At 49.3% G+C, this 72,089-nt stretch overlaps 2 pseudogenes; one reads left to right on the forward strand and one right to left on the reverse strand.

Moving 5' to 3' along the window:
• Positions 1-28,509: 28,509 nt before the first annotated feature.
• LOC142451262 (small ribosomal subunit protein eS8-like) lies at positions 28,510-29,100 on the forward strand (annotated as a pseudogene).
• A 25,653-nt stretch (positions 29,101-54,753) lies between these two features.
• LOC142451688 (large ribosomal subunit protein uL15 pseudogene) lies at positions 54,754-55,197 on the reverse strand (annotated as a pseudogene).
• Positions 55,198-72,089: the final 16,892 nt, after the last annotated feature.

Here is a 72,089-nt window from a genome sequence, read left to right on the forward strand (position 1 = left end):
ATCCCTGTTCCACATCTCGCTTCGCTTCCTCGCCTCGAAATCAAAAAGCTCTCTCCAGAGCCTCCCAATCCGACTACTCAGGAGAATCAAGGGAGGCGTCTGAGCAAGTAGAAAGCAGAAGAGGAGGCTAGAGGAGCCAGTGAGGACAAAGGGGAGAAGGTAACTCAGGAGCTGGCTCTTCTCTACCTGCCCTTGCCCCACGAGTCCCTTAGCACTTGTGAGCAAGCTATTGCTGTCCCTATTGGATCCGCCGCCGCCGAGGAAACCGAGCCCCGGCGGTCTATAACCAGCCTGCAGTCCCTTCTCCACCTACCAAGGGGTGAGACCAGGTAACAGCCCAGCGATCCCTGACATTCTCTGAGCGTTTGCCGGGCACTGGGCACATGACACAGAGTGTCTCCTGAACCACTCACAGCAGCAGTAGGAGGCGGGCACACACTATCCCATTTGACGGCCGAAGAACCGTAAGTTCAGAACCTAACTGGATCTGAGTAAGGGCAGAGCCAGAACCGCTGCCCTCGGCCCAGGTTTTGCTTGCTGTCTCCTAGGGGAGGAAGCAGGTGGTGGCAACTGCATGGTAGAGTCGAGGCCTGGGTTTGATTCTGGGCCAGTGCAGCTCAGCACGGCCACTGCCTGTCTGTCAGTGGAGGCTTGTGTGCTGCTAGACAGATTTCCAGACTCAGACTAAAAAGTGTTTACGTCTTCAAAAGAGACCTCAAATTTCAAAAAATAATTTAAGAAGAACATTTGTGACGTCTTAAACGGGACAAAGGCATGCTACCCTTCAGCGCGAGGCCACCCTGGCATCCTGTAGCGGACAGAGCATTGGTAGATGCGATAGGACGGGAGGAGGGCAAAGGCATCCGTCCCCGCTGCACTGGAACTACGGAGCAGGACCCGGACTGTGAGCGGGACATGTACCTTCTGCTAGACAGCAGAACTTACAAAATTGGTCAGGACCAAGGACAGTCAGGGTATGACTCATGTGACCCTAACACCCCAATTTCTATTAAGGGCACACCCAGGCAAGTCCCTAAGGGTTAGAGGACTGGCTTAGTTGGGTGGGGGGTGGGGGGGTGGTAGTCATCCACTCACTAATGAATTCTGCCTGCGGGCAAGGCCACGCCCACTAGGTAAGTGATCAGGAAGAACTCACCTGAGGCAGAAACCCAGTGGACACTCAAAATGGACTTGGGGCTTTTACCTTAGCAGGAGGGTTCCCTCAAACCTTGTGCTCCCCATTTAAGCTCGAATGCATAAGAAAGGCCCAGGAAGGGATCAGGTATCAGGGATCAAAAACCAAAAAAATCATAGCACTGTGAATGAGGGGGAGTGCAGAGTGGGGACCCAGGGCCCATCTGTGGGCAATTGTACATCCCCTTGCAGGGGGGGGTCTCAGAGAGGAGACCAATCAGTCAGGGTACAGTATAGTGATGATGAAACATCCAATTTTCCTCTAGTTCTTGAATGCTTCCTCTCCCCAACTATCCTGATCCCAATTCTACCTTACAAATACGGCTGGACCGGAGGATGTACACTGGTTCAGATAGGAACTGGAAACACAGGGAATCCAGGACAGATGAACCTCTCAGGACCAGTGGTGAGAGTGGCGATACCTGGAGGGTGGAGGGAAGGTGAGGGAGAAACGGGGAATAGATGACAAGGATCTACATATAACCTCCTTCCTGGGGGATGGACAGCAGAGAAGAGGGTGAAGGGAGACGTCGGACAGTGTAAGATATGACAAAATAATAATAATTTATAAATTATCAAGGGTTCATGGGGCAGCGGGGAGCAGGGAGGAAGGGGGAAATGGAGGAGCTAATACCAAGGCCTCAAGTAGAAAGCAAATGTTTTAAGAATGATGAGGGAAACAAATGTACAAAAGTGCTCAGCACAATGGATGGATGTATGGATTGTGATGAGAGTGGTACAAGCTCCCAATAAAATGATTTAATTAAAAAAAAAAAGCCCAGGACTCTACTTCTGAAAACCAGCTAATGAAACCCCAATTCATAAAGATCCTTAGTCAGAGGTCAGGGTAGAGAAGACGCTAGGAAGACTTAAAAATCAAAATTAAAAAATCAAAACAACCCCTCACTGACCTTGAGTCATTTCTGGCTCCTAGAGCGTTAGGGAGCCAAACAAGGATGGGGTGGTCCCGCCCAGGCTTGCACAGGCCCCCTGAGGAGGAGGCTGGGAAGGACTCAGGCGCGCATTAAACACCTGTGAGCACCCTTTGACTGGGCATGCTCCAGCTCAGGCCCCTTAGAGCCAGGGGGGCCTTACACCTGGACGGCCCTAACTAGGCCCAGGTGGGCTTAATTCAGCCAATGGAGGTTTAAAATACCTTAGCAGCGGGAAAGCAGTCTCTCTTTTTTTTAACCCCATCTCCATCTCAGGTGCTCACTGGTGCCCTGCCACTCCCTCTCTGGCCTCAGGTCAGCACGTGTGGTGCGCAGCCCCTCGAGGTGGCCCGGGTCCAGTGGTGAGCCCACACAGCTTGCACTGGTTTGGCATGCTTCCCTGAAATAGCGTGTACTCTTTTGTGAACCTGAAACTCCTCTGGTCCTTCATAAAAACTCACTTATGTCACGAGCCAGGCTTCAGCTCTCATGCGAAGCCAAGAGCCGAGGTACTACCCACTGGAGAAACCTAACAATATGACAGGGCAGAACCGCCTCTGTGAGTTTCCAAGACTGGAAGACATTATGGGAGTAGAAAGCCCTGTCGTTCTCCCAAAGAGTGGCTAGTGGTTTCGAACTGCTGACCTTGTGGTTAACAGCCCAACACATAACCACTGCACCACCACAGCTCCTTCCCAGAAAGTCATAGTTGCATCACTTCTGAATTAGCTCCTTAGAATGAATGTCTGATCAACAGCAGTAGCACTCTCCCCCATTTCTTCATCAACCTTTCTATTTGCTTCCCTTCCCCTGTGATTGCTCAGGGGTGTTTAAATTCTGAGCACCCCATTTGCAGAAGGCTCTGGATGTGAAAGCTCAAAGTTCATTTGTAGAATATCTATGTGATTAAGTCTCCATCGACCTGTCATTGCATCATGTCATTGCTGACTCATAGTGACCCCCTTTGGGTTTCTGAGACTGTCACTGTTTACAGGAATAGAAAGCCCAGTGTTTCCCCCAGACTTGCTGGTGGTCTTAAACTGCCAACAATTCGGATTATACCCCAACATATAACCAGTACACCAGCAGGGCTCAGGGAGGTGAAGTGTTGCCCTCAGGCAGAGTGCTTCGGAAAGCAGATTACCTCCGCCTCTCTCCAGCCGTGTGGAAGGACCCTGGGTGGGTCCTTGGTGGAGAGGCCCATTCTGGGGGACCGGACAGGGAGACGCATGGTCCTGCGTCCTGCCCTGCCCTGTCAGTCCTGCTTCGAATGCTTTCGTCAAGAGGCCATGAACCAATGTTGTGAATGCTTCTAACACAATGTGTGTGTCCCCATCATGGTCCTCTTCCCTCTTCCATAGTCCTACCTGTAACTGTGACGTATGGATCGGCCACCCAACACAACTTTTGGGCAGTCTCTTTTGTTCCCTGCTTTATTTAACTGGCTTCCTGACTCTGTACCCTTGAATGTCATTCTGACACGATGTGTCTGTGACTTTGTGTTGTCTCTGTCCCTCTGAATACTTCATAAATGTGTTGGTACCGAAGCCAGTTTAGGTCTTTCGGCCATGTGTTTCCAAAGAAACTTTTGGCCAACCCTTCAGTTCAGCTCTAACCAACAACCAACAATGACCTTGGTGTCCACTTCAGCTCATGGCATGGATTGTGCTCTAAAAGGTTTCCAAGGGTTGTTTGTTTGTTTGTTTTCTTCAGAAACAAACCACCAGGCTTTTCTGTTAAGGTTGCACTGGGTGGACTTGAACCTCCAAGGTTTTGATGAGCAGCTCAGCTTGTTAAGCATTTGCACCCCAGAGGGACTTCTCTTAGTCCACAAAGACTTTAGAGAGCTCTATTGAATACACAACTCTGGTGGATGCAAACTAAGACACAGCCCCGACCCTGAAGGCCCTCCGCCTTGATTGCCCATTAGCATCCTTGGAGAAGCTAGTAAAAGGTACAGGTATGTAAACCCTACCCCAGGCCAATTAAATCAGCTCCCATGGGCTTGGGCTTAGGCAGTGTTATTTGTCAAAAGCCTTCCTAATGATCTGTATGGGTAGCCAGGACTGAAAACATCAGGGAGAAATTATAAAACACTACAAGACAGTCTTTACACATATAAAAGATCCCAATTCTTTGGGAGAGAGTAGGGGGAGCTGGTGACTTTCATGAGAAGCAGGGACTTGACCCTGAGCATCATCCAGAGGAAGGTGGAGGAGACCTGGGAAGAGGGGATTGCCAGGAACATGAGCTTTCCTCAACCTGCCCCCTGGCCTCACAAGGACGCTTAGCTCCTCCCGACTCCAGTGATGGTTTTACTGGACAGAGGTCAGCAAGGCAAGCCAAGCAGAGCTCAGAGATGAAATGTTTGTTGCAGTCATATTTAAAAGCTGTCTGGTGGGCTGTGTGCTGGATAGAATGGGTAGGAGAGGAAGAGACCAGCTCCCCCTTCCCCTCCTTACCCCATGGCTCTACCTCCTCCCACAGACAAACTCCACCCATCTTCTTAGAATCCCCTGCTTTCACCACTGCCCCCACGGCCTCTCGGCCTCTCCAGACTCTGGTTCCAACGTGGAACTGCTCTTGGGAGCACAAGGCCTGCTCCTTCTGCTCCCTCTGAAGGAGTCTGAGGCCGCAGCAGCCGACAGGATGGGCACTGAGCCTTCCAGTCAGCCCGTGAGATGCAGGGTGGACACCTGTCCTCTGAGGCCTTTGCCCTCTCCAAGCGGGGATGAAAATAAGCTCTTAGCTCCTTCTGTGTTTTTTTTTTTTTTTTCCTTCTGTGTTTTACAGAAAGAGACCGGGGCCCACAGAACGACAACAATCTGCCATCTTAGGCCACAGGAAGTTCCCAGCTGAGACAAATTACACCGGAGACCTGCAGACATTTATTTACGTAATTGTCTCCGTGGAGAAACAGGGCCATCGTTGGATTCCAAGCAATCCCTTAACAGGACCTAGACTCCACCTCCACAATTGCGACCTGCTTTGCAAGCCGACCAAACCCACTGCCATCCAGTCGATGCCAACTCACAGTGACCCCACAGGACAGAGCAGAATTGCTCCTTAGGGTTTCGGAGGTTGTAAATCTTTATAGACGCAGAGAGCTTCATTTTCTTCCTGAGGAGCAGCTGGTGGGTTTGAACTGCAGACCTTCTGGCTAGCAGCCTAGTCAAAGCTCAAAAACCAAACTGACTGCAGTCAAGTTGACTCTGACTCACAGACACCCTACAGCAGCGGTTCTCAGCTCCTTTGGGGGCTGAACAACCCTTTCACCGGGGTAGCCTAAGACCATCAGAAAACACATAAATATTTCACAATATATAATTACATATTGTTTTGTGATGAATCACTATGCTTTAATTATGTTTAATTATGTTCAATTTGTAACAATGAAAATACATCCTGCATATCAGGTATTTACATTACGATTCACAACAGTAGCAAAATGACAGTGATGAAGTAGCAAAGAAATCATGTTATGGTTGGGGGTGACCACCACATGCGTTGCTGTCTGAAAGGATTGGGCATGAGGAAGGTGGAGAACCCCTGCCCTAGAGGATAGGGCAGAATGACCCCTGTGGGTTTCTGAGACTCCAGCTCCTTGACAGAGTCAGAAAGCCTGGTCTTTCTCTCCAGAGCACCTGTGGCTTTAAACTGCTGACCTTCAGTTAGTAGCCACTAGGTCACCAGGGCCCCTCTCCTCAACCAGGGCTCCTTAAAACTAGCCAGAACCCCCACCCTAATACTCCCCAGCTTTTTGGTCAGGAGGGTGATGAGGCCACGCTTTGTCCTCTGGGGATCAAGTTCAGGCCTTGGGAATTGTGAGTGCTGTGTATACTGCCCCTTGACACCAATTAACCAAGAACATCACTTGCAAGAGGACTTGTTCCATAGGTATGCCAGAGCAACCTACCAGGTGGCATTACTCCACCCCCACGTGAATGGGGCCACTGGGGGCAGTCCACCCCCAAACCCAGACCCTGAAGATACCTGTGTTAAAATGCAAATGTAGGAGTGTTAACGATGTTGAAAGGTGTAATACTAGAAACCAATCACCCAGGCACCCAAAGGCTGGCCTTTTACATGCAAATGGAAATCATGAATCTTTAACTGTAGTAATTGTCAGGGTGATGAGCTGAGGCTAGACACAGGCTGGAGGAATGGGAACTAGCTTGGGTGGGCTCTGTTGCATGATAAAGCAAAGACAATCTAGCTAAAGGAGAAACCGACTACCTGGGGACCCAGGAACCCCGGGGGAGCGGATTTAAAAGTTCTAAGGACACAACAGCATTGCAGAGAGAAAAGAGAAGCCCTGGGGTCAGTAGGGTGGGTGACGAATGGCTTGGGATAAAATAAAAAATAGGGCAGGAATGTGCTTTCTCTGAAATGGAATGAGGAAGCCAAAGCAAATGCCCGCTCACCCCAGGCTTCCTCTTCTACCGCACATCTCACCCTGGATCCACATACCGAACTCTCTCCTCTAAGAATGGAGTGGAGCCTATGCTTCCTGCTTGCAGGGACTAGATTGAATTTCACTTGGTATCGCCACGCCTACCGCGTTGGACTGCCATCCCCTGTATTAGAGCTTACATCCCAAGCGCCCTGTTTGCAGGAGGCTATGGAGGACAGTGGAAGCCCAAAATCCATTTGCTGAGCTCTCACAGAAGCTTCACCATCCATTGAATTCCTTCTGAGCATTACCAAGGAAGGAGATAAGCGTGCCCTCAGGCATGTCCAAGGCCCTGGAGAGTGGGTCACTTCCACTCCTTCTAGCCAGCCCCAGGAGGGCCAGGTCCCCTCAGGGGCTTGCCTGGGTGTGTCCTGGATGGACAGTACTGAGCATCTCATAGTCATGAGTCATGCCCTACTCATAGTGCCCTGGCTTGGGTGGAAGACCCTACACTGGTGGTTCTCAACCTTCCTATTGCCATGACCCTTTCCTACAGTTCCTCATGCGGTGGTGACCCCCCAATGATTTTCATTGCTACTTCATCGCTGTCATTTTGCTACTGTTATGAATCAAGCAACCCCTGTGAAAGGGTCTTTTGACCCCAAAAGGGGTCACAACCTACAGGTTGAGAACGGCTGCCCTACGCCAATCTTGCAAGCTCCTCTCTGTAACATAATGTAGGTGTCCAACCATGGCCCTGTTCTTGCTTCTGTAGCCCCACCCTAACTGTGATGCCCTTCTGCCACCAACAATGAATCTGGGACAGTTTCCTGCCTTCAGCAGCTTCCTGACTGTGAACCCTTGGAGGCCCTTTGGCCTGGTGCGAATGGTCTCCGTCATCCTCAGGAAGTATCCTCGGTTAAGATTTAACCAGTGTGTTGTTGTTGTTGAACGGTATTTGAGATCAGCGTCTCTTTTGTACCTGAAACACCACCGCGTTTGTGGTTCAAACCCATCAGGTGCTCCATGGGAGAAAGCGGAGGCTGCCGGCTCCCGTAAGGTTGACAGTCGCGGAGACTCTCCATGGGGTGGCTAAGCATCTGAAACAACCAAGGACAGTGGGCTACCATTTATGAAGGACCAGCTGATGAAGGAACTATCAAGTCTTCACTGCTGCTCATTTCCTTCTACGCATTCACTCAGTTCCCAAATATTTACTGAGTGCTTTCTCTCATGAAATGTACAGTCTACTGGGAGAGACAGAAAGTAAGTAGGTGCTAACGTTCCGATCCTCCTGGAAAGAATCACATGCAGGGTGTGGAAATACATAAAGTAATGAGTGTGGGAGACTAAGAACAGGTTGTAGTAAGAGAGCATGAGAGAGACCCCACCTTGAGCAGCCTGTCCAGTCCAGGGCAGTGTTTCCGAGGAAGTGACCTGCCCACTGTGATCTTCAGGATGGGTAAGAGGACACCAGAGGCAGCAATCTGGGCCAATTAAGCATGTGCAAAGGTCCTGAGGTGAAGAAAGCAAGATGGAGAAGCCGAAGGAGAGTGAATGAAGTATGTGATGTAGCGAGGTGGCTGCAGAGATTCCCTTCCGTGTAGAAGCCTGGCTGCACCAGAACCATTGAGAGCGCACAAGTTGCTGCTCGCTCACAGCCATCATCTCCCGCATCACCTTTCCTGATCTTCCAGGGTTGCCAGCCGTGCCTTCAATTCTCAGCTGGCTTTTCCCTGGCCCCGAGCCCCTCCAGCTCCCAGGAATGGCTGATGCTGGATGCGCAGGCCTTCCCACCGAAGTGGTGGACGGGGAGAGCAGCTGGGGCCTCAGCCCTGGCGAGTCACCGGGGAAAATCTGAGGATGCTGTGCTATCTGCGTGAGCAGGACCGTGAGGCGCTCACTCACTCACTCACTCGGGCTCCAGTCGTTCTGTCTCACAGAGAGGACAGGTGAGGCCTTTCAGAAGGAAGGCGAAGCTGCTTTGAAATAGAAAGGAATGTGTCTCAGGCCCCCCAGTCACTCTGGACATGATGCTTACAGGGGGAAGAATAGAGGAAATCCGTCTTAAGAGTCTACTCATTGTGATAAGAACTGTACAAGCCCCCAATAAAATGATTTTTAGAAAAAGATTCTACTCATGAATGTTTTACAGACAACTGAAGAAAACTCAAAGAAACAATGAAGTATGTCCTATCTTTCCGGAAACCAGAGGCTTTGTGGGTAAGAGCATAATAACCAACCAGAAGGCCAAAGGGATTAACGATTGACTGAGGACCTGAGTGAAAAGTTCTAGTCAGACTATCACGGGCGGGAGGGGCAGTGGGGCCCAGAGTGGCAGGAGGACAGGGTGGCCTTCTGCGCCACTTTCGAGTGGACCAGCCCCAGGTGGCACCATTCCGATGGACTTGAGGTGGACCGCTCCTCCACTCCTGCGGATGGGCAGTCCAGGAGTGCGGTCAGAGGATACGGAAAAGACAAGAAGCTGGTTTGTGTGGAGCTGACAGACTCCGCCTGAGCTGCTAACTGCCCGTGGACAAGCGGGGTGTCTGTAGGAGACTGTCACCATGCCAGCTTGTTGCTAGCCTTTGAGACATGAACATAAGATGATCCGTGCCCACCCGTAAAAAATGATGTTGGCGCAAAGTTACTTGTTGACAAATGTGTGTGTGATGAACTGCTGAAAATAGGCCCGAAGAAGCTCATTAAGGAGACACCCGTGAAGTAAATGGTGGTCCAGACATTCCAGGACTCCTATGTTCTGGAAAGATGGTGAGCAACTTCTTTAGGTATTACAGGAAAAACAACCCCCAAATAACACGAATCCTTCCCTGTGGGGCAGAAGAGAGAAGCATACATATTCATGATTATCCATGTTTGCGAGAAGTTCTGGAAGGCAGCACAGGAAAGCCGGTAGGATGGCGGGGGAATCAGATGGAATGGACAGAAGGGCCATATGAGGAGCTACACACAAAATACCAGAAAGTTTTTTCAAAGATATGTATTTAAATTTTTTTCCAAAACAACCTTATCACCTTCAAAGGACTCTCCATTACACTTAATACATTTGTCAAATGTCCCTCTTCATTCGAGGAACAAAGAGAAGTTGCGTGGATCGAGGTCAGGTGAGTCAGGTGCATGGCACAAGAGAAGCATGCTGGGGTGTTTTTGCCAAAAACTGGTGCACTGAGATGGCTGCGTGAGCAGGTGCCTTGCCATGGTGGCAAAACCAGCCTTCTGTCTGCCATAAATCAGGCCTTTTTATTTTTATCACACATAGTGGAATGAGCTCCAAATGCACTATCCCTTCACAACAACAACAACAAAAAACCCAAAAAAACAAATGAGCATCAGTATTGGGGGTACCTATTTCGCACTATAAAATTTTAAATAATATTTGGATTTTAATTGTGGCGTAGTATTTAATTGTGGCAGGTAGAATGAATGGCTCCCTCAAAGATGTCGACATCCTAATCCTGACCCTGTGAATGTGTCAACTTACATGGCTAAGGGCACTGCGAGGCTGTAATGAAGGTCGTGGACCTTAAAATAGAACGATTCTCTTGGAGTCCCTATCCGTGAGGGTCCAATTTTACCCCAGGGACCCTTGAAAGTGCACCCGTCAGAGAGAGTCAGTAGTTGGAGAAGGCGCAGAGATGTGAGGCAGGAGAAGCCCACAACCTGCTGCAGCTGGAGGGGCTGCATGGGGAGCAGGAGAAGGACCACCCTCAGCTGACAGCCAGCAAGGAAACACGGGCCCCGAGCTTACAACAATCCAAAACCCCAAAACCAAACTCACTCCCTGAGGAGAATCCATTGCAACTCATCGTGATCCTACAGGACCAAGTAGAACCTCTCCATGGTTATACATCTTTACTGAAGCAGGCCACCTCATCTTTCATCCACCTGTCTCCCAGAGGAACGGGTGGGTTTGAACCTCCGACCTTGGGGTTAGCAGCCCAAATGTTAACCCATTGTGATAGCTATGGTTTATTGTGCCAACCTGGTCCATGAACACATGTGGGAATAGTTGAAGGGCGGAGAGATAAATGGCTCGGTGAGCCTCACTTTTCTGTTTCTCTGGTCTCTTATTCTCTTATGGTCGGACCAGTGTGCGGTTGTCTTGGCTAGTTCTCTGCCTCAGCTGTCAAGGCTCACTTCCTGTGCTGGAGAAGCTGTGTGGAGACCCCTGCCAGCGCTGAGATGTTTACACGCTCATGATTCGGCGTTCCTCCTGCAGTTGGCATCACTGCATGTGCTTTGTGAGTTTGAGGAGGACTTTGTGGATCAGTGTTGGACATCTGGGCTAATGTCAGACTTATGGGCTTGGACAGCACTGAGTTTCTTGATGGACACTTACCCCTTATATAAAACTCTTTTATACATATATGAGTTTCTGTGGATTTGTTTTCTCTAGTCTACCCAGCCTAACACATCCATCAGACCACCATAGTACCTCTTAAAATCATAAAGAACCTAAATCAACCAACAATGTGAATAAGCTGGGAGTGCAGAGTAGGGGCGTGGATTCTCCCTGGTAGCTCTAGTAAGGATTGTCACCCTGTAGACTTCTTTTTCCCATTGACTTTTGATTGTGACTTCGGCGAAGGTTTACAGAGCACATCTGTTTCCATTCAACAGTTCATGCACCTTTTGTTTCATGTCATTGGTTGCAGTCCCCTCTAGTGTCATATCAATCGTCCCATTTCCTTGCTGTACCCATTCCTCCCTCTTTTCTAACCTCCCTGAATGGTGCCCTTGGGGAAATACTGCCCTTTTGATCTCAAATATTGATTATTCTAAAATATGCACACTTCCCTAGTGTTATTGTTTGTCTTAGAGAATCTATCATTTGGCTGAAAACTGGACCATAGGGAAGAGTTAGTTTCTGGCTTGAAGGGTGATGACGGCCATGGTCTTGGGTGTTCCGCGGGTCTCTCTCTGACTGGTAAGCCTGGTCGCTTTCATGATGTTGAGTTTTGGTCTACATTTTCTTCCCACTCTATCCAAGACCTTCTGATGTGATTCATTTCAAAATTCTGCTGACATCTTGGTATTAGCTTCGTGAGACCTCAAACAGAGGCGTCAGCCAATTGCACTTGAACTTCTCGCCTTCGGGAACTGTGATGTAACAAAACAGCCTTGTTTTCAGTCACTACATTGGCCAGGTAATTTGTTGCAAAATCAATATGACATAAGCATACTTTTCTTTTTGAATTGATACTCAGAAAATCTTACCTTGGTTTGCAGTCTTTATTTTATAAGGAGAGGCATTGACTCCTTGAACGAATTTAGAGAATATATTAAAAATAGGTCTGTGAGAAATCAGTCTGTCCTGTCTACATTTTAGGACAAACTAGGGCCAAGAGGAGGCTTTCTGCTTCCATGAAGACTGTAGTCTCAGAACCACACAGGGGCATCTCTACTCCATCCTGTAGGCTTGCTGTGAGTCAGACTGGACGTGACAACGTGAGCTTGGGCTTGATTCTGAGGGCCAAAGATCGAGTTTGGTTATATATTATCAACTGGTGCCTGCTACCCCATCCCGGCTCTCCTCAGCACGCTCAAGAGAACATTCATGAACACATGGTGAAAGCAAATGGTTAGTTACACATACTCAGAGAAGTATTTCTGCCAATAACCCTGTAACTATGGGTTACCCTGCACCAGAATCATCAGCTTACCTTTAGACTTGTTCGACATGCGGAACATCAGCCCCTTCCAGAGCCTAATTCTGACTCCCAGGAACTCAAACCAAGATCTACCAGCTCTGCCCAGAGGGTTCTGGGCCATAACTAGACCCGAGAGGCCCTTTTAAGTCACAGCCCATTTTAATGGGCATTATTTATTTGCTTAGTCATTTTATTGGGAGCGCTTACAGCTACTGTAACATTCCCTAGTTCAGTCACGTCAAGCAGTCTGGTACACAGTCAGTTTCCAAACCGTCTCCTTCTTCTTGACCTCCCCCCTTTACTTGGGCTTGAAATGACTAAGGATGAATAATGTTGAAAGAAATCTTCCAGGAGCTTAGAGGCACCCACAGAAACTCGGCGCTGTTGGATACGCAAAACCAGCAAAAAATCTACCCGGAGAGCTCAGGCACACATGGTGGGTAGTGAAGGGAAGTGGCAGGCTGCCCTTCCACAGAGGGCCAGCTGTCAGAGCACCCAGGCCCTGCTCCGGGATGGCAGCGTGGCGGTGCAGACCACCCTCAGAAGCATGGTATTAAGTAAACCAAAGGTCCCCTACAAAACACTACTGGATTCTAATAAGATGAGCAAAAGGGAATGCAGAAAGATGCGGCCTTGATTGACCGCAAGGTGTTTTTAAGAAACTGCCAGGTGTGCTTGTGCTCCTGCAGATTCGCTGGGGCTGGGCGAAGGTGGCAAAGGATGGCTGGCAGTGGTCTTTAGGGAATAGAAGCTGCTTTCCTAGGCGCCTGTGATGGAAAGGGGGAACCGAGCCTGGCACAGACCAGAGAAGGAACTCCAGGGGTCAAATTGTGGTGGGGAGTGGGCCTGCTCACTTACTGCTCTGTGAGCCATCTTAGTGCACTGGCATTGGAACGCCACACCTACAGATAATTGTCCAAATGATGGGCCAGGTCTCCTGGGGACTGTTGTTCTTGTCTACTGACCCAGTGCCCTTGGGTGTCTCCCTTGGGTGCTCAGACTCATCTCTCCCTGCGCCCACTCCTGCACCAAGCTTCTGGGCTGGTGCCCCACAGCGTGGCCTGGGTCTGCCCTTGCCTCCCGATCGACCCCGAGATGGGAACAGCTTCAGCTAGGCAGCAGGTGGATGAAACTGACTCATGCTGCCCACCTGTGCCCTGGGAGCTTGTTCTTACGAGTCACCTGAGCGACCATCCAGCTGCGACCTTGCACATTTTGTGAGACATAGCTCACATGGGTGTGAAATATTTCGCACGGGCACTCATTTGCACCAACGTGGGGACCAAATGGTGACAGCCATGATTGGGGGAAACGTACCAAACTGAAAAGCCACGCTCACCACCAGGGAGTCAATTCTGACTCAGGACGAGCCTATAGGACAGCGTAGAGCTGCCCCTGTGAGTTTCCGAGACTGTAACTTTATGGGAGTAGAAAGCCCCGTCTTTCCTCCTGAGCTAAGAGGCCACAGTCCAGGGGAAGAGCTCTAGATGGAGATCGAGGCCTTGGGGTTTGTATTGGACAGGGTTCTCTAGAGAGACAAACCAGATTGCTAGTAATTATATATAAATATATTTATAAAGATAGATATATAATTCAAGAAATAAACCATTAAATAATATACAGATAGATAATACAAGAAATTAACAGTTAAATTATAAAGCAGTGAGACACTAGCAGTCCTTCAAGTTTTGAGAGCTGCCAGTTGCCAGTCCCCTTCTGTAGAGAGAGCTGGGCTATATATACCCAGGCAGCAAACAGCAAGGCAGGTCACCAACTGTCATCAACTGTCAGTCCCCAGCTCCAGAGACAAACATTCCAATCGTGTGGGCTTAAAGGGACCTCAACTTGCAGCGACACAGTCCACAGGCTAGGCATCCCACAGGTAGTGTACCCCTTTAAACTGAGGCACAGAACAACCAAGGTGAGGCTCACCGAGCCATTTATCCCTCTGCCCTTCAGTTAATCCTACTTGTGTTTATCGGCCAGGCTGGCACAATAAACTATAGCAGGGTTTGTGTCCCAGACTTTTGGAAGCATCAACAGGAGTGAGCCAAGACCTGGCTGTGGACATCTTTGGAAACTCCCCCATGTCTGGAAACCGAGCAAAGGAGATTTCCAGAATCGTGCACACTTGGATGAGACTTCCCTTCCGGGATTCCCAACCTCTCTGAGGACGGAGCTATAAGATGCCACTAGTTGGAGGAAGCAATTGTGGAAGAGAAGGGAGGAATCTGTGAGAATCCGCAGGTAAGCCCTCCCTGCAAACTTTCAGAACGGTCTGTCTTGTCCTTCGTCGACGGAGGGAAGAATTCCCTCCTCTGAGCCGCAGCTCTTTTCCTGAGCCCCTCTCTGCTCCACACACAGCCTGAGACAAGGCCGGGCTGCAATGCGGGTGCTGTCTGAAGTCATCAAGAAGAACGCGCTGAGTGGTGTTCAAGGTTAAGGACGTCTAACGCACACTTGGCCCCATTCCTCCAGGAGCTTGTCAACCTCGCTTGGGGAGGCGAGACGAACTCAACGGAAACAAGCACAGCACCAGGCAATCTATAACCGAGTTCTGTTCAGTGGTGTGGTTCAGACGTCAATTGCTGCTGGAATTCAGAATGAGGAAGATCAATGAATTCCCTCAGCTAAATCACCTGGCCTGAAGCATTCATTAGTCAGAGCCATTGTGCAAGCTACAGATTCCCCCCCTCTCCTGTTCCAACGGTACACATCGGTCAGGTCAGAAAGCCTCTGTCACATGCGTGACCCGAGAGCTTGAGAGTTTCATTTTCAAGTTTCTGAAATCACAAGCCCACTCAGGGTCTCTATCTGTTCACCCAACCCACCTCAGCCCAAAGGTGAACTGAAGGTTTCTCACCCTGATGAGAGACACCAGGGCCTCCCCGGCCCCTTCTCTATGGGAGATCTGGCCAGGTCATTTCAACAGGACTAGGCAAGTGAGCTTGCACCTGCACCCCATTCCCACCTCACCCCACCACCCCCCGCAGCCCTCGGGGAGCTCTCAATGACTGGTAATAATGCCCTGGATTGTTTGGGAGGCCTCTGGCTACTTATTGACTCTATGGGCATCAGTTAACAGGATGTGGGCAGAGAAGGAAGGGGGAGGAAGAGGAGGAGGGGCTTATAGAGTGAGAGAGACAAATACAATGAGAGAAACACAGAGGTCAGAAGGAACAAGAATAGCCTGTCTGTGGGACTTGCCTTTCCCTACGCTCTTGGGCCCCCTGTCCGACCAGGGTCTGAGTGTCCCGTGCGTGTACAGGCAGACCCACCCTCTCCTCATCCCCACCCCGCCACACCCCACTGAAAGGCCCTCTGTCTTTGCTTCAGTTCACAAACACCTGTGTCACCTGGAGCTTCCCAGGTGCATTGTGGGCACCTCGGGGGGAGGCCTGCTCTACACACACAACTCCACAGGGCAGTGGCCCCGCCCCCAGGGAGGTCAGCGTGCTTCCCTCTCAAGAGAGGGTGGGAGAGCCTTTATACTCTGTAAGAACCAGGTAAATTCGGTTCCCCTCTCGCGAGTACAGGAGCCCCGGTGGTGCAGTGATTATGCTTTTGGTGGCTGACCACAGCAAGGTTGGCAGTTCGAAACTGCCAGCTGTTCTTTAGGAGACAGGCAAGACTTGTTTGTTTTACCCCTTTATAAAGTTACAGTCTCAGACTCACGGGGGTACTTCTAGCCTGTAACATAGGGTCACTACAACTTGGCGTCAATTTGGTGACAGTGAGTTTGGTTTATCTGGCTTTTCATGCCCAGTGGTCACTTTGCTGGGCTGCTAACCTCAAGGTGGGCCGTTCGAAACCACCAGTTGCTCAGCAGAAGTCAGCGGCAGAAAGATGAGGCTTTCTTCTCCGGTAAGGAAACCCACTGGCGGGAGCAGTTCTGCCCGCGATTGGGTTGCTTTGAGTCAGAATCGACTCCACGGCCGTTATTTGGTTTTGTTTTTTTCGTGAGGAAGCAAATGCTCATGCCATGACCCTCTTGTTGCTTTGTGGCAAGAACTCCTAATAACCTGATGGCTATGTTACTGACAGGAGGACCTGCGTGGTGGTAGGTGCTCTGCATACATACGATTTCATTTCCTCTCCTAGCTATTCTCCTCATCTCTATGGAAACGATAAGAACACAGAGGCTCAGAGGGATAGGGAGCCCACATCCGTGCAGGCAGAGGTAGTCATCGGGGAGGGTGGGATTAGCCCACCCACTTGCTGGCAGGGTTCTGCTGGCAGGGTGGGTTCAGTGCTGGGCTGCTAACTGCAAGGTCGGTAGTTCAAACTCACCAGCCTCTCGGAGGGAGCGAGGAGGCTGTCTGCTTTTGTACAGATGTCCAGCCTAGAAACCCAACACAGGGTCGATATGAACTGAAATGAACTCAGTGGCTGTTAGTATTTCTGTTCAAAACACATCCCCAGTGCACTGCGCTGTCAATCCCCTTCTACTTTTACAAACTCGACCCAGGGCATTTCAAACTGCAGCCTTATATTACAATCCGACCTACGGCTCCCAGGCCAACATCACATAACTCACCCCATGTCAATAAACTTACCAAGTTGCCCAATCATTACCTTCAAGCAGTCTTAAAACACGTGCTGCAGCCTTGGAGGTGTTGTGGAGTAAGCGATAGACTGGAACCACAAGGCTGGGTCCAGCCTACCCGCCACTCCTCGGGAGAGAGAGCCGAGGGCCTCTGCTCCCACAGAGATGGGCGTGCTGCTTTGGAAGTCCATCGAGGGTCACTATGGGTCAACACCACTTGGTGTCAGTGGGTTTGGTTTTTCAATAAGATCCCTCAGGTGCAATTGTCTGTAGGCCCACACAACCCACAGATTAAAGTTATGTTTGGTCAACTGTGCTGAAATTTTAAAACATTTGAAAATGAGACAATTTCACACAAAAATGTAAGTTTTCCGTTTCTCTTGGAAGAGTGGAAGAGCGATGGAAGCAAACCCTCCTGTCTAAAGGACAAACTTAATAGCTTCCTGTGGTGGTGACATCACCTGGTGTCAATGTGAGGGTCACCAGTGAAGGGGTGGAATCAAGATATAGCCAATGAGGCCTCTGTGTGGGCATGGCCTTCTCCTGTGAATTCTGGGAACTCCGGTATTTCTTCTTTGGAGGCAGGAGACACCTCTTTCTCTCTGCTCACTTCTGTGAGACACTCCCAAGGAGAAGCCACATGGACCTACCCTGATGCAGCCCTGGGTGCTGGAGCAGCCGTGTGGAAACCCTTGCCAGCGCTGAGATGCTTATAACGCCACTGGATCCAAAGACTTTCCACTACTGGCCTGTGATCATCCTGCATTCGGCGTCATTGCATGTGTTTTGTGAGTTTGAAGAGGACTTTATAGATCAGTATCAGACATATGGGCTAATATCAGACTTATGGGCTTGGACTGGACTGGGTTGTACATGCTTTAATGTACAATTACCTTTTATATAAAACTCTCTCTTATTCACATATAAGTTTCTGTGGATTTGTTTCTCTAGTCCGCCCAGACTAACACACTTCCCCTTTCAGAGAAAACATGAACTCCGGTTGCTTGCATGACATCAGTGAGGGGCCCGAGAGGAGCCTGGGAACCACAGCCCCAAGTGTTTGTCCCCCAGCTCCAGACACCTGGTCGCCTGGCTCTTGGCAGATGGCAGAGGCGAACCGTTGTGGCAGCTTGGTTGCCGTGGAGTACATTCTTGGTCCTCCCCCAAAAGAAACTGCTCTTTGTTACTTCCACAGCCTTCTCTGAAAGCAAAGCCACAAGTCTGGGTCTGAAGCGCGGCCACAGTGTGGCAGAGGAGAGTGGGGGGCTTGCTTCTCTCCTCGCTGTCTCTCTGAAAAGGGGCCCCTCTTCTCCGCAGCAAGATGGCATTCCACATGTCTTCTGGTCACTTTGCCTTTGCTTGAGCCGCTGCACAAACACTGCACCTCCAGCAGCTCTCCAGAGGCTCAGGGAGAGGAGACCGCACCTGACTTGCTACAGAAGACAGGGCCCATTGGCCACCAATGCCTCTGATGTGCCTTAGTACTTTGCTCAGAGGGGCAGTCATTGTAGGGAAGGTCCACCCAGCCCTAGGAAATAGAGTGCGATGGGTCTAACGCAGGGATCAGCAAACCTCCGAGATGGAAAAGCCCACCTTGTGCCTCACAACCCTTTAAAAAGTATTCGAGAGACAGAAACCTCTTTTGGCAAACAGATAAACCATCATTATCGGAACAACAGCCTCTAACAATTTTCCATTTTACTTCAGAACCACATGTACGTAGCCAGAGCCGCAGCTTGCAGACCCGTGGTCTAACCCAAGGTGAGAGTTCAGGGTACATTGGCAGTGGCTGACCTAGCCAGGGGCCTCTGACTCACTCCTAGTCAAAGGGGCCAGGGGACAGTGACATTGGCTCCGGGGAAAGACTTGGATAATTTCTTTTGGCCTTTTTTGTGTGTTGTCACAGCGCCCTGCCCTTGGCGTTCGAGTGGCACCTGGTGACCCCCGAGAAAAACCAGGAACATCACAGAGTTATGTTCAGCCTTTAAAATTGATGCTTCCTTTTTACGAAGATGGCCTAGAAGACAAAGAAGGCAGCCCCATCCCTCCCAAAATTTACGCCAAAGCAGGGACATTCGAGGCCCGGAAGACCGTGCTGCAAGGCACAAAAAATGAAGACCTGCACATCACCCACCTCTGGCAGCCCAAGACCATGAGGCTAAGAAGGCAGCCTCAATATCCTGGGACGATCATCCCCAGGGAAAACGAGCTGGACCACTATGCCTTCCTCAAGTTCCCAGGCCACTGAGTCTGCCATGAAGAATACTGGCGATAACAGCACACTTGCATTCCTTGTGGCGCGCAAAGCCAGCAAGCCCCAGATCAAGCAGGCTGCGAAGCTGTCTGATACAGACGGAGCCACGGTCAGCACTTTGACCAGACCTGAAGATGAGGAGAAGGCACATGTACAACTACGATGCTTTAGATGTTGCCAATAACATCGCAATCATTGAAACTGAGTCCAGCTAGCTGGTTAATGCTCAATATACATTTTCCCGATACAGAATTAAATAAATCAAGTTGCTGTTGATTTGTTTTTAGCTCCCCAGGGGTGAGCTGTTTTCCATCTTCACTCTGGATTTTATGTGCAAATGATATGCCCGAAGAACTGTATTACTCCAGACTGTGGGGTTCACTAAGGAAACAAACAACCAGTGCGCAGGCTCAGCCCGAGCAGCTGTACCCCCGTCCATGCCTCTGGAGAAAATGAGCCACCAGGCAGCAAGGTCGCCATTAGACCTATGAACTGGCTTCGCTGGCTGCCAGCCTCTACCGACAGACTTGTTTTCCTTAGGGAGTCATCTTCCCACGGCAAAGGAAAACCCCAGCTGCTCCAAGCCCCGCCTACTGGAACATTTGGAGAAAGAGCTTTGGCCGACCTGGAGTTGGGTGATGAGGGCCCAGTCCAAGCATTGCTCGGTACTCTGCCCATGACTTCACTCAGTGACTTCTATTTACTGAGCATCTGGTGCTCCCCTCTAAAGCAACCTTGAAAAGCAGGTTAATGTAGCAGTCACATAAATAGATGCAAGGGTGGAGTCTAGCCTGTCAATCAAGCCACAGCTTAATGATGTTTCCTTGTGGGCGTGGCCTGCTCACGAGGGTTCTGGGAACTTCCTCTCTTTCTCCCTGGAGGTGGGTCACACTCTCTGCCCCACCTTCCTGTTGACAAGGCACATTGAGCCATGCAGAGACTTGCTGAGACCTACCCACTGGCCTGTGATCTTCCTGCATTTTGCAACATTGCATGTGCTTTGTGAGTCTGAAGAAGGATTTATGGACTAGTATTAGACTTATGAACTAATATCGGACTTACGGCCTTTCTCTGGACTGAGCGGGGATGTTTTCTTGATATACAGTTTCTCTTTGATCTAAAGCTCTTTCTTACACACATATGAGTGTCCCTGGATTGTTTTCTCTAGGCAGCCTGGTGTAACACAGCTAGTGACAGTGCCTATTTGCTTAGACAAGGAAATTAAGGATCTGGGAACCTGAGTGACTTGCCTTAGACTAGAGTGCTCAAAAGTTATAATGCTGAGTGTGACTGGCTTCAATATTTACCTTCCCGCTGTTTCACTGCCACTCAGCTCTGAGCCACGGGACCACGGGAGCCAGAGTTGAATACCAAGAGGTGTGTGTGTGTGTGTGTGTGTGTGTGTGTGTGTGTGTGTGTGTGAAGGGATGTGGCCTTGAACTGAACCTCAAAGCTTCCTAGACTAGTACATTATCACAACAGGACTCTCGCACAGCCTGATCCTCTGCCCAGAGAAGGAAGGCCCTTCTGTTCTAATGCCCGTGCCAAGATATGTCACAGGGCCCTGCACCGGAAGTCCCACGGCACTCCTAGCCCATTTCTTGCCAGTACTCCAAGCCTCCCCCGATGAACAGGTCTTCCTGGTGACAAACAGAACCGGAGGCAATGCCTTGGATAGGTTCTTGCCAAGAAGTTTTCATCAGAATCTAATAAACCTTTCAGATCTAAAGTTAAGTTTCCAGGAAATATAAGATAAAGAAACAAGTTAAGTAACAAACCAAAAACCCAAAGTTGTTCTATGAGTTTTCTGAGCCGATGGGGTTTCTGAGCCACCGGTGTTAGGGAAGCAGGCTGCCAGACCTCTCTCCCGAAGAAGAGCTGCTGGGTTCCAACTGCCTGCCTTTCAGTTACCAAGACTCCTTGGAAGAGCCCCAGAAAATAATTAGACAAATTCAGATTGGGGGACATTCTACAAATGGACTGTCCTGTCTCTTCAAAAGTCAACATCAGCACAAAAGAAGAGCAGATCATACTACAGCTCCAGATTGAAAGGGACTTCGGGGAGTGGGGGGAAATAACAACAATGTGCAATCACGATCATTGACTGGATCCTGGCTTCAACACACCGGCTACCCAAGGCCTCTGGAGACAAGAGGCGAAATTGGAGTGTGACCTCATTGTTAGATGAAAATAACGGACCAACTTCCTTTTGTTAGGAATAACAATTGCCTTGTGATTATGTAGGATCAAATCCTACATAATCCAACTATTTTTGGATGATGTAGTTGAGGCAGAAAAGTTATGATATGCATAATTTACTTGAACATGACTCAGCAATAGATAGATAAGGATAGATGACTGACAGATAAATCGATCCAAATATGGAAAAATATTAATCACCATTGAACCTGGGTGGAGGGAAAATGGATATTCTTGGTATTATTCTGTCTGATCAAAATACTGGGGCATAAAGATGCTTAAAAATGAAATGACAATAACTATAGGATGGAGACTTGAAATGAGAGTTTCTCTGCTGGTCAAATTTTGTCCATCTGGTCCCCTCTCTTCAAGTTCTTAGCCAGCCTTTGGCCCCCCTGCTATGACAGCCTGGACCCCTGAAGCCAGGACTGAGGAGCCCCTCCCTCATGGCGAGATTCCTGATTGGCCTCTTGGAGATGAAGAGAAATGTTTCTCCGTCAGGGCAGCCATCAGAAGCAACAAGCCTCTAGGCCGACAAGCGTAAGCTCCTCTTGAACATCTCTCCCAGCGAAAAGGGTTGACCCCGCTGTCTGTCAGCCCTGAACCACGGCCATCCCGTGCACAAGGGAATCAACTGCTGTCTACGCTTGCCGTGTCCCCATGATGGGCTGTGGAGTGGACCATGTGGTCCATCGGGCTTTCTTTGCCTGCTTTTCAGAAGTAGATCCTTAATCTTTCTGCCTAGACCACCTCCACAGAAACCTGCTCAGCATGATAGCAACACAGAATCTTCCAGTCACAGATGGGAAGTGGCTGTGCATGAGGAACATGGGCCTGGGATTGAACCTGGGTCTCCTGGATGGAAGGAGAAGCCTCTCACTGTTCCTTTAGTGAGAAGGGAGCAAGGGTGAGAACACAGTAAGATGATGAGCAGCTAGGCTGTGCCCTGGACTTAGAACCATCTGTAAAACCAGAAATCATCCGTAGCTATAAAGATATTTTTTTTAAAAAAGGAGGCCCTGGTGTGCCCCCAGTTAATTAGTGGATTTAGTACAACTCCCACAACACGTTGGTGAACAGCTTTATAGAACTTAAACAAACAAAATGCAGAGCGGATAGAAAAATAAGCCTACCAGAAATACGAATCGGAGGACGCCTTTGCAGAGCGTAAGCTCCTGGAGGACAGGCCCACGCTAGGCCTGGTTCTCTTTCTGCACATCACCACCACAGTGTCTTGCACACATAATAGGTAGACAACTTTTTTTTTAACTTGGAAAGTATTTATTTTTCAACAGAATATAAAGAAGTTGTGGTATCGACACAGCAATTTAAAACATTTCACTAAAATGAGGAAATAGTTCACCTCACTTGACTGACCGACCATACAGCCCTGCATTGACCTCATTGGGAGGGAGGAGGGTCAACAGGTGAGGACCATGACTAACCACACAGAGACTCAAGGTAGGCAAAGGCCTCCCAAACCAGCTCCTGGGGCATTCAGAAACCACGCTCCTTGGTGCCAGATTCCCTGCCAGCACAGCATGGAAGCAGACAGCGGACTACACCACACACGCTGAGACAAAACACCACTGACAAGAACTGAGGGATCAAGCTTAGTGTCACCAGTCAAGGCTGCCTCCAATGTCCTTAGACTGGAACTGCAAGCTGGCTTTGGATTTAGATAGAAAACCTATTGCTATCAAGATGATTCCAACTCAGTAACAGCCTGTGAGGTCAGAGTACAACTGGCCCATAGGATTTCCAAAGCGGTGAATCTTGGAAGCAGACGTCCACGCTCTACGTCTGCTGAGAGGTTGGTGGGTTTGAGCAGCTAACATTTCTCCGAACAGCCAAATGCTTACCAATTGTAGCACGAGTGCGCCTCGTAAGTTAAATAGACTCAGGTTCAAATATTGGCTCGGCCAAAAATGAGTTGATTTGAGCATACATTTCCTTGTCGTTAATGAAGATTTTAAGCGTGTCTTTCTGAGAATGGGTAGAAATTAAATAAGATGCACATGAAAAACAGCTGCCACAAGAACTTGGAAAACAGTAGCTGGTACTGTTACTGTTATGATTGTAAGTGGCTACATAGTCTACTCAAGTCAACCCCTCATGACCAACTTCCTTTCTTTTATAGTTTTAAGAGTTTCAAGGTAAAGGAAGCCCAAATCCTCACAACTGGACCAAGAGGTAACAACATCATGATAATGGAGAAAAGGTTGAAGTTGTTTGAAAGTTGCCGGGATCCACAATCAATGCTCACGGAAACATCAATCCAGAAATCAACCGACGGGTTGCATTGGGTACATCTGCTACACAGGACTTAAGGTGTTGAAAAGCAGCGATGTTAATTTGAAGCCTACAGGGTGTCTGACCCAAGCCAGGGTATCTTCAATGACTTCGTATGCACGTGAAAATTGGACACTAAATAAGGAACTGAAGACGTGATGCATATGAATTTTGGTGCTGGTGAGGGATATTGAAAGTACCATGGACTGTCAAAAGAACCAACAAATTCTGGCTTGGAAAAAGTACAGCCAGAGTATTCCTTTGAGGCAAGGATGGTGTGACTTCATCTCATGTCCTTTGGACATGTTGTCAGGAGAGACCAGTGCCCTGAGGAGGACATCCTGGTTGGTAAAGTCGAAGGGAGGGGACAAAAAAGCCTTGACTCATTGACGGCAATAATGGGCTCAAACAAGAACAATTTCGAGGATGGCACAGTTGCAGCGGGTGCCATTTCCTTCTGTTGTCGAAAGGGCCCAAGTCTCCTGGCAACAGCAACACTGGCATGTAATTCAGGTCCAGCAGGACCCCGGGCCGACCGCATCAGTACTCAACATCATAGGATTTCAACGCGAAATGTCGAGATAATTTTGCATCTGCGCTCGAAAAACCATAGGGATCCGACCCGACACACGTGATATTTGCAAACAAAAGGGGTTTCTTTTTCCATCACTCGGTGTTAGATGGCATCTTGTTTAAACTTTTGCCGCTGTGTTCCAAGCATTTTGCCATAATTTTCTTTGTTTTTATGGCTTGTACTATTTTTAGATTTAAAAAAATGGGTCCTAAGAGAGTTCTTTAAAAAGAATCATGATAAGGAACTGATTAACTATGTTATCGATATTGCTGATAATTTAGTAAACCCTTTCAGATAATTTAGTAAACCCTTTTAGTAAACTGTTTTTCAGAAAGCAGTTAAGGAAACACTAATAGCAGACCACATTAGACAGACTTTTTTTTTTTTTTTTTGAGAAAGTCATACAGGTCCTTGTGAAAAAAGGAAAAGGGGGGGAAAAAACTGAAAAGCAGCTACCAGCTGATGTTATGGAAGCAGATTCCCCTTCCAAACAATGGCTCTCTCTCCATCCCTCCTCCCCACGTGCGTGTCCGCAGATGCAGATCCTCATCAATCTCGAGGTATGGGCCATACTGTAGTTGTGAAAAACTCTTTAAACATTGTATTTCTTATTTAAATTATATTATTTAACTCTGAACTTATTTACTTTGAGATCTGTGTAATGTTTTATATAAAAAAAGCGAAAAAAAAAAAAAGCGAGGTTAGGGTAAAAACTTGATGGTGAGTCAAGAACAGATTAATCCATTTTCAGTTATTTCTTATGGGAAGAACTGATTCGGAACTCGACTGGATCGCATCTCAATGCTCCTTCTAGAACGGATTTGTGTCAAGATGGGGGGGGGGGTTCCTGCTGTACCATTCAGTTCAATGGCTTAACCATAGAAAAAAAAGTTGTACAATCATCACTACAATCAATTTTAACAATTTTCTTAAGCACGAGAAAGAAAGGATACCATTACCTTTGAAATATATTGGTCTACTTGATGTATTCCCACATGCCCTTTGAGGCGAGAGGAAGATACGGGAGATGCATGACAAAATTGTTTGCCAGTGGATTCATGTGTTTGGGCTCCCCCAGAAGGTCAGCCAAATCTGTTAAGGTCCAGGCTATGTCATTTGTGTTTTCTGTACAACTCAGGCAAACAAGGCTCAAACCCAAGAGTGCTGACAGTATGTATGTAAAGTAGAGTTCATGAAATTTCCCGCGGAGGGTCAAGGTGTAGGTGAAGCCCTCCATTCTATAGGAATGGGCCCAGGAAATAGTTTAAGAAGAGGACACCCTGACCCGACTGCCCTCTGTCAGCCCTGCCTTTGAGAGAGGAACGCGTCTTGAGTTCGCCCCTTGGAGAAGTTTTAAACTAGAGTGTGAGCTGGTAGCATCTGGGCTCAGGCTAAGACAGTAATTCGAGCTGGCTGTGTGTGACCAGCCACCATTAAGGGATGATTTTATTGGGCTACCTAGTCCCTGGAGAAGGAAATGGGCTATAGACAAAGACATTAGCATTCTAAAGGCAAGAGAATTTGTCAGGGTCCTTGGAAAGGAAGGCGCTTGACATCAGAGCCCCAAGCCTGCTTTTCACACAGGAAGATGCTCAGAAGGGAAGGCTTGGGCCCAAGGCCACCGAACTTGTCAGTGGCCAAGCAGATACTAGAAGCTAGGCTTCCTGACTCCCGGTTCCCTCCCCTTCCCACTTCCTACCCTCACAGCACCAGTGGTGCTTCCCTATTCCTCTGCCCTTGCGTCACCCGGTCCTTACACAGCCTGTCCTGTCCTGCAGAGGGCTCAGAGAGGCAGCAGGCTGGGACTTGTGGTTTGTCTGTTGTTTTTCTCTTTTCTCCCTTCCCCCCACCCCCCACCCCTGACTGCATGGAGGAGCGAGCGGCCACCACAACACTGCCCAAGGCATCTGCTTTGCTCATGCAGCCCGACCCGCCAGGCCCAGTGCCAGGGAAGCAGACCCTTTGTCCACCGAGTGGCCCTGGCTTTGTGCACACACAGAGATGCCTCGGTAACACAGACCGGCCTCCGGGGAGGGCGACGGGGAGAGAGGACTGACTGTGGGCGGTCCAGCAAATGTTCTCACTTAAACGAACAACAAGCCGAAAATTGGACGGAGGAAGGGCCGAGGTGGGGAAGCAGTAACTCCTCAACATTACCCCATCATTAAAGCCTCACAGCTTTTCCAGAGGCTTGTGTGCTGAGAGCATTACACAGACCAGGCGGGGACCCCCGGCTAGTGTCCCCACTATCAACCTGGTCAAAAGACAGTAGGACAAATGAAGCCACAGCCCACCTTGGCCGGACAATTTAGCATGCAAATGAGACCCAAGCCCTGGGACGGGAATAGGACCAATCAGGAACCCTGCTAGGCTCTTGGGGCTGTTATAGAGGGAAATCCAAATTGGGCTGCAGTGGAGAGAGGCGCTGGGGAGAGTCGGGAGACCTGTCATCCTGTTTCCACTGGGGACAATGTCACCGGCAGAGACCGGGCTAGAAGCTAGCGAGTTGGGCCCCCAAGGATGGTGCCAGCACATATGGGAGCACGCTAGACCGAGGCCCCAGAATATTTACAGGGGTTTGTGCCAGTATTAACCCAGCGGGGGAGGCCTGCCCAATCAGCACCCCTGCACAAGGCGAGGTGGGCATTGCCAGGGTGTTTGCCTGGCAGAAACTAGCATATGGGCCCCAAAGAAACCCTTCTGGGTAGGGGAAGGGAGGGCTATCCCCAGATGAATCGCTCTCTGGTGGTTTCGCTTTGGTTTCAGGACCTGTGGCTAAGGCAGAGGACCAATAGGGCCCCTGGCCGCGTTGCTTTTCTCCTCCCAGCTGCTTCTGTCTCTCTCTTAGGCTCCTGGACACAAAACAGCTGAGCAGATAAACAAGCCACCACCTGCTCCCTCCTCCCCCATGACACCACCCCGTCCCCAAGTCCCACCCCTTCTCCCTAGCATTCGCCACCCCCCCCACCCCCATTTCCCTCCCTGAAGCCAAACTTCTCAGCAGCAGCAGCTGCAGCCTACTCTCTCTCCTCCCAGGCCCGACTCCCCTGCACCCCCCACCCCAGGCAGCTCCCCACCAATGGCAAATGAGGGACGCGTGTGCAGAGCCCTGGGCTCTCCCGCCTCCCAGAGCCATTTCAAACAAAACCGCTGTGTTTTCTGAAAGTAAGACTGACGTGGAGCTCCAGGGAGCCCCCCAGGAAAGAGAGTTGATGGCATCGGCCAGTTCTGGGGCCAGGGAGTGTCTAGCCACATGGCCCAGGGCCCCTCTTACCAGACCCAGGAACGAACGCCGGGAGGAAGGGGTACATCGGAGCAGGAGAAGCCAGGAGGGGCCGGCTTCATAAACCCTGGAGCGAAGGCCTCCCCCGGAGCACACTCCCACCGCACACCTGTGCGCGCACACCCTGTGCCCTTGCGAACAGAACAAACGAAAGGTTGTCACAACAGATTCTGGTTGGCGTAGTCAGAAGCCCTGAGTCGGTGGCGCTTAATAAGTCCCCCGTGTCCCCGGTTGGCATTGCTGAGGGCTCTTTGGTGGGGGCAGACACCAGGGGAACCCGGAGTGGTGAGCGTGGTGTCCCAGGGAAGGGACTTGTGTGCAATGAACTGGCAGGTGAAGCTACCCTACAGGGTTTCTTCGCAACTTAGAGCTTCACGGTGGGCTCCTGTAGCCTCCTCTCAGGGCTGCGAAGCTCAGGCAAGACCCTCTGACCAAGAAGGCACACCAGACACCATCATTTTTAATATCTGGGCACTATCTAATCCTTCACTGCCCTTTCTATAGCAACTAACCTCCGGGGAGCATCTTGTGAGACCAAGTAGGGAGCAAGCAATGCCACTGTATAAGAATGACTTGCCTTTGCAATCCGCATGGTCCGCAGTTCAAAACCACCAGCAGCTCCGTGGGAGAAAGACTGGGCTTTCTCCTCCCATAAAGTTACAGGCTCAGGAACGCAGCATTGACTCAGTGGCAGTGAGTTTGGTTGGTTTGGATGGCTAGGGGGCTAGGAGCTTGGAATCTACCAGAGGGCAGGGAGCCTGAGGATGCATACGGTTCACCCAGCGGACAGCATATCAGTCTCCCGGGAAATTACACTCCAAGTTAGCTTCATGTGACATGAAGTGAATGTCAGTCATGTAGTCAACAGTTCAGATCTTAAATACTGAATGGAAAACCTCACGGGGGGGGGGGGGGGGGAGGGGAACAAAGCACAGAGAAAGGATGACCTATGCAAATGAGTGAACTACAAATGCTTTGGGAAACAATGAGGATCAGCCAGAGAGCAGCTCACTCACAAGCACTCCTGAAGGCAAACCCTTCCTCACAGAACCTCAAGGCAGGTCAGAGGAAACAATGAACATGAAGGCAGAGAACAAAGGTGTGGATTGTATGAAAAAAACGTCACCAGTCAAGAAACCCAACTTGGCTCTTTCCAGCCAGCGCCGAGCGATGGGCATCTCTCAGTAAAACTGGCACAAGCGTCGCAAGACCCGGGGCAAGAGAAAGCCCCACCACTGCCAACGCTAAGATCGGCCCCCGCTGCACCCACACAGTGAGTATGAGAGGAGGCAACAAGTCCAGGCCCCCGAGACTGGACGTGGGGAAATTCTCCTGGGGCTCCGAGTGTGGTGCCCGAAAACCAAGAATCATGGATGTCGTCTGCAACACCTCCAACCATGAGCTGGTTGGACCAAGACCCTGGTGAAGAACCGCATCATGCTCATGGATGGCACAGTGGCACACCGTACCACCAGTGTCCCAACTAGGCACGGCCCCTGGGCTGGAAGGAGGGGGGTAAACTGACTCCTGAAGAGGAAGAGCTAATAAATAAAAAGAGATCCGAGAAAACGCAGAAGAAATATGATGAACAGAGAAAGAACGCAAAAATCAGCAGTCTTAGGGGGGAGCCGTTTCAGCAGGGAAGCTTCTTGCCTGTGTCGCTTCAAGGCCAGGCCGGGCTGGCTGAGCAGGAGGCTCTGTGCTACAGGGAAGGAGCTGGGGTTTTATCTGAGGAAAATCAAAGCTTGAAAGGGCAAATAAACCTTCCCAGCACATGTAAAAAAAAAAAAAGAACTGAAATTGCTGGTGTAAGACGACCTCAGAAGCAAAAAATATTTGAACAAAGTAAAAAATAATAATCTAAGCTACATATAATGAGCCGCAATAACAAGTGAAGTGGGTGAGATTTTGCAACGTGATGTCAAAACATTATTATATTACTTTATTCTCATGCTAAAGATGCTTTCGGTACATCCAGAGGTGTGTCTTTATGCATAGAAATGTATGTTCTATACTTAGGTAAATATTTGAATAACCAATGTTAGATATGCGTCACACCTCCCTGTTAAGAACAATTCACTCAAAGCAGATTTAGGAAAGGAGTTTGCTTGTAATCCGGGGACTGCTGATCTATAACAAAGTGCTTGCAATGTCCAAATCACATGACGTCCTGCTTCCCAGACCATCTTGTGACCTTAAGTGACACATGCTGAAAATACCATCATACCAGGCCTTACATGTTCCCCTTTGGGCACCAAGAAAGGAAACAGCAAACGCACAGTTGATGTTGGACATGTTGTCGGAGAGACCAGTCCCTGGAGAAGGACATCAGGCTTGGGAAAGTAGAGGGGCAGGGAAAGAGACGAAGGCTCTCAAGAAGATGGTAGATGCCATGGCAGCAACAATGGGCCCAGACGTGAGAACAACTGCGGGGACAGTGCAGACGGGCAGAGTTTCCCTCTACTGTGCACAGGGCGCTGTGGGCTGGGACAGACTCCACGGCGCCTAACAATAACAGTGAAGTTGGCACAAGCAGAGGGTACGCTTGTGGCTGAGGTGAGGAAGGACATGTGGACCCACTAAATGGTGGGGAGGTGGGCTGAGGGGGGGGGCAGCTGAGAGCTTCTCCCCCAGCAGGAACATGGTGGACAGGGATTCTTCCCTTCTGTCTGTGTTGTGAAAGGTGCCTTGGTGACACCATCAGGTAAGCACTGCACTGCTAGCCACAAGGTTGGAGGTTCCAAACCACCCGCTGCTCCATCGGAGAAAAACGAGACTGTCTGCTCCTATAAAAATTTACAGCCTCAGAAACGTTATAGAAGGTCACTCTGAGTTGGAATGGCTTCATGAGCAGTGGGTTTGTTTGGTTTTGGGTGAGTGTATCCGTTGAGCGTGGCATCTTCTCCTTGGTACTATTGACATGTCAGGCCCGATAATGCTCTGGTGTGCTGGGCTGTCCTGTGCACTGTGGGTGTTGAGCAGCATCACATTGACTCTCCAGGTGGGGCAATCATGCCTCCAGACACAGCCCAATGGCCCCTGGGGGCCAGTCAGCCCTGGTTGAGAGCCACAAGTGAGCTAGGAGCACACACACACACACAGACACACAGACACACACACACACACACTTTGAGAGGTCTGAATCAATAGAACATTGTCTTGTTCTACAAGACACAGCATATTACTCATTGCCCTGAGTCCACCCTGACTCACCACCACCCCATGGGACAGAGCAGAACTGCCCACGGAGTTTCCCAGACAGGATGTCTCTGCAGGAACCGATGGCCTCATCTTCCTCCCGTGGGTTGTGAGGTTCAAACCGCTGACCTCTGGGTTGGCAACCTTATGCTTCACCCGCTGTGACACCAGGGTTCCTTTCCCAGAACGTTACAGGCTGACGGATTCGTGCAAGAAAGCCGCGGCAGCCCCTGAGAAGGGAGATGTGAGAGCCGAGAAGGGGAGGAGCGGCTTCTCCAACAAATATGGTGGATGTGGAGGGGGGGGGGCACAGTGTGCCTTCTAGAACAGGCTGTCAGGAAGCCCTGGGCCTGTGGCTCCGTGACTCCTTCCCTAGAAGCACTGCCCGGTGGGAGGGAGTGCCTCACTTCTGCTCTAGGTCTCACCGTCTGCGCCTCCCGCTTGCCGCCTGGATAGATTTTGATATAAACGTGGAAAATTACTGAGGGCAGTGGGAGTCCCTAAGGAGCTGCATGGCCGATTCAGTGCTGGGACTAGTTCTCTGCCTGCACACTATGGCGTTGGGTGAGAACAGTGCTAAGGCGCCTTTAAGTTCTAACACCTGTTCCCGCCATCCTCCTGAAGGAGGCATTGTGAAGCCTTCACCGCAGGTGGGCCGCTGGCATAATTCTCTACCTCTGTTGCTAAGCAGGTGGTCCTCATGGGTGGGATGGCCTCCTCCTGCTGCCATAGCCAGGATTGCAGGCGCTGTGAGGGTCCGCTTAAAGCGAGGTGCGGTGCCCTTCCTCTCTGAGGGAGCGTCTGCCTCGGTCCCCGGGGAGAGGACCACGGCACCCTCGTTTGCAGGGGGCCCTCCCAGCCCTGGAGCTCCCAGCAATCGCAGCAGAAGAACCTGTGCGATGTGCCATTCAACCTGCGTTGTTCAGGGGTTCACTGTAAGCTACACCCGGGTTTTCCACTGTGCAGGATTCCAGCCCCCTGCCCTTTACAGCTTCAGGGTCAACCGACCGTACACATGTGCAAGCCCTCCCCCTTCTCAGCCAGGGCTCACGATTTCACCAAAGAGATACAAGTAAGTCCAGGAAGAGGTACATACATCAAAAAGGTCTCCTTCTTGCCACTGGCTTTGAAGTTGGGCTGACACGGGTTGGAAGGCTGGCTCCAGCAATGACTACCAACCCTTGGGAAAGTCACTTAATCTCAGCTTCTCCATCTGCCAAATGGGCATGATAATGTACCTATGACATAAGATTGTTGTGAAGGTTAAATGAGATCATACAATTAGCACGGTTCTTGGCACCTCATTAGGAGCAACGTAATTGTTAGCAGCCAGTCTTTACTGGTTCCTAGCACCAGACCCTGAGCCGGAGCCTGGGAACCGAGAGGAGAGACAGACTCCTGTTCATACAGCCCAGAAAGAAGGGCCACCGAGCTACAGTTGAGGCCCTTTGTGATGGGCTTCTAAGCAAGGGTAGAACGGCTTGGTAACACAGGCCAGCGGTTCTCAACCAGTGGATTGCGACCCCTTTAGGGGGGTCAATGACCCTTTCACAGGGGTCACCCGATTCATAACCGTAGCAAAATAGCAGTGACGAAGTAGCAACAAAAATAATGTTATGGTTGGGGGGTCACCACCACGTGAGGAGCTGTCTGAAAGGGTCGCGGCGTGAGGAAGGTGGAGGGTTACGGAGAAGCCCGTGGCGCAGGCAGGCTGAGCAGAGGCTGTCCTGATGCGACACCTGTACCCCGAGTAATTGCTGATCCTGAACTGTAAGCCGTTACTTCCCTAAGAACCCCCATGCTTGTGAATAAAAAGGAAAAGAGACCAGTATAGCGGCAGTGTCTTGAGAGCATGTGACAGAGGCAGATTCAAGTGACAACGTCACACGCAAAGTATCTGTCCCTGACCGCAGCGTCAGACCAGGAACCGGGGCCCAGAAGATTGGCTGGCTCCTGAAGATGGCCAATGGGGTGTGCAGGCTCAGGAGGCAGGGCATTGGGCTGGGGGCAGGACATGCGTGAAAGAGCCCGCAGAAGGAAAACCTCACTCAACGTTGAGCGATAGGACAGAGTGGAACTGCCTTTGTGGGTTCCCGAGACAGCAACTCTTGAAGGAGTAGGACACCCTGTCTTCCTCCCTAGAGACAGCTAGGTGGCTTTGACCTGCTGGCCTTGTGGTCCACAGTCCAAACGTGTCACCACCACACCACCAGGGCCCCCAGGCTGAAGCGCAGGGCCTGCAAGAAGGGACCCACATGGGAAATGCTGCCTCTTTATCACATCTGACACCAGTCACCTTCCTAGCGGGCGACCCCCTGCGTGTGAGATTCTCCACAGGCTTTTTCAGTCGCTATTTCTCACAAGCAGATCGCCAGGCCTTGCTTCTGAGGTCCCTCCAGGGAGCTTCAGCCTCCCCTGGCATTGAGCACTGCCTGGGCGGTCTCCCCTTTATGAAACACACTGTTTCCCCCATTGCTGGCTCAGGGGCAATTTTCACTCTCTGTTCTTGCAACTGGATTTGGGGTCTAGATTTTTCTGGTGTCACGACCTCAGCCTTGTCTGGGATTTGGGATTTATGCAGCTGTGCCACGTATTCCGGACGCACAGCGAGTGCCAGAGCGTCTAGGTGAGAACAACACCGGGCTCCACCACCAGGTCATCCCCACCAGGGCGGTCAGTACAGGGCAGTAGCCCCAGGGCCTGGCACACAGGAAGAGCCCAAGGCATCGCCACCACGGCCTCAGAGAGTGACGTCAGGGACCGCTTCGCCTCCCAGAATGACGCCTGCGCTGACCTGTCAGACCACTGACTGCATCACACCCTCGGCTCTGGAGTGGACGTCTTTGTATGTCGTTCACTAATTGCTTTGGCTGAATGCCTTGGTGCCCCGACCAGATGGCCGAGTATACTTCAAGGACAAACACTTTGTCATCTGTGCCCAGAAAGCAGCCTCCCTGATTATCTGTGGTGTCAGACCAGTAAGTACCTGAGGGCCTCCTTGCGGTTGAACCACCTGGAGCTGCCCCACCCTTCCAAAGCTGGGCTGGAGTTAGGAGCCTGTCTGCCCACACAGGGGAGCAGGGCGGCTTCCCAGGGAAGAGCTGCCGCTTACTGGCCTGTGTGGCAGGCCTCCTAGCCCTCCCCTCCCCCCTCCCCAGCGTTCATGTGTGCCCTGTGCCCTTCCACAGGACTGGAGGGCAGCCAGACTGCCGAGCGCCGCTGCTCTCCCCACTGGGAGTCCCATGTCTCCTGGCTCTTGCAGAGTGTCAGTCTCAGGCCAAGGACAGGCGCAGAGGACACAGGCATATGATCCACGGGGTACTCGCGTTGTACCTCTGCTCAGGGCAGACCCTTGGGACTCTGAGCGGTTTCTCACACACACCTTCCTTCCTTCCTTCCTTCCTTCCTTCCTTCCTTCCTTCCTTCCTTCCTTCCTTCCTTCCTTCCTTCCTTCCTTCCTTCCTTCCTTCCTATATTCTCTCTCTCTCTCTCTCTCTCTCTCTCTCTCTCTCTCTCTCTCTCTCTTCTCCCCCTGCCTCGCTGAGCGAAGGCTCTCTGGATGAAAATATCAGGTTTCTGTTTTCTGTGTCCTTTCTCCCCCTCCTTTTAGCCGGATTACGCACAGCCAGAGTGCCTTGGCTCCCCTGGCCCGTCCAGCTGCCACAGGGTGATGCCAGGGGCTCCTGCCACCAGCTGCTCAGCAGGACGATGGGCAGGGCAAGGAGTCGGCGCCGCCACGGCTGCCACGGCTGCCCCCTCTCTGGGGTAGGATCCTCCCAGGTCTGACTTCAGACAGCGGCCCCAGAGACAGGCCCCCAGCCTCCCAGAAGGCTGCGAGCCTGGGCTGCTGAGCAGAGGGGCAGTTCCCATGAGTGCTCGTTGGCCAGGCATCTGGCAACCAGGTCTTCTCTCAGTGGTGCTGCCGCGCAGGAGAAAACAGGAAGGACCAAGTTACTGCTGATCTGCGGGCGGTCTCCTGCTTTAGGAAAGGAAGCAGGAGGATAGAGAACAGACTACTGGGAGGACAGCAGAGGGGAGAGGAGACGGGAGAGAGACGGGGAGAGAGAGAGGGAGATCACATCACTCTCCTGACTGCCCTTGTCCAACTATCAAGAGCGCCTCAGAGGAAATCAGGTTCCAAAAATCAGAAGAGATCAAAATAGGGTCGCGCGTGGCTACTTACTTTCCTGATCAGTAATAAACACACACACTGGATAGAGAGGACGCTAGGACAGGTGGGGTTGGGGTTGGGAGAAAGGTGGGGGAGGCTGTCTGCTTATGTGAAGACTGAGTCTCAGATACCCTCAGAATCAATTCGATGGTGGTGGGTTTGTTCTTTTGGGTTTGGCTATAGACAGCTCTCTTGCAGGTTAATCTGGAAACTTGGTCCTTTGGTGTCACCATATACACCATTGGATGCCTTCATTTGGAAACCCTGGGGGATATGGAGCCCTTTTGGCCTTTCCCACCATTCCATAACAAGAAAGCAACTCACACTCTTTGCCGCGCGTTGATTCCGGCTCACAGCAGTCCTCCAGGACAGCGGGGACCTGCCCAGAGGGCTTTTCAAGGCTGTGAGTCTATCGAAGAAGACGGCTGCATCTTCCTCCTGTGGAGTGGCTGGTGGGGGGACTCGCTGATGTTTCGGTTAGCAGCTGCATGCTTAACCACACCAAACTCAAAAAACCCCACCCACACCGCCGAGCCGATGCTGACTCATAGCGACCCCATAAGACAGGGTAGACCTGCCCTGTGGGTTTCTGGGGCGGTAGAGCTCCACAGAAATAGAAAGCCTCATCTTTCTCCCACGCAACCACACAGACAGGTAGACATCACGGGTTCATAAATCATGGGTTACTCTCACTTCCTAGGCAGGAATATGGCTGCTAGATCTTTCCAAGTCCACTCAGGGACTTAGCGGTCATTGAGTTGGCTCTGGCCTCCCAGTGACCCCCAGCGTGATAAAGTAGAACTGCTGCACATGGTATGCTTGGCCATATCTGTCTTTAAAAATAACCTTTTAATGCTCTTACCTATCATCTTTTTTTTTTATCCTCTTTCTTGGGTTTTTTTTTACATTTTATTAGGGGCTCATATAACTCTTATCACAATCCACACATATACATACATCAATTGCATAAAGCACATCCTACATTCTTTGCCCTCATCATTTTCAAAGCATTTGCTCTCCACTTAAGCCCCTTGTTACTTATAATCTTTATGGAAGTTGTGGTAGTGACATAATCTGGTGTCAATTTGAGACTTAAGAGTGAAGGGGTGGAGTTTAGCCCATCAATCAGGTCACAGTTTGATGACCTCATGTAGAAGCACTATGGAAATAAGTAGCTCACTGGAGGCAGGACACACATAAACTCCCTGTGAGACATTGAGCTACGCTAGAGCCCTGGAGCTGGAGGAGCCACATGGAGACCCTTGCCAGCGCTGAGATGCTGCCACTGCCACTGGATCTGCAGGACTTTCCACCCACTGGCCTGTGATCTTCCTGCATTCGGCATCATTGCATGTGTTTCGTGAGTCTGAAGAGGACTTTATTGATTGGTATCGGACACATGGGCTAATATCGGACTTAAGGACTTGATCTGGGCTGGGCTGTTTTCTCAATATTCAATTGCTCTTGTCTATAAAGCTCTTTCTTATACACATGTAAGTGTCCATGAATTTGTTTCTCCAGTCAAATCCAGACTAACGCAGAAGCCGATTGCTACAGGCAATCCATAGGCTTCGTGAAGCCTTTGGGTGGACTCAAACTACCAACTTTTAGGGTAGCAGCCAATTGAAAACTGCTCTTGCCACCTACGCTCCTTCCCTCAGGGACTTAGTGATGGGGCAGGTGCTAAATTCCAGACCCCCACTAAAAGCTCTTCCATGTAGGAATTGTGCAAAGTGATTATCTATTAAAAACATCAACTGACAAACAAGGGCAGAAGCAAAAAGGAGGGTGGGTGCAGAGGTGGTGGCTGCAGAATGGAGCAGGGGCTTGGGGTCCTGAGACAGAGCAGGGGGTGGTCACGTTGGGCCCTGGGGTCCATAGCCTGACTCCCATGCCCCATTTCTGGCTAGTCAAGCACCTGAAGTTTTCCAAGGCACAGTTTTTAGCAGAGAACCTTAGCTTAGAAGGCAGCCGGGATCGGTGTCTCCAGCTCAGCTGTCCCTGTTCTGGCCTGGACTTGCTTACAGAAACCACCGCCAAGCCCTGGGGAGTCACACGTGGTCACCCAGGACACCCCTGCTTCAGCATAAGCTCTGGGCATTCTCACATGACTGCTCTCCACCTCCAATCAAACCCCTTCATCCTGACCACCAGTGCCCCCCCCCCCAATCATCTCTCAGGACCCCAGAGCCAGGACCCTCCAGAGGAAACATTGCCTGAGCTTACTCACCTGCAGGGCTCACTCTGCTGCGTAAAGGGCATGTCACTTCCCAGGGTTATGAGAAATAACTTTCTCACAGAGTGTCACCAGCTGCGGACGCCCCTGTCATAAACCGTCCCAGCTCTAAGCCGCCTAGGGCTTTTATCCCCTCCCTCTTAGCTACTCATTACCCAGCTTAATTAGGCCAGGAAATGCTGGAGCAGAGGACACTCTCGGCGGGAGGCGAGACTGGAGGGGAGAGTCTCAGCGGCCCCACTTCCTGAGGCTGGAGCTGGGGGCTGGGGGAGGCAGCAGAGAAGGCAGGGCTGCGGCCTCCCTGGAACAGCTGCTGGGAAGGAGGCAGAGATGCACACGTTTGCGCCCCAGGCCCTCCAGGGAGCTGAGGGTTTCACTTGTTTCCTGGAACAGCTCCGGATCTGAAAGCTAGCTAGTCCCTGCCCACCCTCCCCTCCCCTCCTCTCCCCTCCCCCTTCCCTCCCTCTCCCCTCCCCCCCCTCCCAATTAACTAGCTCCACCACCCCTTTCCTCAGGAAGAGCTGGAACCTCAGTAAGATTTCAGCCCCTTTCTTGACATAACCACAGCCAGAGCAACCCCCCTGCCACCCCCCACCCCCAGGTTTGAGCTAGCCCCGACCTTCACCCTGAACCACCTTGTCACATCATGTGCGCTGCAAGGGGCTCCTCCCGAGGCTGGACATAGGCTGGCGGTGCCTGAGAGAAAGCTGTGTGTTCTTCACCCGTTTTAAAATTTTTACACACACACACACACACACACACACACACACACACACGAGATCTTTGCCATGGCGACATATTTTGCACATCCAATTCAGTACCGCTGATTAATACATCAGGCTGGGCAACTATCACTGACTGGTAAGAGCACAGTGGTTACGAGGAGGGCTTTGATCTGCAAGGTCAACATTTTGAAAGCACCAGTCACTGTGGGAGAAAGACGGGCTTTCTACTCCTGTAAAGAGTGCCGGTCTCAGAAACCCACAGGGGCAGCCTGCCCTGTGCTATGGGGCCACTGTGAGCAGACATCACCTGGACGGCAGTGAGTTTGTTTGGGTTTTTTGAGTCACGGTTGGGATGAGTTGTAATATAAAAGTTTATTTGGTATGCTTTCCCGTGTGTGTGTTCTACTTCACCGACAAGTTAAAAATAATGAAAGAAAAAGACAGCCCTATGGAGCTGCCAATTTCTTCCTGCCCCCCAGGCCCCCCTTCCACTCCCGCCCCCACCCCCACCCCACCCCCATCAGTCCTCACCACGGGGGCGTGGCATCTGGTGGGGCACTGGGAGACAAGCAAGTGAACTGAGCTTCAGGGCTGGCAGGCCACAGCAGGAAGCTCCAGAGAGCAGGGCATGCAATAGTGGTATAAGAGATGCCAGGGCCTGTTAAGTGGTCAAAAGGACACCAGGAGGGTGACCAGAATCCCAGAGGGGGTCCTCACCCTCCAAGAGGAGATTGCCAGGGCTTAGAATCAGCAGGCCATTCAAGAACGGCCCTGCTCCGAGTCTTTCTTCCCCTGGGACACACACCCACTCCCCTTAAGCCCTGGGGTGACTTCGCTCCACCCTCCCTGGTTTCTGGTTGCATGTCCTGCTGCTTTCATTGGGGCCATGTGTTGTTTTTTTTGAGAAAACGTACGTTTCTTGAGACCTGACCCCATTCCCTTACCTGTTGGGTGATAAGTGGGATGCTTGGTTCTGGGATGTCCAACAGCGCTGTGATCTGATGTTTCATCAGTAACTCAGGAAAGACTCTTCCGTAGACGAACACCCCCAGGCCGGGGTGGGGCTGCCGAGGCTGGGGCATTTCCAATTGCCTCCAGAGGAGGGCAGTAGTCCATTTGCCCAGTCTCGCTCATGGTGCTCTTAGGCTTCCTTGTCTGACAACATGTCTCTGATGTGAAATCCACAAAATCAAGGGACAGTTCCTGGCTGAACCGTCTGAGGCATAAAAAAAAAAAAACTTGGGGAGCAGGGAGGGAGGGGGGAAATGAGGAGCTGATGCCAAGGGCTTACGTGGAAAGCAAATGTTTTGAGAATGAGGAGGGTAACGAATGTACAAATGTGCTTCATACAATTGATGTCTGTACGGATTGTGAGAAAAGTTGCATGAGCCCCCAGTAAAACGACTAAATAAATAAATAGCCCTTGGAATCCTGAACCCCGAGGGTCTGTCTGCTGAGACCCAGGAGAAGTGGTCAGGAGTCAAGAGGGTGATGTTATTGCTTCTCCAGGGTGCTGTCGGGCTGTACCTCTTGCCGCCGGCCGAGGGAGCAAGGCTGGAGCAGAGGGTCAACGTGGCAGGAAGGCAGTGTGGTGGTGGCCGCTGGTGCCTCCAAGTTGGTTCCTACTCATAGTGACGCCCGCAAAATGGGACAGAACACCCTCTGGCCCCGCCCCGCCCCACAATGGTTATGTTGGTGCCACTGTGTCAGTCCATCTTGAAGGTCTTCTTCCCTTTCCAGAAGCTGGTCCCTCCTGATAAGAGTTCCCAACACATGAGATCAAGTTTCCCCATCCGCTCTTTCAAGGATCATGCTGGCTAGATTGCCTTCAAGACAGGGAAGCAGTTGTGGACCTCATATATAAAGTTGTCCGGGAGTTGTTGGTAAATCAGCCAGGCCAGGTAAGGAAGACCCAGGTGATGCATGCGCGGGCAGGGGCTTGGGGCTGGCGGGAGGGGAGGGGTCGGAGGAGCTATGTGCTGAGGAAGCCACCCCACCCTCTGGGCTTCCCCACCCCCAGATGTGTTCCCACATGGATGCTGTGGAGGAGGGCTAAGAAGGGACGAAGGTGGGAGGAGGGAAGGACGGAAACACAGAGCCAGGACTGCCCGTTCTGACACACGCACATTCTCTTGTCACCATCTGGAGCACGCGCCTCGGCCTGGCCCCTCCTGCATTCGGTCTGCGCCCACTGGGAGGCATCTTCTTCCTGCTGACTCCCACACAGAGCCGGTCTTGGGAGCCGCTGCCCCCACCATGAGGAACTTGGGGGCAAACACCTGCTCGCTGCCATTGTTTCCCCTAACTTAGGTGGGGGAGCTCCCCAACCCTGGTGGCTCAGCCAAATTATGCACCCTAACAGTGTACCCTAACATGTGCACTAACAGTCCCTAACAGTGATTTGGAACACCCTCCTTCAAGCTCACTGGGAGGGAGACGCGGGGAAACGCACCCCTTGGCCTTCAGGAAGGCTTGTCAGGACATTGTTTCCCCAGGGTGGAGGTGCCCAAGGCAGGTAGGTGGGGAGAGAGAGGAAGGTGACACTTCCCCTCCTTGGCCGCACCCCTCACTCCTTGTTCTCTGGTTCCCCTGAGGCTCTCCAGGCCACATGGCTGGTGCAGTCACCGATGCCCCTCCCTCCCCTCAGCCTCCCTTCTGGCCTGCCTCTGCGTCACCTCCACCCCCCAGGCTTGCCGCCCTCAGCACCTGGCATTGGGTGTGGGCAGACGTTTGTCTCACCAAACTCCTAACTGAATCACACCTACCACAGGGCAGGGCTGTGGACTGCAGTACTCACCCACCGTCCCACCAACACACTCCCAAGAGAGCCTTCCTGGCAACCCCACCTGCTTAGAACATCAGAGGCAATCACAGTGCAGGCTGGACTGGCTTCGGCACTTGTTCATCCCACAGATGCTTGTGGCAGCTATTTTGTGCTCCCCTGTTGGGGCCACACTGGTAAACAACTCAGATCAGGCTGGCCTACAACAACAGAAACGAATTTGCTCGCTGTCCTGGAGTCTGGAGGCCAGAACTGCATTTCAGTTGGGCCTGCTCTAGGGGACGATCCTGCTCTAGGGCACGATCCTGCTCTCTGCCATCAAGACAATTCCACCCGGTAGCAACCCTATAGGACAGGGTAGACCTGCCCCTGTGGGTTTCTGACTGTCACTCTGTATGGAAGTAGAAACCTCCGTCTTTCTCCCAAGGAGTAGAAATCCCCGTCTTTCTCTCAAGGAGTAGAAAGCCCCGTCTTTCTCTCAAGGAGTAGCTGGTGGTTTTGAACTACCGGCCTTATGGTTAGCAGCCCAACGTGTCACTACTATGCCACCAAGGCTTCTGGCAGTCCCCAGCATTTCTTGTCTTGTGGCCGACGACTTCCAGCCTCTGCCCGTCTTCTCCTGGTCTGTCTTCACATGATTTTCTGCCAGAGACATCGCTGGGTGGTGTTGCCCTGTGAGGTAATGCCTGGTGCCGCACCCTCCCCGTGAACTTCCTCCCGAACCAGAGCCATCTTTCCACCAATTTGAATCATAGAGTGCAGATGTGACGGCTGTACTTATAAATGGGTCCAACGCAACATTTCTTAGAGCATCTGAATACACACAAAATGGTTTTGCACAATCTTCCTACGTCGAATCACAACCCCACAACCCCGTGACAACATTTTAATAACCAAGCGGCAACCTCTGTAATTACCACTTTATTCTAAAAAAAAAAAGTTATTGATAGAGGTTCGAAGTTGAAACGCGTATCATCACTGCCGCAACACTGACGCTCAACACCAGAGAGGTGGGCAAAATCAGTAACCATGGAAACACTGGCAGCAGTGGAAGCAGCAGGGCACAGTCGGAGTGCACAGGGACAGAATCACGTGGCCTGAAGCATCACTGGAATTGGGTAACAATGACAGCTCTGGCCAGAGTGCATTAGAAAGTTCAGAAAATAAAGCAGCCTTACAAAATACTTTAGCTGCTGTAACTAACACTGACACAGTTTTATTTAAGATAGTAAAGTTCTGCTGGAAGCAGAGCATAAACCTTTTACAGACAGTTCATTTGGTGCCTCCCCGCCCACCCTGCAGTGTCACTCTCTACGGTCCACCTCCCATGCTCTGGGGGTCCTTCCCCTGCGAAGCCACTGCTTTCTGCTCCCCCTACTCTTCTCTTCTTTTGTGTGTGTGTGAATTTTTTAATAATCATTTTATTAGGGGCTCATACAACTCTTATCACAATCCATACATACATCAATTATGTAAAGCACATCTGTACACTCACTTCCCTCATCATTCTCAAAACACTCTCCACCTAAACCCCTGGTATCAGGTCCTCATTTTTCCCCTCCTTCCCCGCTCCCCCCTCCCTCATGAACCCTTGATAAATTATAAATTATTATTTTGTCATGTCTTGCTCTGTCCGACGTCCCCCTTCACCCACTTTTCTGTTGTCTGTCCCCCAGGGAGGAGGTCACATGTAGATCCTTGTAATCAGTTCCCCCTTTCCACCCCACCCTCCTGGTATCGCCACTCACACTACTAATCCTGAAGGGATCATCTGCCCTGGGTTCCCTGTGTTTCCAGTTCCTATCTGTACCAGTGTACATCTTCTGGTCTAGCCAGATTTGTAAGGTAAAATTGGTATCATGATAGTCAGGGGGGAGGAAGCATTTAGGAAACAGAGGAAAGTTGTATGTTTCCTCTTTGCTACCCTGCACCCTGACTGGCTCGTCTCCTCGCCGAAACCCTTCTGTAAGGAGATGTCCAGTGGCCTACAGATGGGCTTTGGGTCTCCACTCCCCTCATTCACAATGATATGATTTCTTCTTCTCCTTTCTTATAAGGACACCAGTAGAGATGAGCATCCACCCGAATGACCTCATCCTAACTTTACAGCTGACATCTGCAAAGATCCTAGTTCCCAGTGAGGTCAAATTCACAGGAACCAGCGGTCAGGACTTGAACCTATCTTTCGGAGAGACACCATTCACCAACACCTAGAAGACCCCAATGAAAACCCAGTGACAAAGTGCTGCGTGTTTGGGAGGAAAAGGCTGCGGTCCACTGGGAGTGGGGACAGAGGCAAGCAGACGAGCCTGCGCGGGAGGTCGGGGAGGACTTCTGTGGGGAAGGGACATTTCAGTCGAGAAGAGCAGGACGTAGCCAGACTAGCTGCTCTGCCAGGTGGCTTTCAGAATCAAAGTCGTAAGGCTTTGTGAGGCAACGTGTTCTAGAGTCCAGGCAGGTTCTGACTGGATTGTAATGCAGGTCTCTCTAATGATCCGTTGTGTAGCCGGTGGCCAGCAGCCCTCAGCTTCACTGTGGATGACGTTGTTATCAGGCTTATCTCGCAAGGCGGATGGGAAATGTGTGCCTTTAAAGTGTTTTAAGATCTCCAGACAAGACCCAGCACATTGTGATTACCAGGAGTAACGTGGTATTTCTAGTTTCTACCCACTCCTAAAATAGCACCGGGTGTGAGGCTGGGGCAGGGCCGGCCGTGTTTCTGTCTGCTGCGCACAGGCGGCGGCGGCAGCAGCCGGGGCGCAACCTTGACACGTCCCCTTTCCATAATTCCTACGGGCAATGACTGGGGTTCTCACGGTCTCTTCCTACGGAATTTCTCTCCCCTCTGGAGTCGGGTTTCTGTTTCTGCTGTCTCCTCTCCTGTCAGCTTCATTACCTTTGGGGGGAGACTTCTCTGTTTTGTTTTTTGTTTGTTTGTTTGTTTTTTCACAAGGAAACATTTTCTAATAATAGTTTCCAGAATAAAACATAACAATCCCTCCAGGACCCCTGTCAGCAGTTGGGTGCACATTTCTATGTGTTAACTCACTCACACACACAGGCATACGTGTATCCTTCAAAGCCATAGGAGCAGATTCACATTATCTTATTTTTCACCAAATAATTTATCCTTCAATAGATGTGTTCATCTCTCGTGGGTATAGCGGCTTCATGGTGTTCCATAGTGTCTTCATCATGATCTATTTACCTCCTTGGCGATAGCCTGCCTTCCTGCTCCCCTTTCTTGCTCTTCCTTTCTGCACATGCCGTGTGGCGGTCAGGTGCGTGCGGACCCGTGTCCAGCAGAAGGCAGCGTGCGGGCCGGCCCAGCCTCGCGGTCGTGCTGTTGGATGCCTGGGGGCAGCCCTCACATCTAGGGTCTTACCTTTTTCTTTTTCTGCTGACCATTTCCTTCTTCCAAGCACGGTGTGATTTTTCCAAGGACTGGTCTCCCTTGCTGACATGTCCAAAGTCTGCGAGATGCAGTCTCACCGTCCTTGTTTCTGAAGGGCATGTGGCCGTCCGTGTCCTCAGGCAGATTTGTTTGTTGTTCTGGCGGGCAACAGTACTTTCCATATCCTTCTTCCACCCCAGGAGGCAAAGACGTCACTTCTTCTTCAGCCGTTGTCCCACTTCCATATGCCGACGAGGTGATTGAAAAGAGCGCAGCTTGAGTCAGGCACACCAAAGTTGGAAAGTGGCGTCCCTGCTCTTCAGCACTTGCAAGATGTCTTAGGCCGCCGATTTGCCCGATGCAGTACTCGAAGATCATTTGATTTCTAGACGGCTCCTCTGGGAGCCTTGACTGTGGCAGGCAAACTGAGATCCCTGACGACTTCAGTCTCCCGTCCATTCTTCATGATGTTGTGTATTGGTTTGGGTTTTCGGTCCACTGAGTCGGAATCCACATCAATCAAAGGCTGCAGTTCTTTATCTTCCTCATCTGCTCTGCCAAGTCCCCCTTGCTTGTAGCTGGACAGGTCGTGTCATCTCCATCTCTCACGCTGTTCCTCACCTTCTTGCAATCCTGATGCTGGTGTTTCTTCCCGCAGTCCAGCTTCGCCAGAGCTTTGCTCAGCATCCAGCTGGGAAAAGTATGGGACCATGACAACCTGGACACACGCCTTCCCTGACTTTGAGGCCTACAGTGTTGCCTTGCTTGGGTGGAATGACGGCCTCTTGATACGTGTCCACGTGCCTCACCACTCGCAGTGAAGGCTTCCGGAGTGCCCATCGCTCTCCTTCGTTCGCTATGACCCACCCAGTCACATACCTTCGTACAGTTGATAAAGCATAAGTAAACACCCTCAGGGTCTTCTCTTCTGCCAGCCAAGCTCCTCCTGACGTCAGCATTGAGGACTCTCACTCCTTGCCCTCTTCTGAATGCGGGTTGAGGTTCTGGCACCTCCCTGTCCTTGGACTGCTGCGACCATTTTTGAATTTTCTTTAGTAACGTTTCTTTGTGGTGGGTTTGAGCTGTTGTTTGTATTCCACGCTGGGTGGGGCAGGTTGCTAACACGCTTGGCTGTTCACCGAAACTTGGGGCGTCTGAATCCGCCCAGAGACTGGAAGAACACCTGGGTGATCCACGCCTGCAAAAGAAGACCCTGAAAACCCTATGCCCGCGGCTTGCCGGGGCTGGAGTCACGTCCAGGAACTGGGAGCTGGTACACGTGGGGTGGTTCTTGATCAGGTCAACTGGACGTGGGTTGGGTTTCAGACAGATCCCTTTGTCAGAGAGTCTCCTTGAACATGAAAAGGTGCTGCTGCTGTTTGGCTATTTTATCTAAGTACTGCCTTGGGAACCATGAGCCAGCTGCTCCCGAATCATGGCCTGTCACCCTGCATGGCCGCAGCCGCGCTGCCCAGGCCGGCGCCCGCCTTATCCTGGTGTAGCCTGACGGTGAGCTGCTCTATCGATGCAAATGGAAATCCATCCTCAAACACGGATTTTCTTAGAAAACCTTCTTCTTGTGAATTAGGTGGGGCTTGCCTTTCAGCCCATCATTTTTGTCTTCAGTGACTTAAGCAACTTTCAAAACAGGGCTTCCTGGGCAAAGAGCTGTGTGACACAGCAGCTTAGATCTCACCTTTGGGCCATGAACGGAGGCGCCCTTCTGCAAAACACAGAGCAGACAAGGGTAGGTGGCTTCTGTAACTCCCAAGGCCTTGGCATTCCACTCTCCTGAACTGTGGAAAGTCAGGGAATCCCGAGGCATCCCCAGGGAGAAGGCACAATTCCTAAGTACCGGTTCTGCTCTTGGGACTAAAACTATAGGACTTGTCTCTGGCCTCAACTAGTGGATTCTTGTTTTATATAATTCCATGGAAAAGTGTTTGCCACTCTACCTTAATTGCTCTGGAGAACAATTAAATGGTGGTTTCCATTGTTTTTTGGAACTGGTAGCTAGATGTACTATGTTGTTTTGTTTGTCTCCTTGATTATTGGGAATCTATATTTTTTAATGTTCAGTTTGATTTAGAAAATACATCAGAAATTTTATTATTTTAAGAGATCTGATCATTAGTATTGAACTGGATTTAAAATATTAACTTACAGTATGGAGTAGGCCTTTTTTTTGGATCGTTAAAACAAATAAAAATACATTTGGGAGGATAGGCAGGATAAACAACCTGGAGGAGAAACCAAGGGGACTAATGGTCTTGGGGAGGACATGGGAGCGGGGGGAGCAGGGGAAAAGAAGTGGTGTTAACAAACCCAGGGACAAGGGAACAACAAGTGATCCAGAATCAGTGCTGAGGAGGCCATAGGAGGCCTGGTAGGGCTTGATCAAGGGCAATGTAACTAAGAGGAATTACTGAAACCCAAATGAAGGGTGAACATGATAGTGAGACAAGCAGAAAGTCAAAGGAAATAGAGGAAAGAACTAGGAGGCAAAGGGCATTTATAGAGCTCCAGACAAAGATATGTACATATGCAAATATATATATGAGGATGGGGAACTAGATCTATGTGCCTATATTTATAGGTTTAGTATTAAGGTAGCAGATGGCCATTGGGCCTCCACTCAAGTACTCCCTCAATGCAAGAACACTTTGTTCTAATAACCTGGCATTCCGTGATGCTCAGCTTTTCAGCAGGATCACTGAAGGCAAAGTGGGTGCATAAGCAAATGTGGTGAAGAAAGCTGATGGTGCATGGCTATCAAAAGATATAGCGTCTGGCGTCTTGAAGGGTTGAAGATAAACAAGCGACCATCTAGCCCAGAAGCAACAAAGCCCACGTGGATGAAGCACACCAGCTTGTGTGATCACGAGGTGCCGAAGGGCCCAGGTATCAGGCATCAAAGAACAAAACTTAATATTGTGAATGAAGGAGTGCGCTGAGTGGAGACTCAAAGCCCATCTGCAGGCAACTGGACATCCCCTAACAGAAGGGTCTCAGGGAAGAGATGAACCAGTCAGGGTGTAGTATAGCAACGATGAAACATACAACTTTCTCTAGTTCTTTAATGTTTCCTCCCACACCCGACTACCGGGATCCTAATTCTACCTTACAAATATGGCTAGACCAGAGGATGTACATGGGTGCAGATAGGAACTGGAAACAGGAAATCCAGGACAGATAAACCCCTTAAGACCAATAATGAGAGTAATGATACCAGGAGGGGAAATGGAAGGTGAAGGGAGAGGTCGAACAGTGTAAGACATGAAAAAGTAATATTAATTTATAAATTATCAAGGGTTTGTGAAGGAGGGAGGGTGGGGAAGGGAGGGGGAAAATTGAGGAGCTGATACCAAGGCTCAAGTAGAAAGTGTTTTAAGAATGATGATGGCAACAAATGCACAAATGTGCTTGACACAAGGGATGGATGGATTGCGATAAGAGTTGTATGAGCCCCCAATAAAATGATTTTTAAAAAGAAACACACACACACACCCTTGGGGTTTTTCTGAAGAATTCTCTTCAAGGCATTCTTGTGCCCGTCCCTATCCCTACTTTGGGTTATCAGCCCTGAGCATGGGATGCAGTGAAAACACCAGGAAGCAAAGCACCTAGTGTTTCTCTCCCCACTCCTTCTTTCGACTTACCCTCTAAGGTGACTTCCTGAATGTACCCATCAATTACTTGAGTTTGGAGACCTCAAATTTGGTTCCAGGTGCCAGCTCAACCCTCTTCGTTGTGTGACTTCAGGTAAGTGACTTGCCCTCTTGGAGCCCCAGTTCTCTGACCTGTACAATGGGAACATAATATCCCCTCCTAGGGTTATCGTAAGAAGGAACAGAGATGATTTGTTTGCTATCGTGCTTTAGAATGAACCATAGGACGTGTTCTGATGGGATAACATTGCAAGTCTCCATTATTTGCTGACTTATAGACCACATGCTTGGCAGGAATCTAGTGGGACTGGGTGAGACTTAAACCCTGAGAGGCTTAAGAAATCAATAGAGAAAAACAGCAGCACCACTAAACGTTCTATGGTAAGGACAGGCTTCAGACAGCTTTCCAGACGCCTTCTTCATCTCGTCCTCAGCTGAGAGGGAGTAACACGGCACAGCTCCCGGGCGAAGCAGTTTGGCCGTTCCTCCCAGGGTTAAGCAAGGAATTACTTTGTTACTACTAGGTGCCATCGAGCCGATTCCAACCCATAGCGACCCAGAAGGGAACACTGTCCGGTCCCGTGTCATCCTCACAACTGTCGTATTTGAGCCCATTGTTGCAGCGACTGTATCCATCCATCCTTCTTCACTGTGTCTCTGCTTTCCCAAGCATGAGGTCCTTCTCCAGGGACTGGTCCCTCCTGATAACCTGCCAAAAGTTCCCCAGACGAAGTCTAACTACCCGTGACCCCGTCTCCTACGTGGAAGCTCAGCATCGCTGGCAGCAGGAACTCAAAGAGAACCCTGCAGCCTGCAGCTCAAGCATCCAGCAGGCGTCCCACAGCCCCCAGAGGAAAGCCCACCTGCTCATCACCCGGTGACTGGATAAGCAGAAAACGGTACCTCCAGACAATGGACTATTGCTCAGCTATGCGGAGAAATGAAGCCCAGTGCCTGCAACAGCGCAGAAGAGCCTTGCAAGTGAGTGAGGAGAACAGGAGAGTGAAATAAGTACATCACAAAAGGACACATCCCACTTAAAAACCACACGCTCCGAGACCAGATGACTAAGGATCAACTCCTCGGGGGGCAAGGGGGTGAGAGGGACTGGGAGAGGAGTCCTGGTTTAAAGGTTCGGAGGCACTGCGTGTCTGTGCTGGCGGAGGAGTGATTCAGAAATGGATCGTGGCAATGTTTGCACCACCGAATCAATGCCGCTGAATTTGTACAGGTATAAAGGGTTGAGCCGGCAGATGTTTTTGTTGTGCCCCTCCTTCCAGCCATGATGTTAAAAAGAAAGAAATGCCTTTCCCAAAGGCATCCTTCTGGAAAGGGCGAGCCCTAGGATTTACCTGCTCTCACAGTGCTACGGGCAGGGCAAGAGACAGAAAGCGAAGGAACCAACCTGGGAGGCTGCTTACCGAAGCCCACTCAGGGAGCTACGCCTTCACACACCCTGGACTGGAAGACAGAGCCTTCTCCTTTGTTCGTCTCAAGCGCCCTTTTCTGAGGCTCTTGTTGTGGACTAAGGACTCTCCTTGCGCTCATTGTGTGAGAAACCTCTAAGGCACAGTCTCCACGTGCTGGGAGTGTTGGTGTGGCTCACTGCACAGAACGTGGCTACCCACCAGTTAGGAGGTGCAAGTCTCAGAGTCATTGAACCTCAGTTTCTGAATGCTAAAATATATGTATTTGAAAACACTGTCCAAAATGTAGAGCACTGACAATAAGCCGTTGCTGTCATTATAGATCTCATTGTTATTAGTTTGAGCAAAGCACCAGTGATCAGCCCATTTGTTTGTTTGTTTGTTTGGTTGGTTGATTTTTGACTTCCCATCCTACCTTATTCCCGTTTGTTCACTCTGCTCTGGGGCAGTTCCAGGCCGGCCCAGGCCACATAGACAGGTGTCAGCTTGAGGATCCAGTCCAAGACTCTTTGGTGGGAAACTGTAGTAGGGTGTTCTTTGTACCCTCTGGATTTTACTGGAGCCAGAACCCTGGAGCTGGAGGAGCCACATGGAGACTCACGCCAGCCCTGAGATGCTTCCATCACCACTGGATACATGAGATTTTCCACCCACTGGCCTGTGATCTACCAGCATTCGGCGTCATTGCATGTGTTACATGAGTCTGAAGAGGAATTTATAGACTGGTATTAGACATATGGGCTAATATCAGACTTATGGACTTGATTTGGATTGGGCTGGGATGTTTTCTTAACATACAATTGCTCTTGTATATAAAGCTCTTGCTTATACACATATGAGCGTCTATGGGTTTTGGCTCTCTAGTCTACCAGACGAACACACCATCCCACTAACACTGGGTTAGCAAAGATCAGGCCTTCAGGGAAGATGCGCTCACACACACACACACACACACACACACACACACACACGCGATGAACAGCTTCAAAGTCTGTTAGCCAGACACTCCGGATCTTGCTTAAAAGAGAGAAGAAAGAAGAAAAGGGAAGTAGGGACATATTTGCATGTCAAGGATGCAAATGAATATGAAAGCAAGGCGCCCATGGAAGACGGGAGAAGGAAAAAGGAACACAAGAGAAGAATCTTCTTTCTAAGACGAAGATTTGCTGCCGTTTTCCATTGAGCAAAATCCGAGATATGGAATCAGGTTGGTTGAGAGTCTCCAAATTTTGCTTTCTTATTTGTAGTTTATCCTTTCTGGTTTGTTTCCAGGTGTTTTGGACTGAGTGCCTGGTTTAAGAGTAAGGTGTGGTGTAGGAGTGTTCCCCGTCAATTGTTTCTGAAGATAAAATTCTAGATCACACCTTGGAGCGTTGCTTCTTCTCTCTTATGGTCTTTATTTACACGGCTATTACTGCTCTCTCCACGGGTTCTGAACTTCTGGAATGGACGCTCACACCATCTTTATTTGAAATTCAAGTTAAAAGAAGAAAAAGAACAGTTCTAAGCACGTTTAGTCTAAGTCACAATACGAAAAGGTGCCTTTGTGTTTGTGCTTGCTGCCTTGTGTCCCAGCCAGAGCTGTTGCCTGGAAACAACGGACCACCTGGGGCTTAACTTCAGCAGGAAAGGTGATCCCAGGAGAACTAGAGAACGCCTTGGAAATGGACAACACGCCAGGCTGTCCAGGCACCGGAAAGGAACGCTCCAGAAGCAGGCTGGCTGATAAACTTCTCTAGGAAGTGCCATCTCCTACCGTTGTCTGTCAGCTTGTCTGGGGCACAGTCTCCAGAGTCAAAGGCTTGGGTGGGGGCTCAATGGGGGGTTCCTGGCCTTCCACTGTACACACTCCTCCAAACCACACACTGTAGCCCCCGAGGAAGGAAGGAATATTGGTTCTTTTTTGTTCTTCTTTTAAATCATTTTATTGGGGGCTCATGCAACTCTTATCACAATCCATCCATCCATCCATTGTGTCAAGCACATTTGTACATTTGTTGCCATCATCATTCTCAAAACATTTGCTTTCTACTTGAGCCCTTGGTATCAGCTCCTCAATTTTTCCTCTCCCTCCCCACTCCCCCCACCTTCATGAATCCTTGATAATTTATAAATTATTATTATTTTGTCATATCTTACAATGTCTGACCTCTCCCTTCACCCACTTTTCTGTTTTCCATCCTCCAGGGAGGGGGTTATATGTAGATCCTTATAATCGGTTCCCCCTTTCTACCCCACCTTCCCTCCACCCACCACCCACCCCACCCCCGGTATCATCACTCTCATCACTGGTCCTGAAGGGATCATCAGCCCTGTATTCCCTGTATTTCCAGTTCTTATCTGTACCAGTGTACATCCTCTGGTCTAACCGGATTTGTAAGATAGAATTGGGATCATGATAGTGGTGGGGAAGAGAGTATTTAAGAACTAGAGGAAAGTTATATGTTTCATCATTGCTGCACTGTACCCTGACTGGCTTGTCTCCTCCCTGAGACCCTTCTGTAAGGGGATGTCCAGTTGCCTACAGATGGGCTTGGGTCCCCAATATTCACTCCTGCTAATTCACAATGATGGTTTTTTTTTTCCTTTGATGCCTGATACCTGATCCCTTCAACACCTCGTGTTCACATAGTCTGGTGTGCTTCTTCTATGTGGCTTTGTTGCTTCTGAGCTAGATGGTTGATTGTTTATCTTAAAGCCTTTAAGGCCCCAGACTCTATATCTTTTGATAGTTGGGTGAGATAGTGAAAGTTTATTGTGCCAACCTGGCTGATAAACAAATGTGGGGTTAATTGAAAGATGGAGAGATAAATGGCTCAGTGAGCCTCGCCTTTCGAGTTCTCGGGTCTCTTGCTTTCTGGTGGTCGGACCAGGGTGCAGCTGCCTTAGCCAGTTCCCTGCTTCAGCAGGCAAGGTTCACTTCCTGCAAGACATCCCCGAGGAGAAGCCACATGGACCTACCCCGATGCAGCCCTGGGTGGAGGGTGTGGAGACCCCTGCCAATGCTGAGATGCTTACACGTTCACTGATTCGGCTTTCCTCCTCTGGCATCATTGCTTGTGTTTTGTGAGATGGAGGAGGACTTTGTGGATTGGTGTCAGACATATGGGTTAATGTTGGACTTGTAGACTTGGGCAGCACTGGGTTGGGATGTTTTCTTGATACACACTTAATCTTTATATAAAACTCCTTCTTATATATGAGTTTCTATGGATTTGTTTCTCTAAAGTACCCCGACTAACAACACTAGGCACCATCAGCTTTTTTCACCACATTTGCTTATGCAACTGCTTTGTCTTCAGCGATTGTGTGGAGAAACTGAACATCATGGAATACCAGGTTATTAGAACAAAGTGTTCTTATATTGAGGGAGTACTTGAGTAGAGGTCCAATGTCCATCTGCTACCTTAATACTAAACCTATAAATACATGCACGTAGATCTGTTTCCCCATCATCATACATATTTACATATATACATGCCTGTATTTAGAACTCTATAAATGCCCTTTGCCTCCTAGTTCTTTCCTTTATTTTCTTTGACTTTCCTCTTGTCCCACTATCATGCTCAACCTTCATTTGGGTTTCAATAATTCCTCTTGGTTACATTGCCCTTGAATCAAGCCCTACCAGGCCTCTTATACCTTCCTTGCCACCGATTTTGGATCACTTGTTGTTCCCTTGTCCCTGGGTTTGTTGCCACCACTTCCTTCCCCCCAGCCCCCCTCTCCCATGTCCCCCCCGAACCGTCAGTCCCGTTGTTTTCTCCTCCAGTTCGTTTATCCACCTATCTTCTCTAGATAGACCTGCAGAGATAATAATATGCACAAAAACAGACAGCAAAACAAAGCAACAAAACAAAACAAAAAAAACAGTGACAAAAAAGAGCAAAGCTTGTGAATAGTTCAACTGTGTTTGTTGACCTTTAGGAGAGTTTTCCGGTAGAGTCTGGCCTCAATGTCTATTTTTGGTATTCCCTGGGACTTCCTTGCTGTGCTTCCCTTGCTGTTCTGTTGCACGCCCTTAGTGTTTTGCCTCGGTGTGGTGCGACCAGATCAGGCGCAATTCCCACAGTGTCTCCAGTGTTGTCCCATGTAGGGCTATGGGTCATTGAGGGATGTCGTGTCCCATAGCGGGGCTGGCCATTTGGTCTTCTCTGTGACTAGGCTGCTTATTCTTATTTTTTAGTAATGCAGTGGTTTATTATTTTTCTTTTTAAAAGTCATTTTTATTGGGAGCTATTATAGATATCATAACATTCCATAATTCAATCACATCAAGCAGTGTTATAAAATTGCTACCACAATCAGTTTCAAAACATTTTCTTTGCTCTTGAATTCCTTGATATCAGCTCCCTTTTGTCCCCTCCCTCCCCCACAATAACCCCCAGGAACCCTTATTCCTTTTTTTCTATAATATTTGTGTATTTTTGGCCATATCTTACACAACCCAATATATCCATTCAGGTACAGTTCTGTTGTTGGAGCCCATCGAGTGGGGTTCTACAGTCATTAGTACTATCAGCTCCCCGTTCTTCACCCCACCCTCAATTTCTTCCCATACCCTCAGGGACCCATTACTCCTGTTACTGTTTGTTTTTTTTAAATCATTTTATTGGGGCTCATACAACTCTTATCACAATCCATACATACATCAATTGTATCAAGCACACTTATACATTCGTTGCCCTCATCATTCTCAAAATTCGCTTTCTGCTTGGGTTCCTGGAATCAGCTCCTCATTTTCCTTTTTCCCCTCCCCCTCCTTCCCCATTCCCCCTTCCCTCATGAAACCTTAATCATTTATAAATTATTATTTTATCTTATCTTACACTGCCCGGCGTCTCCCTTCACCCACTTTTCTGTTGCCCATCCCCCAGGGAGGAGGTTATATGTAGATCTTTGTGATCCGTTCCCCCTTTCTAACTCCCTTCCCTCCCGGTATTGCCACTCTCACCACTGGTCCTGAGGGGTTCATCTGTCCTGGATTCCCTGTGTTTCCAGTTCCCCTCCGAACCGCTGTGCATCCTCTGGTCTCACCAGGTTTGCAAGGTAGAATTGGGATCATGATAGTTGGGGGGAGGAAGCGTTCAAGAACTAGAGGCAGGTTTTGAGTTTCATTGTTGCTACACTGAACCCTGAGTGACTCATCTCCTCCCCACTACACTCCTGTTACTGTTTCTGATGGGTTATCTATCTTGACTTTCATGTACTAAACAATCTTAAATATGCAACATATGAAATATGCAAATGAACATATGCAAATCTAACATGATTAATGAGGTAAAGGAAATAACAGCCATAATAGTAAGTGGAGGGCAGAGCTAGAGGATAGTTGTATGGTTCATCAGCGCCATGCTGCTCCCTGGGTTTGTCATCCTTTCTGTGTGGCCCTTCTGAGAGGGACTGTCCAATCATCTTGCAGGTGTCTACCAACACTTTAAACCCTCCACCACCACCACCACCATGGAGACAAACTCCCAGAAAGCTAATGGATTAGTTTCCATTTAAATATGTCTCCTGGCGGAAATATTCGCACTTTGAGTACTAAAACCTCTAAACCTGGAGAAAATAAATCCATGGGATAGAGGTGCCCAAATGGGTCATTGGGTATAAACTTGGCCAATTTCACCTCCTGGTTCTTAGCTCTGTGTATTCCGGCTGTGAGAATGACTTAACCATACGGTTGAGCGCATTTACAAGGGGGCTTCCAAAGGTTGATGGAAAAACGCTATTATCTTTAAATTCCATTTTCCTGTTAACTCTTTTTTTGTTGTTGTTGCATTTTTAACTTTTAATTAAACCTTCACGTAGCTTCAAACCACCAGGACACAGGTCCCCCCAACACCTTCTCCTTCCCCTCAGCGCTTCTGCTGAAGAATGTGGTCTGAACGATGACAGGCTGCTCTGGAAGCTCTCCTTCCCCAGAGCTCTGTAGCAGCCCGGCCGCACCACATCCGTGGTGGGAGCAGCTCCCGTCTCATTTCTGGCAGCGCTGACCCTGGTCTGCTCACTGACCAAGGTCCGCAGTCTATCGAGGTTCACAGTTGGGCAGAAGTTCTGGTTCCTCTTCAAGTGGTAGTGCCGCACACCGACTTTTCCAAAGTCACCTGGGTGGTATTTGTCGAAGTTGACCCTGTGATGATGCAAGTCGCCAGCATTACCCCGGCTCCTGGGCGCTCCCGGTGCTTCCCGATGCGGCCGTGGCCGTGACTCACGCGGCCTCTAAGTTTCTGGGTCTTCCTCAGTCTGGAAGGCATGTCGGCTTCTGAGACGAAAGAGCCTGTTAACTCTTTAAAGCCCTCTTCTACTGCATCGTGCCACATAGCACTATAATCTCTAAACATGTTCTAACTGTTTTGGGCAGTCTCTGCTAGGCCACCGTTCTATAAGCCTTCATGATACATGATCAGGTCATTGACTCTCGTGAGAGTAGTCAGTTACCTGCTCTTTCATTATAAAGCAGGGATCGCAGGACAACGTGGTGATGTTTAATGCATTCATTAACTTCCTAATTTTGTTTTGGCAAAACCAAGAGAAGTAAACAGAAACCCAGACCAGGTCTCTATTCTAATGAGGACAACAAGTACACCCTTTTCAGGACTGAACGAGTCCAATAGAATCGTATCAAAGACTTAGAGTCAAAGTCCCACACCTTAGTTATCGAGCTGGCAATGAGCAGGTCAGCCTTAGTTAGCAGACGTCCGTGTTGCTAAGACCATGCATACTCTCTTTTGCTACCACATTAGATAGCCTTTTGCTCTTGGGGCAGCGTGCCAGCATTACAGAGCAGGTCATCTTGGCTCCATGATGAAGAGTTCAAACATGCCACCCAGAAACATCCACCTCCCAGCGGTCAGTACGAGGTCTCCGTGGGCCACACAGCGCACAATGCTTAATAAATGGCAGCTGCTTTTACTAGAGGACAGAGTGTGTATAAACATATCTTTAAAAAAATTAAGTCATTTTATTGGGGGCTCGTACAACTCTTATCACAATCCACACATACATCCATTGTGTCAAGCACTTTTGTACATTTGTTTCCCTCATCATTTTCAAAACATCTGCTTTCTACTTGAGCCCTTGGTATCAGCTCCTCGTTTTCCCCCTCCCTCTCCGCCCCCTTTCCCTCACAAACCCTTGATAATTTATAAATTATTATTATTTTGTCAAATCTTACACCATCTGATGTCTCCCTTCACCCACTTGTCCACTGTCCGACCCCCTGGGAGGAGGTAATTTGTGGATCCTTGTCATCGGTTCCCCCTTTCTCCCTCACTTTCCCCCCACCCTCCCAAATGTATCTGAGAAGGTTGAAACCATGTAGAAGAAGCAAGCAGAGATAAGGGTATCATTTGTATAGTGCATGTCATCAGAACAGGCTGTGGCACATGAAAACCCCGTGTTTGTGTCATTTTAGGATGAAACATCGACGGCTTTTACCAAGTCCAGATGACTAACTTGAATCAGAAAACACATGGGGAAGGTCATCTTCGCTGGAAAGCGAGACCCCCGGTCAGGTCTCGGTGCCGTGGTTGCCCAGAGCTCGGCCACTGTGAGGCGCCCATGGGTGTGTATCAGTTATATGGAAGCTTCTTCATGTCATGCAGAAAACCACAAAAGGCTAAGTATTGATGGCTTTTGTCTAAAGGGAAGTCTTTTGGAAGTTAATACCTTACTTTTCTCTGACTCTTTGCCCCCAATGATCTAAAGCTGCTTGGTAGGCCAATGTGGTCACCACTTTACAACGATGGCCAATAAACGTCATTAATAATCCAGTTGATGCTTATTGATTGCACAGCACATGTGTGAGGGCCGTGGAGATAGCACAGGAAAGAAGGCTGGCCAGTTCTGGAAGAGCAGCCATCCAATCTGGAAAAAGCACAGTAGGATTCAGACAGCAGCAGCATCCCCCATTGCTGTCACGTTGACTTGACTCATGGCGACCTCAGGACAGAGTAGAACTGCCCACGCTCTCTACAGAGCAGACTGCCACATCTTTCCCCTGAGGGGCAGCCTGGTGGGTTGCTACTGTCAACCCTTCAGTTAGCAACCGAGTGCTTTCCTCTCTGCGCTACCGGGCACATATGCAATCACGCACTGCCATCTAGTCAACTCTGACTCATGGCAACCGTACAAGGCAGCCTAGAGCTGCCCCTGTGGGTTTCCATATTTGTAAATCTTTATGGGGGACAAAATAATAATAATTTATAAATTATCAAGGGTTCATGAGGGGGCGGTGCAGCGGGGAGAGAGAGGGAAAATATGAGGAGCTGATGGCAGGGGCTTAAGTGGAGGGCAAATGTTTTGAGAATGATGAGGGCAATGAATGTACAAATGTGCTTGACACAATGGATGGATGTATGGATTGTGATAAGAGTTGTATGAGCCCCCAATAAAATGATTTTTAAAAATTTTTAAATAAAAACATTTTTATGGGAGCAGAAAACCTCAAGCTTCTCCCACAAAGTGGCTGGTGGGTTCGAACTACTGACCTTGCAGTTAGCAACCCAACTCAGAATCCATTAGTCCATCAGGGTTCCTTCAGAGTGTACATAGGAAGCAGTCAAATAAAGAACATGGAGGTGATGATTGGCAAGCATCTGTAATTTCCTTGCGCTTCCTGTCTCTGAGAAACAGAACGTGTGCTCATGGCCAGAAACAAAGAGCAGGACTTCGTGTGTGTGCGTGTGTGTGCGTGTGCAGCACATGGGAGGGGATGAGTAGGCGAGGAGCTGGGGCAGTAGCAGGAAATGAAGGGAATGAGGTAGGCTGAAGGTCTGAAGTTCACCCTGCACATCAAGGACATTGCCGGTCAAGAAAACTACAAGTCAACACTCCCAGGCTCCTAATGTTACCGCGAGACCCTGCTTCCTTAATATCTCATAAATCACGGGACTTCTCAGCTAAGTGAGCTCACGGAATGACTCTCTTTGCTGCTATCACTAACCCAGTAAGTCTCCCCAGAGAGTGTCCTCGTCTTATCAGCGAGGGGAGCGGGGGAACCTCAACCACCCGCTCTCACACGGACAGATGCAATGCTGTCAGTTTGCACATCGTGTGAGGATGGCCAGCACTTCTCCGGCTGCAGATCCGCCCCACGGCACCTCCCAGCCCTCAGGCCTGCTGCCTCCCTCTGGCTTGCCATTTCACCGCGATTTTCTCTCCCTTTCCTTCCTATGTTGCATGTAACATGTGCCTCGTGGTCCTGCATGTGAACTCATGCCTGTATGTGCACATCCAGGTGATTATAGATATACATATATTTGTATGTATATGTGTCTGTGTGTATATGTATATATGTATGTAGTATATAGTGACTCACCTAGATACAGGTGAGATACACACGGTGTACACATATATATTGCTGCTAGGCCCCACAGAGTTGATTTTGACTTATAGCTGTCATAGAACTGTCCCATAGAGTTTTCCTGGCCATAATCTTTATGGACGCCAGGTCTTTCTCCCGTGGAGTCTCTGGGTGGCTTGAAACTGTCAACATTTCGGTGAGCAGCCAAGAGCCACCAGGGCTCCTTAGAGACATGGACACAGATCTGGCGAATGGCTTGAAGTCCAAGGTTTCTGGGTCTTCGAACTCCCCCCACCTAGAGTGTCACGGCTGTTGCCAGGTGCCGTTGAGTTGTTTCCCACTCATCCTTACCCCCGGCCCCCCAGGACAAAGCACCACGTGGCCCTGCACCATCCTCAACATTGTTCTTGCAACCACCTGTTCACCCATCTCACGGAGAGCCTCCAGGCTGCTGAAGGCAAGGTCCGTAGTTTGAAACCGTCCGCCTGCATAAGAGGGAGGAGGCTTTCTACTTCCGTAAAGAGTCGCAGTGGGAGAAGCTCACAGGGACAGGTTAAGGGGGATCCTTTCAGGATAAGGGGGGATCCACTCGATGGCCTTGAGCATCACAGTAGGAGCCACATGATTGATTCCCAATAAGCATTTGCTCACCACTGGAGAAAAATGATGGAGTAAAGGGTCCTTTTGAGTGCTGTTTTTCTGCTCTGAAAACTTACTCCAGCTCAATGCTCCCGGTCCTTGCTGTCCAGCCTCGGAGGGGTCTTTGAACTGTCTCCCACACAAACCAGCCACGCAGGCGCGTTTTCTTTCTGAAGGGCTGTTTGCTGTGTGGCGTGAAGCCTTTGAAGTGTGATTTGCGGAGCTGTATGCTTCCCTCCACGGATGCCTAAAATTTAACATTCAGTTGCGTTCAGTATTTCAGTCTCTCAATACCCCTACTTCTTCTCTCAGGGAGACGCCAGGCAGGGCAAGATATGACAAAATAATAAATTATAAATTATCAAGGGCTCATGAGGGAGCGGGGAGCGGGGAGGGAGGGGAAAAAAGACCTGATGCCAAGGGCTTAAGTGGAGAACAAATGCTTTGAAAACGATGAGGGCAAAGAATGTACAGATGTGCTTTACACAATTAACGTATGTGTGGATTGCGGTAAGAGTTGTATGAGCCCCTAATAAAATGTTTTTAAAAGTGGGGGGGGGCGTTTCTCTCATGCAGTCCAGAACAGCAAGGTGGGAGTCAGAAGACTAGACTCATCCACGAGCTTCGCTCTGAGATGGAGCAGTGCTGGGACACAGCCCTCACACCTCCAATCCCAACATGACCTAGACTAGAGGGGGAGCTGACATGCTGTGTGCAGGGGGGCGTGGCACAGGATGGGGACTCAACAAAGGCCAGTCTCTCGCTAACTGCAATGGGCTGCGATGTAGGACATGTAGCCCAAGAACCTGCTTCCATGCCTACCCCATTCAAGACCAGCTTCCTTTGGCATTGGGACGACCAAATGTTTTTGATCCAAGCGCATCGTAAGAAAGACATGTCATGGAAAGCAAATGTTTTGAGAATGATGAGGGCAATGAATGCACAGATGTGCTTCACACAATTGATGGATTGTGATAAGCGTTGTATGAGGCCCTAATAAAATGATTTTTAAAAAAGAAAGACATGAGAAATAATGCCCCTCAGTGGCTAACGGCGATACAGGGGACAGCACTGGAGATACAGTGTGGGAATGGCACCTGACCTGACCCCACCACACCGAGGCAAAGCACTGGGAGAGTGCAGCGGAACAGCAAGGGAATGGAGCAGCAAGGTCCCCAGGGAATGCTGAAAGTGGACTTTGGGGCCAGGGCGTGGTACCCCAACAGACTGGACTGGAAAACGCTCCCAAGGGCCAGCAAATGATCCCTGAACGAACTACAAGCTTTTATTTTGTGAAGTGTTTTGTTTTGTTCTTTGTCAGTGGTTTGTTGTTGTTGTTTTGTTGTCAGGTTGTATACTGTTGCTTTGTTTTCCTCTGTCTTGTTTTCTTGCATGTTAGTGTCTCCACAGGTCTGTCTGAATAGGACAGGCTGGATGAACTATCTGGAGGAAAAACAATGGGACAGACATTTCCGGGGGGACTTGGGGTGGGGGGGTAGGGGGGGGTAAGGAAGTGGTGTTAATAAACACAGGGACAAGGGAACAACATGGGACCAAAATGGTAGAGAGGGGGGAGTGGCAGGTCTGGTGGGGAATGATCAAGGGTAAGGTTGCTTAGAGAAGAGGTATACTCTAGCCCAGGTGGGGACGGAGCATGGTAGTAGGGCAGGAGGAAAGTCAAGGGAAATGGAGGAAAGAGCTAGGAGTCAAAGGGCATTTATGGAGGTCTAGACAAAGACATGTACATGCAAATATATATAGGAGGATTGGGAAGTAGATCTATGTGTCTATATTTATAGGTTAAGTATTAAGGTGCCGGAAGGACCTTGGGCCTCTACTCAAACACTCCCTCAATGCATGAATACCATACATACCATATGTATATGTATATATGTGTGTATATATATATATATACCATATTGAATGAAGGGGGAAGTGCAGAGTGGAGATCCAAGGCCCAAGTGTAGGCCAATGGAGATCCCCTCACAGAGGGGTTCAGGAGAGGAGATGGGTCAATGAGGGTGCGAGGTAGTACCGATGAAGAACACAGCTTTCCCCTGGGTCCTGGATGCTTCCTACCCCCAACTACCATGATCCGAATTCTACCTTGCAGAACTGAATAGGGCAGAAGTTGTACACTGGTGCATATGGGGGCTGGAGGCACAGGGAATCCAGGGTGGATGATACCTTCATGACCAGGGGTGTGAGGGTGCTGGGAGAATGGAGGGCGAGTGGGTTGGAAAGGGGGAACTGATTACAGGGGTCCACGTGTGACCTCCTCACTGGGAGAGGGAAGGCAGAGAAGTGGGGGGAGGGAGACTCCGGATAGGGCAAGATATGACAAAATAACGATGTATAAATTACCAAGGGCGGCCTCTACTCAAACACTCCCTCAATGCATGAATACCTTCTTTTATTAAATTGGAACTCTATGATGCTCACTCTTATGACACAACGGCTGAAGCCAAAGTGGGTGAACAAGTAAATGTGGTGAAGAAAGCTGATGGTGCCCGGCTATCAAAAGAGATAGTGACTGGGGTCTTAAAGGCTTGAAGATAAACAAGCGGCCATCTAGCTCAGAAGCAAAAAAGCCCACATGGAAGAAGCACACCGGCCAGTGCGATCACGGGGTGCCAAAGGGACCAGGTATAAAGGCATCATGCAAAAAAAAAAAAGATATAAGTGTGTGTATGTATGTGTATATGTATATGAATATATACCATATTAAATGAAGGGGGAAGTGCAGAGTGGAGACCCAAGGCCCAAGTGTCGGCCAATGGAGATCCCCTCATAGAGGGGTTTAGGAGAGGAGATGGGTTAATTAGGGTGCGAGGTAGTACCGATGAAGAACACAGCTTTCCCCCAGATCCTGGATGCTTCCTCCCCCCAACTACCATGATCCAAATTCTACCTTGCAGGGCTGGATAGGACAGAGGCTGTACACTGGTGCATATGAGGGTTGGAGGTACAGGGAATCCAGGGTGGATGATACCTTCAGGACCAAGGGTATGAGGGACGATGCTGGGAGAGTGGAGGATGAGTGGGTTGGAAAGGGGGAACTGATTACAAGGATCCACATGTGACCTCTTCCCTGGGAGAGGGACAGCAGAGAAGGGGGGGAAGGGAGACTCCGGATAGGGCAAGATATGACAAAATAACGATGTATAAATTACCAAGGGCATATGAGGGAGGGGGGAAAGGGGAGGGAGGGGAAAAAAAAAGAGGACCTGATGCAAGGGGCTTAAGTGGAGAGCAAATGCCTTGAGAATGATTGGGGCAGGGAATGTATGGATGTGCTTTATACAATTGATGTATGTATATGTATGGATGGTGATAAGAGTTGTATGAGTCCCTAATAAAATGTTAGAAAAGAAAAGAGGAGAAAAAATGATTAGGGCAAAGACTGTACAGATGTGTTTTATACAATTGATGTATGTATATGTATGAACTGTGATAAGAATTGTATGAGCCCCTAATAAATTGTTAAAATAAAAAAAAACACAAATTAATTTTTAAAATAGTTTTTATAAGGCCTCGGGACAATTCGACAGAGTGCCATTGAATACAAAAAAAAAAAAAAATTACCAAGGGCACATGAGGGAGGGGGGAGCAGGGGGGAGGGGAAAAAAAAAGAGAACCTGATGCAAAGGGCTTAAGTGGAGAGCGAATGCTTTGAGAATGATTGGGGCAGGGAATGTATGGATGTGCTTTATACAATTGATGTATGTATATGTATGGATTGTGATAAGAATTGTATGAGTCCCTAATAAAACGTAAAAAAAAAAAGAAAGAAAGAAAGACATGTTACGGCATGAATCCAGCATGCACACACACATAACCGCGAGTGAAGCGTTTTATTAAAAGGTACGCTGATGAGAGCTTGTTAGTCAGATGTTTTCTAATTCTAGTCTCTTCATTTCTGTTCCATTTCATTTTCTTGAAACAAAACGCGGATTGAAACTCATTAAACAGATCTCACGGGGCTGTGAACCAGCGTCTGAAATGCTCCACTCAGGCATCTGCTAGGAGTCCCCGGGCGGCACCAACGGCTGAAGCACTTGGACGCAAACTAGAGGCTGGAGGTTCAAGTCCACCCAGAGGTACCGTGGCAGAAAGGCCTGGTGATCCGCTCCTGAAAGATTAGCCACTGAACACCCTGTGGAGGCCTGGTGTGAGGTATAACTGGCATCATCTAGTGGGCAAGCAGAAGTTGCTCCTCCTGAGTTACCCTTCTAGAAGCTGCCCCTCGGTGAGAAAAGCCCTTCGCATTGCCTCCAGTTCTGTCCCTCGGGCCTCACCACTCTTGCTGACCACTCTGTGGAGTTCTCCATGCTGGGGCCAGCAGAAGGACCACACGTGGTTGAATGTGGACGTCAGAGCATTTTTAGGTTGAAGTAACTGAAGGAAATTATACTGTAAGAGACAAAGAGAAAAACAATTTTCTTACCACGTCCAAAATAGAATGGTTTTAGAGCCCAAGGAGAATAGGTCTAAAAAGTTGCATGTCTCATAGGTAGAGGGACCCCTTGGGGGCAGTCTGATCTGACTCCCTACCCTGAGAATGGACCCTCCTGGCCAAACTACCCCATATCCCACCATGTGGGAAACCCCACCCCACCCCTGGCCAGAAGTGTCATCCTTCCCAGGGAGGACGACCCTCCCTCGGATCAGTTCAGGTCATATTGACTGACGAACCAGGGATTTGACCCTAAAGTCCTGCAGAGCGGTCTCGGGGGCTTGCTCTGGGCTCGAAGTCATAGATGGAGATCCAGGGTAGGTGTGAGTCTCCCAGTCTTGCTTTCACTGTGAATCTGGGCTCTTCTCTGACACCCACTCTTCCATCTCTGAGGACAAGCCTTTCACAGAGGCAGTTGAGCCTGCGCCCAGCCGTTTGACGGTCTCACCGTTCCCCAGGCACATCTCCCCTGGGACAAGCAAGCTCCCATTGTCCACTGGGCAGCGTTTCCTTCCTTTCCTCCATCCCCCTGACAGCTCCTGTGCTTTTTCAACCCATGTCCCTTCAGACCTTCTGCTCACAACCCATAGACCCCTTGTTGGGCCTCATACCCAAAATACGGCTCCCACTGTGGTATATAGAGGAGCTGAGACCTCATGGCGACTGGAAGGCTCTGGTGAATGCTTAGTCAGAAGAGCCTTCTCCCTGCCTTCTGGTTACAAGAAGGGAAAGAGATGGTATAGTTTTCAGCAAGTAAAGATTTGCCCCCAAATTCCAACGAAATGTCGAATGAGCAATGTTCTCTTCATTTCTGAGATGCAAATCCAACCCTTAGCCTTACAGCTTCTGTCCCTGTTGCTGTGAGGGAACGTATCAGGCAATTTGCGAGTGGAGATTTTGGAGGCGTTCTGGTGGCGTGCTGGGTTATGAATTGAGCTGCTAACCACCAGGTCTCTGGTTTGAATTCACCAGCTGCTCTGAGGGAGAAAGATGAGGTTCTCTACTCCTGTAAAGATTTAAAATCTCGGAAACCCAAAGGGACAGTTGTACTCTGTCCTATAGGGTTTGGTTTAGAGTTTTGGAGCAGGGCAAGCAGGTAAAAAAGGTTGGCAGAGACAAAAAGGGTCCAGCAGTGAAGACAGACTTTGAGTATTTGATGGCTTCCAGTCTCAGTTCTGGAGCCTATGCGCATACTTCAAAGCCCAAACCAAGCTCAGGGCCGTGGAGTCTATTCTGACTCATAGACGCCCTAGAGGAGAGGGTAGCACCGCCCACGGGGCTTTCAAGGCTGTAACCTTGACCAATGCGGACTGACACAGAGTGTCACGCAGTGTTCTGCGCTTCCCTATTAACATGTAGTAGCTCCCCCATGATGAGATTTAAAAATTCCCCTCCCCCGATGAGATTTAATACAATGTGATCTACTCCATGATGAGATCTAGTATGAGCAACAAACAATTGAAAGACCGTTTCCTGCAATGTGTGACCTGCCTTCAATGTGGCTGCCGGGGAACTTGCCAATCTGGGATTTGTCGACCCTGCAGCTCCGTGAATGGAGGAAGCCTCCAAGCTGACAGCTAACCCACGGGTTTGGAACTTACTTGCCTCTGCAGCTGTGTGAGGGATGGTCTTGAGAGCGCCCTCTTTGTACACATACATGTGTAAGTTTACTGGTTTGGGTTCACTAGAGAGCCCAGCCTAAGAGGTAGCCCTTGGAATAAAAGTAATAATATTCTCAATTCACTCAATAAATTTTTATTGAACATTTGCTATAGATAAGGCCCTCTTTTTATTGTTTTTAGAAAAGGCCCTCTTATATGTTGAGTATTATAAATTGTTAAGTTTGCAGCTTGTACCTCAGTGTGATCACTCACCTGCAGACAGCCTGGAGCATGATGGGGTTTAGGGGTTGGCTCTTGTCTCATTTTGCTTTTCATCCCCCCCCCCTCACACTGGACTGTTAATGTAATCGGAGGGGGGCTAATAATAAAACACGAACAAATTCCCCTGTAGGTTATTTTGAAAACACTCAATATTTTGTCTGAATTTTAGATTCTCAAAATAAATGTCTGTTGACAGCTCTAAAAAATTTTTTTTAAAGAGTATTATAAAGATGAATGAAAGATCAACCTGCAATAGTAAGTGAAACTAGGATATTAGAGTACAGTACGATCCAACAGAAATATAATGCGATTCACATATGGAATTAAAAATTTCCATATTAGAAAACTTACAGTTTTTATCTTTAAAATGTCAATGAAATTAATCTCAATAATGTTTTCTCAAATTCAATATAGCCCAAATGTTATTTAAAGTTTAAATATTTTAAATAAGTGTTTTAAAATTACAATAAGATACCTATGTCCTGTTTTTTTCAGCATGAGCCTTGAAAACCTGTGCAGGATGAAGCAGGGGAGCCCAGCAGGTGTCTGTTCTGAATGACCTTGACAGGGAGCAAGCCTCTCCTCCTCTTGACCTCATTCCACAGTCACCCCTCCCTCACCCAGGCAGCGGCAGAACCATAACCTCAGTAAGCAATCACTGAGCCAGACTTCCTCCCCAGAGCACAGAAGCACAGAGAGTTCTCCTCTTTCTTGTTGGGGCTCACACCTTGGACGTTCAGTTACGAACTCTGCACAGCTGTGAGACTGCCCTCACCCTCCTCACCTGCTGTGTGTACTCAGGGGTCGGGGGAAAGGGGGGAGGGGGGATCTGGGGTTTCTTTTCCTTTTGCTTGGGGGAACGGCCCACTCTACTTCTCCTATTTTATCTAGTTCTAGGTGAGGGGGGCTGTCTTCCCCAGCCCATGTATGAAGGTCTGCATTTGACCATCCCAAGTCAATCAGACATACTCTCTGGGACTTAGAGATTGACTGGGAGTGGAGGGAGAGAGGAAAGCCGATCCTTGTTCTGATTGGTAGCGTATCTGTGTGATGACAAACCACTTTCACACCGGTCCAGTTGTTTTCTGTACACCTGGTCATCAGTGATGTGTATTACATACACGGTGTTGCAGTCTGTGATTTGCTGATACTATCATTTTCTGAAGTTCGCTCTCAGAAGTTCAACTTTATGATTTACTGTTCAAGACACTGCTCTATAGGTTTGTTTTCCCGAACTCGATCAGGGGCGCTGGTTGCTTGGCAAAAGTTGATAGGCAGATCCAGAAAGTAGAGAGGTATTCCTGCAAAATGCATGAAGAACAGAAGAACTTGACCATGACCATGCATGCTAGATTAGAACTGCCGTCCCCATTCTCAGAAGAACTTGACCGTGACCATGCATGCTAGATTAGAACTGCCGTCCCCATTCTCAGGGATAATGGGGATGGTCCAGAATCTTTCACTAGTGGAGTTACTACCACAACGAAAAACATGCCAGTGTCATACAAGTCTACATTAGTGTCCAAATAAATTCCTATGTTCTGTGTACTTTTTTGTATGTATGCATATGTAATACATGCATTAAAATTGATCTCTAAGTGTGTGTGTAATGTTTCCAAACCCCAAAGACAAAGATCAAACTTATAACAACAACACAACATCAAGTCAATTCCAACTCATAACAACCCTACAGGACAGAGTAGAACTGCCTCTTGTGGGTTTCCAAGGCTCCAATGCTTTACAGGGTCAGAGAGCCTCATTTTTCTCCCAAAGGGAGGCTGGTGGTTTCAAGCTGTTGACCTTGCAGCTAGCAGCCCAAGGGTAACCCACTATGCCACCAGGCTCCAAACTTAGAAAGATACTACTAGTAATTAAACATAAAGTAGAAGGGCAGCAAGAAAGAGGGCAGCCCTTGACAAGATGGTTCGACACAGTGGCTGCAACAAAGGGCTTGGCTGTCACTGTTGTGAGGATGCACAGGACCAGGCAGTGTTTGCTCCGTCGTACATAGAATCACTGTAACTCAGAACGAACTCCATGACACCTAACAAAAATGACAGCAAACAGAAAAAGGAGGTAGTCGACTTATTTCAGAACCAACGTATGGCAGAATGGTAGGAAAGAAACCTTATTATTGTAAGACAGGGGCTGTGTCAGTCTGGGTTGACGAGAGAAACACAGAGACACTCATGTGTGTGTCAGAGAGAGCTTTCTATCACAGAGCAATTGTAAACAGAAAACATCCCAGCCCAATCCACATCAAGTCTATAAGTCGATATTAGCCCATATGTCCTATAATAGCCCACAAATTCCTCTTTAGACTCATGCAGTTCATGCAACGATGCCGAATGCAGGCAGATCACAGGCCGGTGGGTGAAAAGTCTTATGGATCCAATGCCAGTGGAAGCATCTCAGCTCTGGTGCAGGGTCTCCATGTGGCTCCTCCATCTCTCTGAGTGTGGCTCCCCAACAGGAAGGTGAAGCAGAGAGAGAGGCTCTCACAGTCCTGAGCAAGTCTCTGCATGGCTTGTCAACAGGAAGACCAAATCAGAGAGAGAGATAGGAAGATCCCAGAAACTTCATGAGAAGGTCACGCCCACAAGGAGGCATCATCAGGCTGTGCCCTGATTGACAGGCTAGACTCCACCCCTTCACCTTTAATACCCGCAATTTGACACAAGATTATGAAACTACCACAGCGACTACCTGTAGTTTCATTCTTCTTTTGATTTAGTGAACTATCCTTTCAAAACCTTCTACCTCTCCACTCCTTTGTTAAATTAGCCCAAATCCATTTCTGTTACATATAATCAAAGACTCCTGATACACACAACATTTTAATCTCTGCCTTGCCAAAAAAGAAAAAGGTGGGGCGGCGGGGGTAAGGAGGTGGTGCTGACCAACCCAGGGACAGGGGAGTAACAAGTGATTCAAAATCAGTGGTAAGGAGGGTGTGAGAGGCCTGGTAGGGATTCAGCAAGGGCAATGTAACTGAGAGAAATTACTGAAACCCAAATGAAGGCTGAGCATGATAGTGGGACAAGAGGAAAGTAAAATGAAATAGAGGAAAGAACTAGGCAGCAAAGGGTATTTATAGAGGTCTAAAGCCTGGAATGGACACATGTAAATATATTTATATAAGAGTGTGGGGAAACAGATCTACGTGCATATATTTATAGGTTTAGTATTAAGGCAGCAGATGGACATTGGGAGTTCACACAAGCACTTACTCAATGCAAGAACACAGTGTTCTATTAAATTGGCATTCCAGGATGCATACCTTCCCGACATGATTGCTGAAGAAATGAGTGCATAAGCAAATGTGGTGAAGAAAGCTGATGGTGCCTGGCTATCAAGACATATAGCATCTGGGGTCTTAAAAGCTTGAAGATAAACAAGTGGCCATCTAACTCAGAAGCAACAAAGTCCACATGGAAGAAGTACACCAGCCTGTGTGACCATGAGCTGTCGAAGGGATCAGGTATCAAGCATCAAAGAACAAAAAATCATATCATTGTAAATGTGGGTAAGTGCAAAGTAGAGACCCAAAGCCAATTGGTAGGCAACTGAACACCCCCTAACTGAAGGGTTGTGGGAAGGAGATGAGCCAGTCAGGGTGCAGGGTAGCAACGATGAAACATATAACTTTCCTCTAGTTCTTAAATACTTCCTCCCCTCCACTATCATGATTCCAATTCTAACTTAAAAATCTGGCTAGACCAGAGGATGTACATAGGCACAGTTAGGAACTGGAAACACAGGGAATCCAGGACAGATGACTCCTTCAGGACCAGTGGTGAGAGTGGAAATGCCTGGAATGTGGGGTAGAAGGGGGAACTGACTATAAGAATCTACATATAGCCTCCTCCCTGGGGATGGAGAGCAGAGAAGAGGGTGGGGGGAGACGTCGGACAGTGTAATATATGACAAAATAATAATAACTTATGAATGATGAAGGGTTCATGAGACATGGGGGAGTGGGAGGGAAGGGGGAAAATGAGCAGCCGATATTAAGGGCTCAAGTAGAAGCAAATGTTTTGAGAATGATGATGGCAACAAACATACATATGTGCTTGACACAATGGATGGATGGATGGATTGTGATAAGAATTGTACGAGCCCCCAATAAAATGATTTAAAAGAAAAGAAAAGGTACAGAAGTCCAATATATATTTCCCCTTTCCCTCTTGAGAAAGATAAGGCTTTCTACTCCTGTAAAGTTACGGTCTCATACACTCACAGGGGCAGTTCCATCCTGTTCGCTGGAGTCGCTGAGTCAGCATACATGCGATGGCAGTGGGTTTTGATATTTTGGTTTCTTCTCCCACAGTGTTATTATTATTGGCGTTAACGTCCTCCTTTTAACTCTGTAAAGTACAAGCTTTCTAAAGATCAGCAGCTACGTTGTGTGTGGTTTTGCTTTTCATTTGCTTGGAATAAGCAGCATTGGGAGCTTCCTTTGCTTCTGCATGCTCCAAAATCGGAGTGTGCCCAGGTGAGAGGACACCACCTGCCGCCTCCTGGCTTAGCTGCCGTGCCGTCAGCGGGGTCCTGGAAAGAAGTGGGCCCCGTGGCTCTGAGCCCAGCCAGAAAGGCCATTTCCTACACCGAGGGTAGTGCTCTAGGGGTTGGTGAGCTCTTTCCCTTCTATGGGGGGATTCACATTTGAAGACTTTGCTTCAGCAAAAGCCAATGGCTGATGATGGAAACACTTGTAATGCGTTATTAGAATAAAGATAACCCACGGTCAGGGTTGATTCCTAAGCATAGTGGCTCCATAGCTGTGTTACTCCAGGTTGACCGGAGAAACAAATTCATGGACATTGTAAAGCAGGGGCTGTGTTAGTCAGGGTTGATGAGAGAAACAGAGACAGACACATGTGTATAAGAGAGAGCTTTATAGACAAGGGCAATTGTGTATTGAGAAAACATCCCAACCCCATCCAGATCAAGTCCATAAATCTGATATTAGTCCATATTTCGATACCAGTCTAGAGATTCCTCTTCAGACTCACGCAACACATGCAGCAATGCAGAACGCATGAAGATCACAGGCCAGTGGGTGGAAAGTCTTGTGGATCCAGTGGCAGTGGAAGCATCTCAGCGCTGGCATGAGTCTCCACGTGGCTCCTCCAGCTCCAGAGCTCTGGCTCCATGTGGCTTGTCAGCAGGAATGTGAAGCAGGGAGAGTGTGTGTTCTGCCTCCAGGGAGGAAGACAGGAGTTCCCAGAATCCTCAGGAGAAGGCCATGCCCACACAGAGGCCTCACTGGCTATGACCTGATTAACAGGCTAGACTCCTCCCCTTTGCTCAAGTTGACAGGAGATTATATAGTTGCCACAATAGGACAGAACAAAACTGCCCCATAGGGTTTCCAAATCCATGGATCTTTATGGAAGCAGACTGCAACGTCTTGGTGAGTTTGAACAGCTGACGCTTTGGGTAGCAACTGAGTGCTTTAATCACGGCATTAAACGATAGTGTCTTCATTTGTTAGTGCTGCCATCACAGAGAAACCACAAGGAGGTGGCTTTAAGGGACAGAAACGTGTCTCCTCACAGTTCTTGAGGCTCTCACTGCCATTGCGTTGAAGCTGACTCATAATGACCCTACAGGGCAGGGTAGACCTGCCCTAAGGGTTTTGAGACTGCCACTCTGCCAGAGTGGAAAGCCTCATTTTTCTCGTGTGTGGTGACTGGTGGTTTTTAACTCCTGACCTTGAGGTCAGCTGCCCAACTCTTAAACACTATCCCCCTGGGGCTCCTGTTCTGGAGGTTGAAAGTCAGAACTCAAGGCACTGGCAAGAGGGAGAAAGAAACCCTGCTGGCAGTGCCAGGTAAGTATTAGACTGCTAATCTTAGAGTCAGCGGTTCAAACCCGACAGCCAATCCGCAGGAGAAAGATGAGGCTGTCTCTCCCATAAAGATTTATAACTTCAGAAACCCTTTAAGGTCACTATGCATCAGAAAAGGAGGCCTGTGGGAGTGGAGTGGGTTATGGTTTGAAACCACCAGCGGCTCCTCCGGAGAAAGATGAAGCTTTCTACTCCCATGAAGACGTACAGCCTCGGAAACCCACAGAAGCAGTTCTACCCTGTCCCATAAGATTGCTGTAAATCAGAACCGGCTCCCTGGCAGTGAGTCGGGTTGGGTTTGGATACGTAGGCATGGATTGCATACAGCGAGTTGTTGGTTTGGGCCACACGGAACAGTCCTTTCTTGTCTATTTCAGTTTCCAGGAGCCAGAAGTCCTTGGAATTCCCAGCCTCGTAGACTCATGTGCCTCCCTCGTCTTCAGAGAATGACTGCCTTCCCTGTGTCTGCGAGCTCACTGCTTCACTGTTCCCTAGACCAATCAGAAGCGATGAGGTTTAGGACCCACGGGATGCAGATAAGGCTTCATTATCATAATAGAGAAAACCCTCTTTCCTAATAGGGTTACACCCACATGTTGTGGGAGGGTGTGTGCCCAGTTAATCCCTAACCTGTGGCACAATGTTACCGTTGGGAACCTGTGAATTCACTTGGCTTCAGAGGCAATACACTGCTTTCTTTAGCTGGGCAAAGGTAAACACTTGCATCATTCTAAAGGGTATGCTTGAGAGTCTGAGGGGTTACACAAATGAAGATACTACTCGGTTAACCTGTTTCGCAAAGAGACCGACTTAGAAAGAGCAGGGGGAAGTCGGGGAACATGGTGTCCACAATCAGATACTGTACATGATGTTATACCGAAATACTGATCTGTATAAATTTCGGTCAGTGATGGTAAAACAATTTCAAACGAGACGGGGGGAAAAGCCATTTTGCTGCGAGAAATCAGCATTCAACCTCTGTGGCTGCACCTAGACAGGCTGCTTGATAA

Source organism: Tenrec ecaudatus, chromosome 6, assembly GCF_050624435.1.
Source record: "Tenrec ecaudatus isolate mTenEca1 chromosome 6, mTenEca1.hap1, whole genome shotgun sequence".
Classification (NCBI taxonomy): domain Eukaryota; kingdom Metazoa; phylum Chordata; class Mammalia; order Afrosoricida; family Tenrecidae; genus Tenrec; species Tenrec ecaudatus.